The following is a 72089-nucleotide window of genomic DNA, read 5'->3' on the forward strand; positions in this document are numbered from 1 at the left end:
GAGCAGAACTGAGGAGCATGAGGAGACCAGACCCACTGCCTGCTCCACAGAAAGCACTTGCAAAGCCATATCTATATTTTAACCTTTTTCCTACCTTCTGATCAGCAGCTTTTTCTGCACAAATTGTTGGTATGTTCTCTTTCTTGAAGACATCTGCAGACTATATCCACGAGGTGCATTAGAGAGGCTTGGAAAACCACTACCCGTGAAGGAGCAGTTTAGGGACCAGCAGCAGAAGGTTTGGGAACATGCTCCCCTAGAAAGGGGCAATGCCCTTCTGGCCCTCTACCCTCTGCCTGCATGGGCCTGTCAGCTCCCTTTATGACAAGACCAGTACTTGTGGTGAACCAGACCTGACCTGGCAGAAGGAAAACTCAGGACACATAACTATGATCAGTATAGAAAAGATGAAAATGAGTCCAAACATAGTGCAAGGAGGGAACACAGGACCATGTCTCCCAGCAGACACAGCCTTGATTCAGCCTTAAACCTCACCCATGTGTGAAATAGGCCAAGAATGTGTCTGGGATGTAACCATGAGTAGGAAAGTGCACAGGCTTGGCTGGGATGCAGAAGTCATTTTGCCATGTGCCTCCACAAAGAGGTCACAGAAACTAAGTGGCCCCAGCTGATAGACTCCATCAGCCTGGCCAAGCCCAGGGTGGGGAAAGTGGCCAGGCGACAGCCAGTGAGCCGCCAGCACTGTCCACATTCGCCAGTGTAAGGGGGCAGTTGATCTGGTCAGAGTTTAAGTTATTTATACCAGCAAAGGGTTTGTCCTGTCACTGCTGTATTTTATAACCAGCTATGCCTCCTCCGTTGGCCAGCAATGTCTCGCGCAGCATTGGACTGGCACTGCTCCCAAATAACTCGACTCCAGTTCCACATTCCTCACCTCCACGTTCACGCTGCCCAGCGGTTTATCTTACAGATTCCCTGGCCTCAAGAGGCTGCTATCATGTTCCTCCACCCTGACCGCAGCCCTGCCTCCCTGTCCCTTCTCAATAGGTCCTTTGTTGGCTGCCACGTGGGGGTCAGTGGTGGCACCTGGGAGCACCTCTTGCCTCCCAAGGCTCTCCTCTGAGAGCTACCAGTGACACACTGTGTGGCTGCTCCAGTCACACATTGGATGGGACTGGTGTGTATTTCTGATCCACACAGGGCCCTCAGCAATAGGAGAAGCAAAATGCAAGACACTGCACACAGCCAGCAAAGCAAAGCACCTCCTTATTTCTTCACTTATGGTATGTTTTCACTGCAGTCTTGCATATTCCCAGAAGGAAATTAATCCTTCAGAAAAATGTATTTCATTCCTTCAGGATGATCTGGCTGGAGGAGAATTCCTTTAATCCCGCTTCTGTAAAAAAATATACCATTTTCATTGATCTCACAAAACTGCAAATCCAAGATTACATTGAATTATTCATGTAAAATTGTTTACCATGATCAAATTATTTGACAGGCTCAATGTGAAAGTGACAGTTATTAAGACCTTTCCCAGTCATATCCTGATTACAGGGCAGGTAAATGAGAAAGGCAGCTCTGTCAACGGGTGTTTCCAAAAGATGACACTTTCTATCCATCAGGTACTGTAATGAAGCCCTAATCCTTCATTAGTGTTACTGCAGGCTCCCAGGATGTGAATCAGTAACAGGAGCCCTGGGTTGATCTGGGCCCAAATTCTGAGCTGCCCCCAGTTCTGGAGACAATAGAGAGAACTTTGCTTTTATGGAGCACACAGCTTGCTCTTGTCCCTCATTCAAAACGCCCGGTGATGGTGCAGAGCCACCTGGTTCTCTAATTACTGCTTGTAATTGCGGGTCACACATCAGGGGACAGATCTATGGAGGACTGAAAGCAACAACTGAGTACAATAGGGTTGAGTCCATCATGAATAGAGGCCTAATAGGTAAATATTTGTGTACCTGTACCTTTCTTAAGGGCTGTATTCAGTTTGCTCTTCAAAGAGTGTGTTGAAAGATTGCCGCCTACCCTCTATTTATTCCCATTAGAGGCTACCATTACCCCTTTGGGCCAGAGTCCTTAGCTAGTGTTCAGATTGTTTTTCTTGAGGAAACTGAAGATTGAATTGTGTACAAACAAGGTAGCAATCCTGTTTATTTACTGAAAATTAGCATTAAATTGTATTTCTCTTAATACAATCATCAAACAGCAAGAAGGAATTTCTTTGCTCTTTATTCCAAGCCTTTTATTCACCAGCCAGCACTTCACCCAAAAAGCATGACCTTTTTCCTTGTTATTTTTTTTCCCCCTTCTAGGGCCTCATTACTGTAGCTCATTTGACCATTCTTGGCTTTCTCCAATGGTGTCTGCCTCCCTTTGTGGTATCCCAGCTGCACTGCCCACACAAAATTTTATCCAGCTCACACCCAGACATACCCTCTTCCTTGCTTTTATCCTCTTCTGAAACCCTTGCAGTGATCCATCATATCTCTCAGATGGCCTTGAATGGATTGTGCCATGGCCATCAGCCTCTATCTTTTCAGGATTTTTACATTTGTTCTAAGGCAAAGGTGGCTTTTACAATCATCAGCTTCCAGGAGAATTCAGACAGCTTCCTCCCCAATGATACATTCACTTCCACAAGAACTCTGGAGTATGTCACTGAGAGGAGCTCCTACCTGTGCCTGCACATGCTGTGTGACGGTCACACCAAATGAGGGGTGGCTTTGGCCAGTTGAAGCCAAGGACAGTAAGACTCCTAGTTTCTGGGCACTGCTTCATCTTCCCTCCTGCTACAAGTGAAAAAGAGAAGCCTGGACCACTTGCAGAACATTTTCCTGTCACTGCAACACCGTGGAGGAAGGGAACCCAGGTACTTCAGTCCCTTGGCTTCCCAAGGATCCCATAACTGGAATAGCTTCACTGTGGCATCACCAGTCAGCTATTGATATCTGACTTCTTACTTTAAAATACTGATACAGATTTTTTACTTTAAAACTGCTCCAAGACTGTAAATATTGTATTATCAAGAAAATAAGGGATAAGAAACCAAATTCATTTTAGAACAGCTTGACTATATTTCAAATTCAAATTGCATTCAGTTTAGTCACAGATTTTTACTGTCAGTAGGAAAGTCTGAGATGAGAGTTAATGCTGGTTTTCCTGTATCCTGAAGAGAGACCTCCCCTCAATTTCAGTCCTCAGCTTACCAATAAACTACCATTTTTGTGAAGCCTGCACAAACCCCTCCTCTGAGTAGAATCAAAATGACACATTTTTATTGATAGAAGGGAAAGAAAAATTAAAGAGAAACATCAGATTCTCAATACAAAACTAGATCTCTACATCAACTTGTTAATTATCCTCAAGTACTGCCACCAAAAAATATGTTACAGGGGAAAAAAATATATACAACAGTGATGTAAGAGTCCTGCTTTCCACTGAAGTTATCGTAAGCATGGAGAACTGTAGATTACTTCACAGCCTGAGGTTTTTTCCTGCACTCATTACTACTGTCTCTCAAGATACTGCTACATGTCTGTTGCCTACCTGAAACTTCACATGAATTGCTGAATCTTGCTATCCATTATTTTCTAAAATGCAGAGTGGCAATGAACTGCACTCTCTAATAAAAGAAAAAGTTGCTGCTTGATTATCCATCCTGAACTCAGCTACCTGGAAACCATTTAACTTATAATAACTTATGATTAAAGGAACTACAAATATTTCTGCTCACCCTCTCTCAACATATTGCTCCTTTTAGGGCAACATACAGGCAGAGTTCCATTAATTAAAGCTATTCCTCCACAGATATATTTCACTTCTGTATTTGTTTCATTTCACACTTTGTTTTGTGCTTTCTCAGGCTGTAGTACATCTGTTCAGACCCCAAACCATGCAGTGTGGGAAGTATACCTAATGAAGGCAGGATTCCAGGGATATTCTGAGAAATGTGAAACAAAGCACAGTACCTTGGTAGTTTCTGTTATTGTTTGGACTTGATTTGAAAATGAAGTTGACAATCTTTTGATCATATATACTGTAAAATATTATTACACAGCCATAAATACTACTTCCTGCCTTAAGAAAAATTATGGGCTATTTTCCAGACGCATTGTAGCATAATGGGCATGGCATCAAAAGACAAGATCAATGAGTACAGAAAAAACATGTTGGTTTTTTTTAATAAGTTAAATAACTTGACAAGTTTGAATGGGAATGTGAACACATCTAAGGTAAGATTTTAATACAGAAATGGCCAACACACTGTACAGGAATTTGTTCCTTTAACAGATGCACTATCAAATATGTGAAATATCCAAATTTTGACAGAAAAGAATGGACTAAATCCTCATCTCAGTTACTGACTGGCTTCAGTTCTCATGGGATGGAATTTGGTGTGGTGAATTTAACAGGAAACAATAGACCAAGCAGTCTCATTGCCTGTAAAAATTAAACACTATTTTCATAACTTGGGAGTTATGTAAGGAATATCTCAGAGGCACAGTTGTAAGAGCTCCACACTCTGCAAGCACACTTTGAAGGATAAGGCCAAATGATAATTGCCTCCAGAACTTGGGAAGTATACAGATCTCAAATAATTACAATCCCCAGAGCATGATAATCCCCAACTGCATGAGCAGTTTGGAAGTGGTTTAATGCACTTTTGGAGAGAAGATGTGGGGGCAGAGGGAGCAGGGAAGGGAGGAGGCCTGTGCACAGCCAAGTTTAATCATTCTTGCTCTATGTGCACATGCTTGTCCTTAAGTAGTTAAGCACCTTGTTCCCTTGAAAGTCCCTAAGAGTAGAAGTAGGCCACATATACCCATACCACTCACATGAACAAGATTAAATACACCCCAGCATTTTTAGGAGTAGAAATTGAGTTGCAACCTCACTGGATTAGCTGCTTTTCCGTCAGTAAAAATATGTACACTTTGGTCATGCAGGACAGTGAAAATTGCATACACACCCTTCTATGTGTACTTTGGCTGAAGGAGATCTCAGCCCAGAGTGCTGTATCCTATTTATAACTAGCTCCTTTTAAATTTAATAAAATACACATATTTGAAAAAAATTATGAAAACATTCATCCAGCTGAGAGAGGAGCTCACCACCCATGGCTGGTGAGGACTGAGAACAGGATACAGATAGAAAAATTCTTAACAGCCCAGTCTTCATCTTTGTCTTTCTTGTTAATTCTTCCCAGACCATTGACACACCAGGCCTGTGGCTTTTGGGCCACCTGTGTTCTACTTCATGTTTCCCCTAGGTTCAGAGCTAACTTGCTCATGACTGTAAAGTGATAGTGGAAGAAAACTATGAAGTCAGATTTTGACGAAGAATTTGAAGAATGGAAGCAGAAATCAGAACTGACTGGAAGCGAGCTGTAGGAAGTGGAGAGAAACACAACAGCAAAGAGAAGATTTCTGTCTGCAAGCCCTGTGTCCCAAGAGAGACAGATTTGTAGTGCAAGGGAGTCACTGCTCAAGGTTCCAACAGGCACACGATGTGCAACTCTAGATTTCCTTCAGAAGAGCTCTAGCCTGACCCTGTGCACCATTAGGTGTGCTCCTGGAGAACACTGACAGGATTAGCTTCATGCAAAAGAAATTCAGTCAAGCTGTGTACTCCAAGACTTGCAGCTCAATTCAAGGACAGCCACTAGTGATGATGGGAATGTTTTCTACAAAAAAGCATTTCTGATCCAAGCTTGCTCGACATGCCCTGGGAAACATGACATTACAGAGGCAGGGCAACCAGACAAAAAGAGCTTTCCTGGAATTTTGAGCAGGGAATAGGTCTTTGAAATCCATGTGGGTGTAAATTAGGAACTCACGCAGACCATGTCATCAGCTCATGGCCCTGTTACCCCATGTCCCACAACTAGGTATGCAGGCCATGATCTCAGTATTCCTATACCCCCATACTCTCTGGATGTGAAGGAACTTTTGAAGTTGGCCTAGTACATACGGTTTTGCTTCTGTCTCACAGACCTCATATCAGAGCTCCTAAGATGCACTTAAAACCCAAATAGAGGTGCTAGCCTTCAGTGCAGGGACTACATAAGCCTCTAGGATTGAGTCTTAGCACTGGACAGCATTTCCATATATTCTTATACAGAAATACCCTTTTAGCTTAAAATAAAATCACTGAGCTGATTCTGTGTGTCATCATTTAAGGTAATGCAAGAAGCCTCTTGAGATACTTCCTGGAGAAGTAGTCCATCTTCTTATATTGCTCTCTGCAGGGCTGGCACCACAGTAAAATCAAGTTTTGGTGAAATGTTTCACCCATCTTTTTAAACACATGCTTTCTCAGCTCTGATTTCAGAGAGAGAAGCCTGCTATTTCCAAGGCTTGCTCTACTGTGGCCATTCAACACGTGCTGAGGAGGTGGAGTCAGGGTCCATGGCAGCAACAGAGCACCATTGCTGGATTCCTGTAAGACCAAGGGTACCTGGAACTATCAGACTGTAAGGAGGGAGATGAAAAATGGAAGATAAGCCTTCTGCTTCCTCCTGTGTTCATGCTGTGATTAATTTTGAAAGTATGACCAGTGAATATAGGCTGTCTTTTCAGGCCATCATCAAGGCCACACTCATGGCCTGTGGAAGAGTAAAGCCCCAGCACAGGAGCAGCCAGAGTGCCTGCTGGGGCATGCAGGACCCTATGTGTCTGCCAGGCTCAAATGAAAATGGCAACAGCTTAAGTCCTTCGGGCCACTTTTAAAGAGCAAGGTAATATCTAATTAAAATAATTAAGCTTTGGGAGTAAATTACTACATAATAATTCATTTCCTGCAAGAAATGTAGCCTCTGATCCTCTTTCTCATTTAATTCATTTGCCTATCTGCTTTTCTGCCTGTGCTTGGCAACAGAGGTCAATCCTTGACTCCACTGTATCAATGGGCATTTGCCACTGGCTTTCAGTGAACTTGTGTTCTTCCTGTCTTTATCAATGGAAAGAAAGCATAAAGACTTAAGTAACAGATAAAGATATTAATTAGTCATAAAGCTAGACTATTTACTAATGCAAATAAGCTGTTGTTCTGAAAATACAAATCCATCCAGAATTATTCAGAGATGGTTTCTGAGAAAGCAGACTCCATCAATACCAATGGGCAGAGGTGCAGAAATTTGGTTCCTATTTATGATGACAAGTTTGAAACATAACACAAGCTGCAACATGCAAACAGGCAAGTGCAGCCCAGAGTATTATATCAGAGTGCTTGTCCCACATGCAAAGTGGCAGTCAGTTATCATCCTTCAGTGTCAAGCCATGAAGTGTCTAAGGTGTGGCTCTTCCTGAATTTCAGAACATGAACAGAATAGTGACCATATGTAGTGGCATGATCCTCCTTGGCTACCAAACACCACCCTGTTCCAAAGCACATGACTTTTTCCCCCCAACCTGCAGGCTCATTCATCACCATATCATTCAAGTTTCATGCTGCTATAACTCTGTTAGCACCAGGTCCATAGAAACTCCGATCGCCTGCTGATACCAGAAGAAAGCACACATTTTTCCAGTAACATAAAACCAAGTTTTGTTCTGTAGTTGTTTCCAAACAAGCTGTTCTACTAAATTCAAGTGCATGACAGCTCTGTAAATTAAGGGCCACCTGGCAGCAGAGTCCTAGAAAAGTTAAATGAAATATAGTATTGAAAGTCAAGACTTGTTTACATAAAGCAGCTTTATTTTCATCCCTTCCTTCTACATTATTTAACTCTTGATTTTTTGATGTACTTGTATTTCTTGTACATTTCTTTTGCAAACACCATAACAGGGAATGAAGGCAAAAAAAAAGAAAAAGAAAGTAAATTTCTTTATTAGATTCTTTGTTTAATATTCTAATCCAGGATATTCTTCTACCACACTCAAGAGGAATACCCATTAATTTTAAAATCAAGAAGAGTTGTCTTGTGGGGTTGCATTTAGCCATTTCAGCTGAAAGCAACAAATGAACAGCTAAAAACAGCTGAATCCAGTCGAATGTAAATAAGAGATCCTTGCCAAATCTTTCCTGGTTACAAAATGCTCTACCAATTTTAAAGATTCCATTGCGATACCTTTGTACTTTATTTATAAGGCTTTCAGTAAGCCACTCCCTTTCCATATTTGTTTGAGCTTATGCCCATATTCCCATGATTAGTGCAGAACAAATCTAGGTGAAAGGTTGATCCTGTTTCACACCAACATTCATCTGAATTTTTCTCCTTTTCCTGAAGATATATTTTTAAATCAGCAGTTGAAATCTTAGAAGAACTCAGGCAAAATATTTGAAGTTCTGTTGAAGTTTTTATTTCTTCAGAAAAAAGGCACCTTTCACAAAGCACTTTAACTGCACACTGTATCTCAAAGACCTTATTCTAAGGAGCTTTTGTGAAGTTTCCAAATGAAGAAAAACTTTTCTTGCTTTTCTCATCTCTCCAGTGGACTGAAAATTCTTTGAATCAGAGTAAAGAGACCAACTATTTGGCTATCTTTTCGCTCCATCAGTGATATCTATGCAGCACTGGATGCACTCCCAAAGTCCTGCCTGAACATATTCCAGGCTGAGCTGTGCAGGACTTAGGAGGGGTTCTCTGAATGCTGTCTCTCCTCTGCACCTTCGCTGGGAAAGCACAAATGCGTTCCCAGGGTGTTACACAACTTTGCCGCAGGTAAAGCATGAGATACGGAGTGGGAATGGTAATTAGAAAAAATTCGAAACTGAGTGACCTTCCCTCAGCACTAACATGCCACATAGTACTAGTTCTGTCCTGACATGTGAGGCACTTCTCTTCTGTATCTAAGCCAGGAATCACTTTACATTTCATGAATCTACATGCAATGTGAGTCAGATATAAACAGAATTGCCCAACCCTTTAAAAAATTCCATTACGTTTACTCTTCCTGCCAATTCAAGCGAAAGTTTTGGGCCGAGCAGGTGGCCTACAACTCACTAACCTTTTTCCTCTGGCATGAGAGGCTGGGATGAGACAGTGGGGATCACTATCCACATGCAGATATCTCCAGCCACATTTGCTCAGCCCAGTCCTGCTGAGAGCCCTTTTCAGGTCTCCGACACACTCCAGCCTCTAGTTGGCATGGGCCTTTTCAGGTGCCAGTCTCACTGAGACTCACCAAGGAAGCGTTTCAGGTGTCTCTTTGTTTCTTGCTACAGAGCTTCTTGCTACAGCTACAGAGCTCATGAGCTTCCCTTGCTGGATTACCCTGCTCCAACACATACCCATCTAGAGCTGCGTGGCTTAAAAAATGAGCAAATCCCTATAATGATGAAATAGACTTTCTTTTTTTCTTTCTCTTTTGTTTTCTTTTTTTTTTCCAAATCTCATAATATTTCCTGCCCACCCTAGACCTCCACTGAAATGGAATGATTAGCATCTCCTCTTTTACTACAAAAAAAGAAGCTGTGGGTGATTTACAGATACAGCCTTGCAGATATCTCACAGGTTCACACACAAATGGAAAGAAAACAAGAATGTTTTTTTTGCGAAAACACAGGATGAAAACATTGTTTTCAAGTCCTTGATGCTGAAAAGTGAAAGAGGCATATATTCACTTGCCCTGTCCTGCACAAGCCGCTAGCACAAAGGATAACCATGGGTTTCTAACCAGGAGGTGAGAGAAGGCTGGCTGATATATACCAGAGAGATGAATTTAAAGAAGGAAGGTCAGAAAAATTAAACTAAAAAAAAAAAATTAAATTAAAAATTAAATGTGCTTAGAAAAAATAGGCTTATAGGGTTAGAAAAATACAGCTCTGCCCTCCACCTAGTTCCCTCCTGAAGTACTTGCTTGCTTGCTTGCTGGCTGGTTACTGCCCTCCTCCCCCACTACAAAACATAACAAAAAAAATCTTTATCTCCAGCCTCACTTCAGTGACTCACACCAAAAACATACCCTTTTACTTCCCTGAACTTCTGAGGAATTTAGAAGTGCAATCCTCAAAGCCCCAAGGGAAGTTTGGCATTTCATAATAGCCCAGGAGCCCCACCTGAGGTATGAAGAATGCTTTGAAAACATGCCTGTGATTAATTAATTAACATATTGGCACATAACTAAACCCTCCACCTAATGTTTAGGCTCAGAGCTGCCTGTGCCTGTCACAGACACTGTGTGGACTGATGCCATTATCTTGTAAAGAATAATGCATTTTACGTCTAAGTAAACATAACAATGTAACATAGATACAGCAGCTTGAATTAAGGATTAATTACAGTGATTCGTAGTGCTTAAAGAGTAGGCAGTTTACAAAGCAAGGAAGCAATTACTTTTAAAGACAGGGTTTTTTTGCTTCAACATTTCTAAGTGGTTGCATCATTCTTACTCCTGACAACAAAGGCAAGATCAGCACAACCAAAAACAGCCTCACCTGTGAGAGTCTCAGCTCAGCCCTTAATATCTATCTGTTCTCCCAAGAGCAGTGAAGGCTTGATTTCCCCACGTAAGCCTGGAGCCCTCCATGCTCAGTTCCCTGAGTAGGTGGGTAATGGTTGGTGGCCTACTAGGGTGAAGTGCCCAGTGGGCACCAAAGGCAGGGAGCAGAGAGGTGATGGATAGTTATCCCAGCAGCCTTATGCACCATCCGGCTTTGTGGATGACATGATTCAGGTAGTCCTGAGGTTTAGGCCCTGTGCTTTCTTTCCTATCAGCTGAGGAGCTCAGCTGCATCGTTTAATTTGTAGAAAAAGATGTTTGCTTAAAAAGGGGGAGTTATATTAAGCCTTCCTTGAAGTGTCAACTAAATTACTCGGTTAACCAGTGTTGGGGTCCCTCCCCTGCCGTGTAGCCCTGGGAGAGGGGCCCTGAGGGCACAGACACGGGGCTTCCCTGTCCCTGCTCAGCCTCGTTCCCATTGGTTGGTTTGTGTTCCCTGCGCGGGCAGAAGGACCCTTGGTCCCGTGACTGGAACAGTTCCTCAGCAGAGCTCCGGCCATGCGGCTGGAGAAATAAACATCTCTGAAACAGCTAGCAAGAATCTGTCTGTCCGTATATATTTCCTTTCCACGGGACTCCTGGTTTGATATATGCGTGTTGCAGGATCCCCACTGCAACAAATGGTGGAGATTTGTGAGCAGAACGATCCCCGATCCCTAAGCGACTGATTTGTGTGAGTAAACCCTGGAAACTTTGGATTCCTCTTCTTGGTTTTGCTTTGCTATTCCATATCTAAACTATGGAGGAACCGTGGGAAGACTCTTGGCTCTCAGAGCCGCATATGGACATTTATCTTAAACTTAAAATGATTCTTGAACAACGATTTGTAAATTTTAGCTTGATTCAAGCTCAAAAAGAACTGAAACACTTCCTGGCATGGTTGTTTAAGAACTTTTTCTATGTTTCTTGGGATTTAATTATTACCAAGGGCTTTTGGAAAACCGTTTGGACACAGTTAATACTGGAGTCAAAATATATGCCGATGGAAGAATATTTTCGTGAATATTATTTAGTTACCGAGACTGTTGAGCAATGTCAGCTGTGTCCTGGCGAAGGGAAGCCTGGCGCAGGGACCGTGCGGCCCAGGCCACGTGCACCGAGCGCTCTGAGAGCAGCAGCGAGGCAGTTCCCGCGCGCGGGCGGAGCCACGCGAGCCGCAGTGTCGGTGGTGGAGCGAGGCGCGGCGGGACCCGGCGGTGCCCGAATGGCCCCGTGCAGCGCGTGGTGGAGCGAGCCCCGGGAACGCCTGACCGAGAGGGGCGGTGCGCGGGCGGCGGCTGGAGGCGATGGCGGTGGAACGGAGCCGCGCCCAGCCGAGACGCGCACTGGAGCAGGGCGCGGGGGGGTCATCGCTCGGGGGCCCGGCCGAGACGTGGGTGCAGCGCCCGGCAGCGGCAGCGAAGCTGCGACCAGAGGAGGCGACGCACGGAGAACTGAGCGGCGTGGCCCGGCCCGGCCCGCGCAGCCCCGAACGCGACCCCGGGAAGAGCGCGCAGGCACCAGCAGCCCCGACAATTCCAACACGGGAGCGACCGAAGGAGAGAGCAAAGACGCAGCGAGACAGAAAACAGCAGCCACTCGGAAAAAGGAAAAAATCATAGTAACTAAGATCTTAGGGATAGTAAAATGGTATAATGTTAAGCAAAATTATGGTTTTATAACAAGGTGTGACAACCAGCAAGACATATTCGTGCATAGAACTGCTATTAAAAAGAATAACCCTGAAAAATGCATCCCAAGCTTGGGAGATGGAGAGGTGGTGGAATTTAATATTGTACTAGGGAGAAAAGGGTTACAAGCATCGCAGGTCACTGGGCCTGATGGTGTTCCTGTAAAAGGCAGTATATATGCAAAAAATCGTAGTCATGTTAGACAGTATCTCCATTGTAAGTCCCCCCTACAGTTTCCCTTTCCTAATCCCACCTTTCCCTTTTACCCTATGTCCTATTACCCCCAGTGTATTCCCAATCCGTTTTTTCACCCATGGTTTCCCTCACAAAACCATGCTTTTGCCAATTGTTTCCCCAAAAATCCCTTTCCAATGCCGAGTGGGGGATGAAAAGGGGGAGGGAAGAAGTTAAACCCTCTCCTGCCTCAGTTTCCCCACAAAGCATGCTCAGAGAATTCTGTCTCCCTTCTGTCAGCCCTAAGATGTTCCAGAGAATCTGTTTGGACATTTAAAGACTCAGGAGGGTGGCTTGTTTTGTTTTGAAACTGTTCTTGTTATGTTTATCCAGTTGTTTTCATTCTCCTTTTATTAAAATAAAACGGGTGAGGTGTTGGGGTCCCTCCCCCGCCGTGTAGCCCTGGGAGAGGGGCCCTGAGGGCACAGACACGGGGTTTCCCTGCCCCTGCTCAGCCTCGTTCCCATTGGTTGGTTTGTGTTCCCTGCGCGGGCAGAAGGACCCTTGGTCCCGTGACTGGAGCAGTTCCTGGGCAGAGCCCCGGCCGTGCGGCTGGAGAAATAAACATCTCTGAAACAGCTATCAAGAATCTGTCTGTCCGTATATATATTTCCTTTCCACGGGACTCCTGGTTTGATATATGCGTGTTGCAGTATCCCCACTACAACAAACCAGGGTATTTTTGAATATTTCTGGTTGTTTTGGTAAGCATAAAACCCACATAACTATAGCAAAATGCAATCAAAATACTTAAACACAAATCCTCTTTCCTCCCTTTCAGCTACTTTCCTCCCTTTCAACTTCTTTGTTGCATATGGGAGGGTCTTAGGCAAGTACAAAATCAAAGGAAAGAGTTTTGCATTTAGCCCTGAGAGTAAGGAGGTTCATGCCATCCGTACATCTCTGGAAACACATTTCGCCATGCAGCTATAACTGTTTCCTTTGCTTGTGGCTTCCCCATGTTGGCTGATGACTTTATTATTGCCAACAGGACTGATAGCAGAGGAGCACTTCATCGAAGGCAGTGCTGACACAACTGCTACTAGGTATCCAAGTGGGATTTCAGGGTTATTTTCCACCAGCTTGGAAAGGCAGTGTCAGTCAGCAATAGGTGGTTGTGACTGCTATTAGGGTCTGTCACCTCCAAGTCCTTGAAAAGGAATTCATGCAGGGTTGAGACCAGTTGTCCCTTTTCTTTATTTTCTAATTTGTGTACTGGTCTTTTCTTTGGTTTGATTGTAGACAACAAACCTCCTGAAAGACAAGGAAGCCCTAAAAAGTCAGAGGTGGTTTGTGAATGTTCCATGAATCAGTGGAAAGCTCATTTGTATTTAGTCTTCTAGGTTAAATCATGGAAGAAAGTAGTAAGAAGCACAGGATTCCCTTTTGGAAATGGTGTGAAATCTAGATCTTGCAATCACATCCATCAGAGGCGGTTGCTCTTCTAGTGATGAGTGAGATGCAAGACGAACATCAAAACTGGATTAGTGCTCACAAATAAAACCATGAGATAAAAAATTCTGATGGAAAACAAGCAAGTGGGATTCTGTTTAGGAAAAAAAAATACATACAGGAAATAACTACTAAATCCTTTGAGAAAGCGCAGCCTTACTAGAAAAGACTGAGTTGATACTGAGCGTCACAATGTTTATAAGCCTAAAAACTTACAGTTCTGCGCTGTTGGTACAGAACTAGGATATGCTGATATTTCTTGGATATCTGGAGATATCCGAGATCTGTATACCTCAATACCAGAATGACAGCCGTAAATTGGAAGGAATTCAGCAAAGTGCAACAGTGGAGATAAAAAAGTCTAATGTAAGTTGAAAGAGGAAAGCTTGAGGGTAAAAGAAAAAAACCTGGTAAGTCTTACAAAAGATTCAAAAAGTGTGACCAGCAATGAATTAAACTGTTTAGATTGCTATGCTAAGAAGAAAGAAAAGTGGAAGTATGAATATTAATCCATCCTGCTCATTGTATTACTAAAGAAATACAGGCATTGTGTACTCAGCAGTCTCATCTGGAGGTGGAAATTAGGAGCCTGGTTTCTTTCAAATCCATTGTTGCTGTGTCTGTTCTCCGCTTTTTTTACACACTAGTGTAATTTTTTTCTCTAGAATAACATCACATAATATGCTGAATTGCTTCCCCAAAAGATTTTGCTCTCTCCCTAGATATACATGTAAAGTAGCCAAGAAACAAGAGGGGAATTTTTTTCTGCTGATTAAGCATCTGTCATTTCCACTTTTCTCACTTCTCCACAGTTTTCCAAACTGTGTATTCTAGGAATTACTATGTTTTCTCCCAGCAACAAAAGCATTACAACCACAGCCAATATCATGGGTGCTGAAGACACAGGCATGTCTTACATAAGTGAGTCTTGACCCAAGGATTCATTGTGGACTATGAGAATAGTCCCACACCACTGCAGGTGGTCAAGTTTTGCTCATGATTACCTGACTGTTGTTAGACTTGAAGGTGCATTTGTAACCAGAGCCCTATTACCTTGACAGGGTCATAATTCACAGGCTAATCAAAAATAGCTGATGACAGCATTTGTTGCTCAAGGGAAGGAAATAGCCTTTGAAGGCCATTTCCACCCATCAGATTTCATTACATAACACTGAAATACGTTTTTCTGGGCACCTGGATATTTCACATCCTGCACCTTTCTAAAGCACAAACTTCATTCTTTCACAAAGGGACGATGAGTGAGAAAAAGATATCTGGTAAAAATTCCAGAATCTGCTTTTCTCATCCTCCCTTAAAGTTTTCCCAGTCAATGTTATAGCTAGAGTCAACAAGACTCAGCTGACTCAAAATATCTAGAATGACTGTATATTTATTACACTCTGCACCGCTTTTTTTTTATTCTCACTGCATGGTACGAAACAGTGGGATTTCAGTAAGAATCACCTGCAAGAATGTTACATTTACCGTTTAAGATTCTTAGTTAGTTTTGAAAAAGTTAAAGGAAAAATTTGAAGATAATTAATAAGCATGGTTATGTGAGATCTATAACACTCACACCATCCTAACAAGTTCTATAAACTGTTTATATATTTGTATAGAAATCTAGTCATAAGGGATCATTGAAACACAAACTCAGTAGCACTGTATGTTACCAAACTCCTTCTTGGAAAAAATTACTTACTTATATAAAGATCAGTTTTCATTTTTGTCAAATATTTGGATAACAAAGGCAGTGAGAAATTCCAGTCTCAATTACTCTTCTTCCATTCAGCTTCCCTTGACAAAAGTTAACCTAATATACTACCTGTTATTTACAGTTTAAATCCTCCATAAACTTGCTTTATGAAATTTTGTGGTTCTTAGTTGAGAAAAATTACTTTTGAAACCAAGAAGAATGCTGACATATCAGATTTGCAAACTGCAGTTCTACACAGTTATATGCAGTATAGTTTTTTGTTGTTTATGAAAACAGCAGTACAAATAGTCCAAAATCTAAATTAGGAGCCTTGATTTAGAAAAAAAAATGTGTCCCAAAAGAGGCAGACTTGCTTATTATTTTTAACCTCTCAGATTGTTGTATAACTTCAGCTGTGGATGCCAACACATCTTCTCAGTTGTTTGGTGGCTGTAGTGGGTGTGGGTTTGGTGGTCTCTGCTGGACAGACAGCCACAGCCAGGAACTGCCCCTGCAGTTGGCCATGATTTGTGCATTTTTTCAGCAGCAGCAAGGCCATCTACAAAGTCACTCCATTCTGTCCTGAGTGCATGCTAGTGACCCTTTCACTGGCTCTGCCCAGGCTCGATTTCTCCCATGGCAAAATTCACTGGAGGCTATGGGAAAGCTTGCACTGATTTCACACCTTATGACTGTGTCACACCCCAGCTGCAGAGACTAAAATTATCAACCTTATGTTTTCCATTGCATCATCAGCAATTAAAAAGGAAAGAAAGATATTATATTAAGGGCCATATGAACAAAACTCCAGATGGGGTTTGACCCTGTGGAGGCATGCTCCTCAGCATCCCATCCTTCTAGCGTTACAGGGACACTCTGCACTTTGAGGCTGAGAATATTTTGGCTGTATAAAAAGCCAGATTTATATGCAGCCAGCATTAATAGGATTGCCCTGTTGAGCTGTCCATGTCTTACCAGTATTAATGGAGTAGTATTAATCTCTTACTGTGGGCTGTTAACCCCATAGCAAGGAAACCCAGCTATGGTGATACTCCACACACACCAAGGCAGGTAATACACTGCTCAGATGGGATTCTGTTCCATCCAATAATCTGACCTTTGTAAAAGAGAAAGAGCCCATTAGGAATTAATGTACTGCACATAGAAATGTCTGCTTGCATTCCTCTTTCACAGACGTGTTTGGCGCCTGGGGTATTAACTTTCAGACTTTGTTTCTTTTTACTGCATATTCGTCTGCGTACTGTTGCCTAGAAATGGGGTGCAGTAGAAAAACAAGCTGTGTTGCCTTTGCCCTTTCCCATTTCTCTTGGATGCAAAGGTCATTTGTTCATAAAATCATAAGTCACCTTCATAATTTCTTATATGAGGCACCATAATCTAATGAGAGTTTACCTTCAATTTTGGTCAGAACTATAACTCATATTAAGTTTCTATTTATAAGTAACAGGAGATTTTTTAATACTGCAGTAGCAATAAAACAAACAGCATTGTAATGAAGTGTGTCCGGAAAATGAGATGAAAATAATAAATGCTTAGACAAAAAATAAAACCAAATTATTGTTTAATAAATATACAATTGCTTCCAAAAATGTTACATCCTTATCTGGTTCAGAGGTATATTATAGCTATTTCGATTAGGCATCTTGCATAAATTAAAAACAACTTTCATTTTGCAGACACAAAAATGTAAAATATTTTCAGCAGGATCTTAGTCACAAACCATCCAAAAGATAGTTTTGACCATAATGCAAAGAAATCAGTCTGACCAATGAACCATACAGTTTATGTACTGAAAACTACTCATAAAAAAGAAATTACTAAATTTCTTCAGAACTAATGTATCTCTCACTTCATATATGAACACAGCTTTAAATTCAATCCAATTTTTTTTTTTTAATATAGCTGAGAGTATGTTTTGATTCTACATCTTTCTTTGTGTTCCAGTGCATTTTTGGTAGTTATACTCCTTTATCACTATTTTGCAAGAATAACCATGCAGGTTTCTATTTTGACACTAGCCAGTTACAGTGCTCAAGGTAGACATTAACAATTACATAACTTGGAAAAAAAAAGAAATATCTATATATACAATGTTTGAAAAACAGTAACTACCAACCACTAGTACCTATGCATAATGCATATCATATTCATGTGTATAAAGCATCGTCTTTCAATATTAAGCTAAAAATTATTTCAATAGCATGATGTAAGTGGGAAGTTGAAAAGAACATTCATGTGAATACACTGCAGAAAAGAGTAAATGGCTGAAGAATACTTGGAGCAAAAGTCATTTCATCATCTTCTAACACGACAGAACTGTGTGTCCACATATGCACAGCCACTCAGTGCAGAAAAGCTGAGATTAAAAGCTCCTGTGCATGAATACATGTGGACAATGATGTTAACACTAGTCACTCAAAAGGGGATAAAGAGGCCATGGGTCAAAAAAGGATGTGAATTTTGTTAGCACCATTATTCCCATGTATTCACTAGCACCAGACCTTGTAACGCTTTGAGAGCAAAATTCTTTATTCTGTGTGCACGGTCAAAAAAGGCTCACACAGACCCTAATAAACATGTACATTCACACAGTGAAAGGGTTAAATTACTCACCTTACTGAGATGGATATTGCAGGGGATGATGTATTTTGGGAAAAACAAACAAATAAACTGATTTTCCTCTACATGAAACACAAATAATTTATTATTATTATTATTATTGTTCATTGTTTAAAGCTACTTCTAGATACCTCTGGATTTCTAGCTTAAGCTCCCCTACTGAGAATTCCACTATGAGATTTCAAACAAAACAAAACAAAACTTTCCTTGGCATTTTCACAGGTCTGTCTAGTACTATAATATATCAGTAGCCATTGATAACTGATTGCCATGAACCCAGTAGCACCTGTTATTTTGCTCATAGAAAGGCATATCTATCTGTAGATAATTTAGTGACGTTTTTATTTCATTATTCAACAACAGTTCTACTAATTTCAAGCAGCTGTACAAAACAGGGTGTTGTTGTTGTATAGGTAATAGTGCATTTGTAAAAAAAACCTCATCTGAACACTCTTATTCACACCTCATTATACTTGCAAACTGAAATAGACAAATTTGGATACAAACTCTCGTGTTATTACCTTCTTAGTTTACTGCAATGAGAAATGAGTACTTTATTTTCTGTCTTGACATGAATTTTAGCCCCTGCTGCTTTGCATACACAGAAGAGGGAGCTCCCATGTGGGGGGTTATAGTCCTCAAACTGTCTCCCTACCATTACTATAGCCACTCTCACTCTGATCTCAGGTGGGCAGAGAAGCAACACACCAGTAAAGGAACACAGCATCCTTCCACATGTACCAGAGCCTCCCAGGAGAAATTAGCTCCATTACCGTGTTACATTAACTCATTTCGTTACACAGATCTGAAGATGAGTCCCATCTAAAAAATCACCACATAAAACCTCAGTGGGCAAAGATACCAGCACCCATAAAGCTTCTATCTTGACACTCCTAAGGTGAAGTCAGAGTGATTTGCTCTGTCTGGGACAGCCATGAATCATGAAACCATTAAATCATTAATCACATTAAACCACTACCTCTCCTCTTCTGGAAAAGATGAAGGTGAATTTCCTTCTCTCCATCCCTTCCTTGCTTTTACCTAAAACAACAGGTGAGCAAAGCCCCAAACCAAGAAAATCTGACACATCCTTTTACTAAAACCACTTCAATATGCTATTTTACGCTAATTATTTCATAGTTACATTACAGATACTTGACCAGAAAGTTGCCTTGTCTGTACTTGATAACAATGAGTAGAAATGTCACAATAAACACACAGATGAAACTTATGTTAGCTATGGGTATATATCCCAACCTTCATGTTCTATTAATACATTTCTAAACTGAGTACCTCTAGTCCAGTTAATTTCCAATTTTAACCACCTAGACTTTAAATCAGCTGTCCCTAAGAAAGGTTGTGAAAGCTCATTTACTTCCTCTTCAAATGAAAACCAGACAGCCCTTTCTCTTCACAGACAAATGTGACTCACCCCTTATTTTGTAAAACTGTTCTATGAAAGCAATAAGATTTGGACATGCTTAGAGGAAAAGAGAAATCACTGAAAGGAAGATTCTAACCAGCTCCATAAACCATCAACAATGTCCCTCTGTGTTCCCTACAAGTGATTTGATTTCTTCTCAGAAGAACAGCAGAAAGGGAGGCAGGAAGGCAGGCAGGAAGGAAGGAAGGAAGGAAGGGAGGAAGGGAGGAAGGAAGGAAGGAATTTTGGTGGCCAGTTATGATACTGGTGTCACTTCTGGGCTCTGTCAGAGACTTCCTGAGTGATCTTGGCTTAGACAATTCTAAATCCCTCTGCACCCCAAGTCCATGCATTTCACAGGGATAACAGTAATACCACTTCTGTGAACCCATAGAGATAGTTCCTAGTGAAATAGCTATCTCCTAGTAAGTCCCCATCAAGCACCTGAGATATTATTGACCTCTTATGCAGGTTGACACTGCTGCTTGATGTTGATAATGATGATGATGATGATGCAATTGCTGCTCAACAACTTTCTGTGCAATATCACCAACACCAACAACTTAACCAGTTAACCTTGTGCACTTATTCAGTCCCAAATAAATCCTATGATTCTGTCTTTCCTGCTGCCTAATCCTGTATGCACCTGTGCCTTTGTCAGCAGAGTAAACTATCGCCTGCACCTGATCCAAAGTCAACAGCAACTGCTCTGTGACCCATGGCCTCTGATATCTGCAGTGCCACTGTGCATGCTTCCTACTGCTGTGTGGCACATGGACACACTCCCTACCACAGGAGTAAGTCATGGAGGAAGTATTGCAGCTGATGTTTCACTTGGAGAAGTCCTGTTACGCAACAGCTTAGCATTTACAGAAGATAAGAAAAACCTGCTCCCAGAGCCCAAGCAAACACAAAACCACCTCTGCCATCCCTCGGAGATGGTCTGAAGCAGGAGGCAAGGCCATGCTGCAGTAAGGGTGTCCCTGAAGCAGTCACACTGCATATGGCTGAAGTGATGATCCTGTAATTTGAGTGCGAGAAAGAGCCTGGGTGAGTGTCCAGTCACGGGATCACACACACTGGCCAGGAAGATGCTAAAAGTTTCCAAACCTGCTCCAAGTACGATAATGTGTAAACAGCTTTGTGTTCTCCATGGTAGAAGAGCAGGTAAAGCAAATTTCAAGTACTCATGCATACTCACACTAATGCATGTACATAAATATGTCCTAAGAAATATTAGTCACTACATATCATTTTTGTCTAATCAGACTAATAACACTAAGGAAGACTTCTGACTGGAGAAAGGCTCCAGCTACAATCTAGAGATAGCTCCAAAGCTGAATAAAGAAATGGGACTCAAAACAAAATAAGAAATAAAATAATAATAATAACAATAAAAGTAGTAATAATAATAAAGGGAAAGAGCAAAGACAGGTGATCCAAGATCTGCAATGGCTACAAATAAGGAAATGATCAAATGACTCAGGACTCTAGTCTTGGAAACAGATGACTGAGGGATGTGCCAGAAACATGTAAAATCACAAGTGTCATGGAGAGGGTAGTCTGGTACCAATTTCGTACTGCATCTACCAATTCAAACATGAGCGCTATCAAATGAAGCTCCAAATAAGAACTCAAACTGAACTAGAAGGTGTAGTTCTCATTAAATGGGTGGAATTCCTTGCAAGGAACATCAAAGATGCTAAAAGTTGATATGGACTTAAGCAGCAACCAGATCACCTCTTCCGAAATTCTTCCCTAGATATTCTCTTGAGTTTACCGGTAGTTTGGTGTAGGAATATTTCTTAATTCTGGATAAAGAACAAAAACAATCTCCCACATCATAAATTTTAATGTCAAGTTCCCTGAATCTGGGGAAGTTGCAGGTGTCAGACTGCTTGAAGTGCTAGTAATGAGGTTCCCTCTCAAAAACAGCTTTCACGATCAGAACGCCTCCCTGTCAGGTAAGTACCACAAACACTGTGTTGGGCTGTGTGAATCCTTGTTCTGACCTAGCATAGCCACTCCTATGTTCACCCAGCCCCATGGTATCTCTGTTGATTATCAGAATCTACTGATACCGACTATTCACATCAGCTCCTTTCACTATCTAACTCCACACACCCCTCTGCTTTGGCACCCCCTTGCTAGGCATTAAAGAAGAAGATAGAAGATACATGGCCACTGCAGGCTTGAGTGCCACAAGCCTTTGCTTCCTTTCGAAGTTAACATTTAGAGACAGCTCCATGGTGCTCAGTAGCAGTCCAAGGTTTGAAAAATGGACGCTGTTAGTCTGTAAAGGTACTAAATTGGGAACCTAGACATTATATAGGGCAGAGACTGGCATTCCTGAAGAACAAGCTAAAAAGCCCCACTGGGTGGGGAATTACTTACAGGCAGCCAACAGAAGATAATTTTATTTTAAGGAATACACTTATTTAAGGAACACACAGGCCCACTAAGGGCCACTCTCTCTGGAGCTTAGACACAATAAATGCTTCCAATGGATGAAGACACAGATCCTAAAAGGCAAATGAGCCTATCTGGAACAAGCCATAGGTGCTGAAATAAACATTCATAATAATACTCAACTGCCTATGGTCTACCTTTGAAAGTTACCCAGGTTTTATAATCTCTCTCCTTAGCTAATGTCTATCTTGATTGCACAGGAACTGTCAATGGGGTATTTTGGATCTTGCCCTTAACACAAATGTCTTGAAAGGAGAATCAGTCAGCTACATAGAAAAACTCTGATGAAAACATAATTAAAGCAGATGGAAATAACTCCATTGGGCATCGTACTCTGGGAATACATGAACCTTATGGAGTTTGTGGTTTTGTGAACCTAAGGGATTTTTAAACTCTCTGAGGGCTTACAAAATGAATTTCATTTCTTTTTTACTGTGTCATTTAAACTCATAGTTTATTTTATTTCATATAAGGATTATTCAATTTTTTTAAAACCACAAAAAATGTTTTTCTAGCTACAGACAATCATGTGCAATGTATTAAGGACAGAACAGCCTCCAAGTCCAAGGTTTGGCACAGTCTCAGTCCTAAACACACACACTCACAAAAATTAGGATTTTTTTCTTTCACTCCTCTGCTGCTTTCCCAGGGTGTCTCTTTCTTTTTCACACTGTCAGCTCTCTGACTGTTTTCTCACCTTGTTTTTCACCATATATACTTGTCTTCTTCCTTTTTGATAGTCATCCTTAAAGATATAAGTAAAATGTGCTCCCAGTAATGCTGAAATCAACATCAAAATTTTAATGAATAGTATTTCAGCAGGTTTGAAATCTGTCAGAATGATTTAGCCCATGGCTAATAAGAACAAGATGTTGTTGGATTATTTCCAGCACTGTCTCTTGTAAGTTTATCGCTTCTGATTCAGAAGCACTGCATTTTGAACAACACCTTCAAACAGTATTCACACAAATAAAGTTTAAATTTGTTTGGGTGTTTTCATGCTCCCATTTGCATTTACTTACCATTAATATGCCAATATGTGCAGTGATGACAGAACTGGTCAGGCTAAGAAGCTGATTTTAACTAAATACATAAACAATTCAATAGTTGGGAAGAACCTAGAGATCAGTATATTTCTAACAAACTTGAGATAGCCGTAAACAGTTAATGGGGATTTCTTTAAGAAAAAGAAATCTAAAAATCAATACAGGTACGTACCAGTAAAATACTCAGCACAAATATTGAGCATTCTCTTTTTCAGAAACATGGTTGAAATACTGGCTTGTTCAGCTACTCTGAAGCAACAGCCCAACCTCCAGGGTCAGCAACCACCAGCAGCAGGAAGAACTTTAAACCCAGCTTCTATCATGTGGTACATCATTGGTAATGGCACACACCTCAAATCTTACCTATCCTCATGCAAAAGCACCTTAAAATCTAAGAGGTTTATTTGACATTATTCATCCCAGGATACTGGAGTAGCATCATAATACTTGTGTGAAAGATGGATCAAAAGCCACTGGTTTTTAACTGGCTTCCTTCCTTAGAGACAGGTAATTGAGAGTCCAACAGCATCTTCCAAGTAGTAAAGAAGACTTGAACATTTATAAAGCAAGGTAACCTCCAAAGAATAGTAAATAATGTGCCATTAGAGGCATAAATTTCACAAATTACATTTTTTACTGAAAAAGTAAACAGAAGGTGCATTTTCACACCCGCAAATGCTGTTGTACCCAAGCCTGGTATGCACAGAGGATGCAGTTTATTCATTCTTTCTTGTGCCACAAAATATACAGTAGTTCACAGGCTGCAGTGATTCAAATTTCCGTATTTTGAAAGATTGCAACTGCTTCTCCAGATTGTAAAATAAAATCCTTTTCGTGTGCCCTAATGCAGAGCATCCCAATGCCGACCAGCAGATGATCAGAAGCATCTCAGTGCTGGCCACTCTGCACTGGTTTAAACATTCAGGGAAAAAAAAAATTAAAAAGTGAGGTTTGCACTGATTTTTAGCACAATTTATTATAGACTTGTGTACATATAGAAGCATTTGCTGCATCAAAACTACATGCAGAAACCAAGTAAGTAGATTTTAGATTTGAATTTACTTTTTGTTGCATTTTTAAGGAAAAGTTCAACAATATAGAGCAATCTATTCTCAGCTTGCAGTCTTTTAAATTATAGTGATAATCTCTCTGTTATTGACAGCAGTGTTAGCATTCGCTTCTTACTGTGCTCCCTGGAAGTCCTTGGCAGAAATCAGGATTCTGCCTATCTAGATTCTGCAAACAGGATGTCGTGAAGAAAATCAGTATTAACTGTGATTATTAAAGTCAGCTGTAACCAGAACCACTGCTTAAAGGAAAATTTTGGAAAATCTTAGACACACAGTCAAACTAGCTGCTCTGGCCACTTCTGTGGTAGCTGCTTAGCATGTATTTTTGAAACCTTTAGTTGCTACCTCTGGCTTTAAACTGGAGTCTCTCTTCCTGTTAAAATCCCAAGATACAGAATCAACAGAAACAATGGAAGTGAAGAGGATGTTATTCTGCTTCATAAATTATTAACTGAACACAGAATATGGGTAGAGGCAGCACTAAAATATAAGCAAACCACAGTTTTATATATTGCAGGCAGTAAACTGTCTATTTCTAAAAAATACTTTCTTTTTCTCTAGAAGCAGGAGGTTGTAAGTGCAAACAAATGGTAAAACTACTATGAACAAAACAGGAAGAACTAGGGGAAAAAAATAGTGGAGTAGTCTGTCTCTTAAATAGCTAAACACCACCTTGCATTGGTGTACTTGCATAACCTCAAGCCCCTTTATTATTAAGAAATGAATGTAGATAATTTCCTTTACAAATATGACAGCCAGAGTATTTCTGTATTACTACATAAAAGGTTCCTTTCCTTTACAAAATGCCATGACTCCAGTTAGCAAACAATAGTTTTATAAACTTGTTACCCAATCTCACATGCAAAGCAATAAAACTTGTGATAAATTGCTCTTGCTCCATAAAGTCTCCTACAAATAAATGTCTTTTGACAATAAAGAAGCAATATCCCTCATCCCCTCCTCTGAATGTGTGTTAGTTTTGCAGTATTTCTGTGCTACAATGAATCTACAGCAAAGACTTGAGGTGAGGGCACATATTTCACAAAATACGAAACAAAATGCTTACATTGTAAATTCCTCCATACCCACAGTTACAAGAGACGTGTAGCAGCTTGCTGCTCTGCTGTAGGAGAACCTACAACACATATGCAAGACAATGAAAAAAAACCCAAACATGAAACATTTTACCACCTTGATCTTGCAAGTTGTTGAGGCACTACCAATGATTTCCACTGGAACATTTGTGCTTAAAAATAAGAACGTGCTTGAGAGCTTTCCTGAATCAAAGCCAGAGAATTCGACTTCTCGCAGCATTTGTATTTCTCCTCATTTGAAAGCACAAAGATGATCATGGCACTTTCCTCAGCTGCTTTAACTAGTTGATATGTTCTAGATCTAAGCAAGTTAGAAAAACATGCTTTTCTTTTTGCTTAAAACTCTGCAATACTTTTCCTGTGTGCCCAAATACTTCAAAGAAAACTCCTTCTCTGCCTAACCTGAAAAGAATTCATTGACACATTATTATATATGATAACTAATTAAAGTGGGTACTTTGAGTATGTGTCTTGCCATATGCTTCATCTGATTGCATTTGAGCTCCCTTGACTTTTTAATCAAAAAGGGAAACAGATTTATCTATGGTGAAAACATGACACAATTACCAAATCTGACATACTTTCTCGAATCCTTAATGAACTTTTTGTACCTAGGTTTTACTACTATTGTGACTCATCTTCCTGGCACAGAGATGTCATCATGTTTATGACCCCACGTTTTCTTTTTCTTGCCTCAGCTTCCGTTCTGGCTTTAGCTGAACAGTTTAATCTTAGACTTTCCCCATTGCTTCCTGTGTTAAATCGGTGTTGCCGAGAACTCTGCTGATCTCTTGACCTCTAGCATTCATGTTTCCTACATATTGCATAGTCATTATTAAAATATAAAAAAAGATATTTTCTTGGAAACATTTTTGAGATGGTTGAAGTATTTTGGACTCTTGCCTGTTAGGAATCTTCCAACACAGATTACGATAAATCAGTGTTTGGCCAGCTGAACTATGATTATTGCTCATGTTATAGGTGATCTCAAATGTTCCCATTCTCAAATTACTGGGATTTACTGAAGCAGGAGCTTCACAAATACAGGAAGAAACAGTACAAAAGACCTCACTGTTATCCAGATTATACAGGTTTTAAAACTTTACCTGAAATGACACATGACTTTCATCAATGAACAAAGCTGCAACGGTTCTCACGCTCTTGGCCGGGTCAAAACAGCTGGTGTATAAGAGCAATTTTTTACAGATATTAATTCAATGCTTTACCTTTTATGCTCCTAAGTAGCAAATTTCAAATGCAAGTGGCCACAACAATTAGATTTAATATATCATACTGCAATGTTCATGGGATCTGAAAGTCAAAGAAAAGATTTGGATGCTCTTGTTTTTTCATGTTGAAAAGCACAATAACTGTGTCTATTTTCAGACCATTTGTCTTTGAAAAGTTGAAAAAAAAAGTCCCACCTGTGCCCAGTCATCTTCAGTCTTCCAAGCAATTTCTGGAACATTTTAATGCATTTATTCTAGAATAATTTTAGACATTATTGCCTCAATGACTGCTTTGCTTGGCACTGGCTTCTGCAGCAAAACCAGTTTAAGAAACCTGGGTTTCTCCTCTTTCACCACACCAGTTTGCTGCCCCCACAGCAATCCTCATGGAGCTGTTAGTGAGACTCTTAGAGAAGGTGAATTGCAGAAAGGATCTAGGTCATGAGAAAGCCTGGAGAGGATGATATATTGTGGTGTAGGGGCAGAAATGAGAGACGAGCAGAAGAGGCACGTGTAAGGAGGCAGGATTCCTTAAACTGGCATTATCTTCTTAACACAGACTGACATCCTGAGAAATCCCCTCCAGTGGCTGAGGAGCAGCTGTGCGGACGTGTGAAAAACTGCTCCAAGTTCCTATAAAACCTTCAGTGAAGGTGAGAAGTCACCATGTTTTTAGCAGTAGTTGTGACTTCCAAAGGCAAGTTAATCACAGGCTTTTAAATTGGTTACAAACTTATCCCCCACCACCTCAAAGCCTGCAAATTACAGCTAAAAAATTCCTCCTTTTCTTGGGAATGTTTGTTCCTTTAGGTGTTTTGATGCTGCTATTTCATTGATGCTGCTGCCACCTCACACTTTTTTCTTAACTGAAAAATGCACTGAAGGTGAGGCTAGATTTAAAGAAAGCCCTGTCAGATAAACTTCTCTGGCTATGGCACATCCAGAGTCAGTGTTACCTATACAGACTTGCCCAAGCTGCTCTTTCTGGCCTCCATCCTGGGTGAGGTGCCACTGCATCCATAGTCTCGTCTAACCCAGTTCTGTCAAATTTGATTCAGGTTTTGTTTGTTTGTTTGTTTTTTAATCTCCCACTAGGAAGTATTTAAAGTCACTCAAATCATTTTGACAGAATAACGTTAGTGAGTAACCCGACATTCAGTTCTGATGGAGACTGGAGCTAGGTAGGGGGATAAACACTTACAGCTGGAAGAAAGTTGCAGCCAGGTGACAAAAGCCTGTGTAAGTCAGTCCTTTCACCACATTAGCAGATGCCATAAATAGGTGGGCTAGTGCCATATAGGCTAACAAAGCCAGGCCTAACCCTTCAGTTACTACTAACTCAGGCTTTTCAGTCAGTCAACAGCACCTGGTACTCAAGAACAGGTAAACAAGAATGTTCTAGTCCAAACAGTATTTGGATTTGGGGATAAAAGATGAAAGAATAACAACAAAAAAAGAAATCTGAACTTTTATTTACACATCACGAAGTGGGGAAAAAAAAAAATTCATTTAAGTTTCAGCTTTTCATTTCAAGTAACAGTAGTGCTTGAAATGCAAAATATTAGCTCTGAATGAGAGTTGCAAAAATATGGGGCAAGTTAGTCTCTTAGGTTACACATTTCCTAACTTTAATAAACCATGGAGAGACCACTGCCTTATCTTATTGTCTTGGATTTCTCAATTTCCTTTTTCCATCAAATATGCTTCTGTTGTGGTCATATGTCATTGATTTGGTAACTACATTTGCTCTCTTCAGACTAGCCTTGTATTGAGCAAACCTTGAGTTAAATCCAGGTCAACCCATTCAAACTGTGGCTCTGCCAGAACTCAGTATATTTTATGCCCAAAATCACTTATTAATTATTCTAATGTTTGAGGTACTACTGAATTATTCTGGTTTTACTATGCTGATGCAATGCAGTGTCACTCAGTCAAGAAGAATATCAGCATAAAGCAAAACAGTGCTTTTTATATCAAGCTGTATTGTTCACCGAGTAACACAGCAGCAAGAATCAGCCTCTATGAATCAATTATATCTTAAGGGAAAATTACCTGGTTGACACATCATTTTTTAGGGTAATTTTTCCATGCCTTACTCTTTTCAAAGGAAATACAGGGCTATACTTTAGAAACCATGTAATACATTGCATGTGTAGTATTTGGTAACTTTACTTGCATTAAATAAGCAAGTACTCATAAAGAGCCATTGCAAAAATCTGAGTTTGGTCTCAGGAATCTCGTCTTGCCTAAAACAAAGGAGTTATGTATAACTGTGCATTATTTTTGCAGCTAATTTCAAGGCCAAAGAGAGCAAAACATATTAAAATGTTTCCTTGTGGATCTCAACTGTTTCAAATGCTGAGCTGAATGACAGGGTCAATGCACATGCAGCTCAAAATATTTATTTTCTTGGTCATTTGGCCTTGGAAAAGAGTGCAATCATTGTTAGCAAGAACAGCAAATTCATTTTTATCATGAGTTTAGAGAAGGAAAAATTTTACAGGAAGCTCTAAGAAAGAACAGCAGTTTTCCCAACAAAATATATTGTCAAAAGACCATTCTTGTAAAGTATCTCTTTATTGGAAGTTATTGAAAAAAAACAATTGTAACAGAAATGTAGTTTAAAACATGTGAAATTTGAAAAAACTGCTCTGAAACTGAGCTATATTTGGTGGCTTATTTCATGGAGAAGCAGTGATGAAAGCAAAAAAATCCTTGTCAGTATTTTTTGAGAAAAATACGATTTCCTAATGAAACATGTCATTTATAGTGTTTAAGTGAGAGAAAGAATTATGCTTTCAAAAGTGAAAATTAACAAGATTTTCTGTGAATAAGAAAACTTAAACACCATGGTTTTCTCTGAGCACTACAACACCTCTAGTTCCTGCATGTTTGTCCCAAAAATACTTCTACTACCTGCTTACATTTCTAACTCTTTCTTTCTTCCCCTCCACTTAAGAATGCCCTTCCATTTTTTAGAGAAACTAGGCCAAACTCAATTTAATTCTTCACAGAACAGTTTGAATTATGAAAATATTTTTTAAAACTTCTAGTATGATTATATAGAGTTGATTTCTACATTCACAAGCATAAAGATGGAGGTACTGGAGCAAATACAACTCTCCTGGTTCTGTGGAAGAACCACTGATGCTTCAGGCTATTGTCATTTCAGCTTTGGGCTTTATGAGGACCCTCTACAGCGCTGTTGCTGAAGAGGCTCAGACCTCCCCAGATCTGGATGGTTTGACACAATTTCACTTGAACTCATTCAAGTCGTGGCGTATCAGTGGAGGAACCACCATCTGTTCACACCACACCTGTCCTGTGAGCTGCAGTAATGAAGAGTCACTGACAGGACATTCCATAGCCATTCCACTGTACCGTACTTGTCCCAGATATGGCACTTCCCAGTATTTTTGTTAATGGTTTGCACAATGGAATTAATAGCACTCATATCAGCTTTGCAAAGGATGCAGTGCTTGGAAAAGCTGTAAGACCTATGCAGACCACAGGATTTGAATTCATAAGGATGAACTGAACAAAGAGAGAGGATGCATTGCCAAAATAAGATGCATCTGGTCATTAAATGGAATGTGTTTCACTATGGACAAATCCAAAGCATAACACTTGGGAATAACTGACTGAACAAATATAAAATGGGGATGAATGGACAGAGGGACAAATGGGATAAGAGATGGCAATGGGTCACAGAAGAACGTGTGCCAGCAATGCCACAAGGTTGCAAGAAAAGCAAATATCATCCTCAGAAAAGGTCAATAGAAAGACTTTTTTCAGACGGAGTACTATCTTCAGTCTGAAGCATCATTTCCAGGTATGCCAGGAATCAAATGGTGAGAGAACAGAGGAGAACAGGGAGAGCTCCCTGAGCCTGGGAAACATTGAAAGGACCAGGCTCTTCATCACCTACAAATGAGAAGACTGTGGGGAGACATGATAATGGTCTTCAGATGTGTAAAAGGCGACTGCGCAGAGACCAGACAGTAGTGGACTTAAATTACAACAAAGGGAGAACTAGACTAACCTCTGCCAAGAATGATTTAGTCATCCATGTCCTGAGAACAGAGGATGAACTAGATGTCTTTTAAGAGCTACTTTGTCTTTTTTCTGTGACTCCTTTAATGTAACGTTCAATAAAACCTTTTAATCGCTCCAGAAGCAAAATACAAACTTTTCAGCACATTTGGAGCCTTCTTTTTGAGTGAATGTTTAAGTTAACCTAGTACTCCCCAACTAAAAATTACTACTGCTAAATTAAAAAAAAGGAAAATATGTCTACACCAACTGTGAGAAGAGGTAGAAAACAGAAATATGACTTCTTAGGAAATAATTTTTAAAAAATTAAAAATAAAAAATAAGAGAGGAAACAGTAACAAAATGATTGCTCACAATATTGATGACCGTGTTAATGCCTGACAGCTGTGTGTGAATACTATACTAAAGACCTGTAAAAACTTGCTTCAAGACAAAATGAATCAACAAGATTTAGCAAAATAACTATTTCTTCCATAGACACAATGTTTTAGCATAAAGTATTCACCTCATCCTTAAAGTAAAATTTTTTCCCACAGAAGAATTTTAGCTACAGAATTAGAACAGATTAATTATTGTAACTATTTTACCATCACCCACCAAAGGAAGGAGACCAGATCCTTAGGCTTCCAATTGTCCACAACCTGCTCTTTGGACTCCAGACTTGGTGTTGCTTTTTTTTTTTTTTTTTTTTTTTTTAATTCATCTGATAAAATTCTAACCAGGGTTTTAAATTAATTACGTCTTTACTTGGGAAAATATTTCCTGGTATTGTCAAAGTTGGCAGAAGAAAAGAAGTTACAGCTTTTTGTCAAATACTTCTCCTGTACAGAAAGAACATCTTTGTCACTGATTTCATCACAAGTGCACATCCACAGGAAGTCATAATTAGGCTTTTTATTTTAGAGGAAGGATTGCACAGATAGTTTGGAAAAAAAAGTCTGTGATCAGCTACAGGCAATAGCAGACTATTAGCAGAAAACCTGCCTCAGTATGGACTCTGCCTTGCCCCACTTGTACGGTAGCATTCAATGTTAATCAACATCTGCACCTCATTTACACAACTGTTATCTTAGTGAGTACAACCCCATAAGAGTTTGTCATGCTTTGCAACGGCGAAGGACAAATTTTACAACATGATTTTGATAAGCACTCAAGCTGAGCATTGAAACAAAGGTCTGTAAGACATACACAGTGAAGAATATGTTTGAGAGTCAGGTGGAAAGATAGAAAGAGGGAAGGAAGGAAGGAAGGAAGGAAGGAAGGAAGGAAGGAAGGAAGGAAGGAAGGAAGGAAGGAAGGGAGGAAGGGAGGAAGGGAGGAAGGGAGGAAGGGAGGAAGGGAGGGAGGACCACCAGAATAGAGTTAATGGAGTTAGAATTTCAGACTTTGCATATGCAGAAAAAAAAAAAAAAGGATTGACCAAGATCCTGTGTAACTTGTGTAACTTGAAGCATGTAAATAAATCTTAAACTTCACAGTAACTATTTACTACATCCAAAATATGGAATATCTTCTTCAATAATATATTATCATAAAGATCAGAAGCAGCACAGGAAGACCAAAGGTTAGTTATTTAATGTTTCATTTCCATTGGAAATAGGAGATTTATAAAATGAGAAAGACAAGAATATCACTTACTGCCCACATATTTTTTTTATTTATAGGACTGGAGAATAGTGAAATACTACACTTAGGAATGCATATGTCATTATGAAACCCTATGTCAGCTCATCTCGGGAAACTTTTACACTATTTGCCTGTATATTTAGGCACAGTATTAACACTATCTGATTGTAGAAATTAATGAAAATTATTAGAAACAATTAATTTTAAATTTGAGAGTTCTTACCCTTTGTCTTTTAAACATGCCTAGCATAAGCAACACTTGTTCATTTGTCAGAAAAAATGAAGAGTTTTGTTAGCCTTCACTCTCTTGCAGCTTCAGTAGTTTTAAAGGAGGTAATATTTGTATTTGAGTACTTAAACAGAAAGATAAGTTTAAAATGTTCTACCCCACACTGGGCATGATAAAATATGAACTTGGTCCTGATTCTAATATCTGTATGCCTGTGAGGAACCTGCTGGCTCCACGGATTGCCGGGACATACATGCCCCACTGAGTGAAGTCAAACCATAAACAAAAGTAAAGCAGATCCCATCATCCTTTGTGTCTTCTCCTCTTCCCATCATTTGCTCCCCTGAACACACCGTGTATCTCAACTGCAAGCACAGTTACCAGTAACCAGATGTTTGTGATCACAAATTTAGTGAAAGATACTCTGCCCAGAGCTGACGTGATGAAAGACATGTGAGCTTTCCTCATGCATTTCATGCAAAACAGCTTGTGTTGTTTAAAATTATCCTGGAAAGCTATTGACTTTGTACTGAAACAAATGAGGAAACTTCCCAGCCAGTTTGGCTGTGGGAGCAGTAACACCCCAGTGCAGCACAACCTTTCCACAGCAAGTTTCTTATCATGACATTAATGTGTGTTTGGAACCTGAGACCTTGCTTGGCTCAGAAGGATTACAGCTTCAAAGACAGTGGCTAGGAAGAACTGACTGAAGGAAATCCAACTGCCTGCCCACTCAGATTTGCACTACCAATTATACTATCTGTTCGGCATTCCTGTGCGCCTAGCTTCTACATGATTATCCACAGATAGATAAAAGGCTAAATTAGTCATACAAGTTCTGATAAAGTTTAAAAGAATCACAGATTGGTTACTGCAGCTGCATACATTATACAGGCACATAAAAACAAGAATATTTGTAACTTCTACCACTGAAATATTTTTTCAATAATTATGTGGTCTAATACAGCAATGATCATCTACATATGGTAGTGTTTATTTATCTATTTGTGTGTACAGAAGCATGAAACCTGATAAGACAGTATTTTAAAGTTCTACAACCCTATGTGCTTTAAAAATAAAAGTGTTTGCATAGTACTGTTAATTCACTGGAGTAGAACTCTCCCTGTTTAATTCATTCAATAATAAGGAAAAAAAAACTTCAGATAAGATATTACAATAAATGTACTGGCATGTCTTTCACTCTATAAACTAATGTAACACCTTACTATTCTTCAATACTTTTAGCTTGTGGATTTATGATGGTTAGGAAAGAATAACAGCTATACTTTTATATGCAAAGGCTGTTTCCTGAATGCTGGGTTTAGATGCTGGCATAGAAACCTGTTAACTAAGGTATGCATTCAAAAATAGATCATCATAATCTACTACCATATCATCTTCATCATAAGCAGCTGAAGGTTCAGACTTACTTAATCTTTTTTCAAGTGTAGCACTGAGTAAGAAAGTATTTTGTTTACCTGAAAAAACTTGTAGTGACTCCACACAAAGAGAGTCACAAACCTTTCTGTGAATTACTGCAGGGTTTGGGGCCAAATCCTTGGTGAAGATCTTTGACTATGAGCAAAATATTACTATGTAAATACAAAATCCCTACAGTAATAAAAGGTATCTTGAAGTGCTATAAAATTTTGGAATAAAAGTTTATTTCTGCTGCATGTACTGAAAGTTGTCATGAAAGATACAGCCAAGTAGCATGAAGCTGTATTGGTCTAGGAGTGAAAAATTTTCATATATCATGAAGATGCACATAGAAGCTGGGTCTGAGGCTATGCTTTTGCCAAGCTGGTCAATGAAGTCAGTCACTGTCAAGAAACGAGACAGATACATTTTGCCCCAAGGGAGGATGAGCTAGAAGCCTATGGGAACCCCAAGACAGGCAGGCAGAGACCACCAGCACCCCCAGCAACAGGGTAGCCCCTCACTCTGGTAGGGGCCAGGGTGATGGGAGGGTCACAGTTCCCCAACAGACCCAGACACAGGTACTGAGCTAGGTCCATGGTCCATCCAGGGGGTGCAGCCAGGTGTTCCTGCAGGAGAGCACCAGGGCCAAGGCTGACTATCACATGAGTTCAAAGTCCAGTCAGGAAACAAGGCTGTCTATAGTGTAGGTTCAAGGGCCCCCCAGGAAGGCAGCCAGCAAATCCGCACTGCAAGAGACAGAGATGGATGCAGATCCACACAAGCAAGAGTGGGATGCCCAGACCTGAGCTTAAATAGGCAGGGTGTGAATGGGAGTCCCAAGGAAGCTGGGCAGGGCAGCTACAGCTTGTACAAAACACAGATTTCACCACTCATTTACCTGCAGAGGGAGGTCTCTTACAGGAGCCCACTCTCAAGCAAAGGGCCAATATCCTGACTCTGGCACTAGCTCATGGCCAGTCAGCATCCAGGTCCTACCCTGTGTTCTTCCCCCCATGACTCAGAGGGATTTTGTTACAACAGCAAAGGGCTGACAGGATAAGGAGTATGCAGAGGTATGGCCCATTCTGGGTTGCCAAAGACCTTAAGGGACATTGGAAACACATGAAAAATGAGCCCAAAAGGGATTTGTGTCAGTCACAGATATTCTTACACTAAATGGTCCTTCAATTTTTGGGAAGATAGTGTACAACCATTTTGCACGAGTGACTGGCGACAAGATTATACACATGCAGGAAAGAACTCAGCCTAGGGCACACTGCAGTATGGGGTCCATGACAAGATCTCAATGGAAATTTAGTAAACAAAGTGATGATCTGGTCTCTAGGTGAGTCTGTGGCATCTCTGTAACTCCTAATAAGCCTTCCTCCACCTCTCTCCTCACTTTTTTTTATCAAGCCTTCCTATAGGTTCATTTCAAAACTTTTCATAGAATCAAAAACTACAGAGTAGTTTTTCTGTATCATTGAGGTTTGGCAATGTGCCAATCTGATCTGAGAACTAATGGTCCTGGACCTGAAGCAGAATGAGAGAAGTGAAGCAGACAAAGAACAACAGAACAAAACGTTACTTGCCTGAATGTAGGGGAACTAGACAGAGAGGGGTGGAAAAGCAACACTGTTAGTTCTGTTAAATTTTCTACACGTATGTATGATTTTCCTTAGGTCAGTTATTCTCTCTACTGTGATATTGTCCTACAAATCTGTAAGAGGAAAAAATTCTAAATTTTTCTGCTCTCTGAGATCATTGTGGCCACAGTCAGGGTCACCAAGTTTCTATTTGACCACGAATGGTATTTGTTACATACAATTCCAACAATATTAAAATAAAGAATATAACGTTTGGGGAAAAAGTATAAATTATAGGTAAGTCTAGTACACCGATATAATAATTAACCTACACTTCTCTCATCCTGTAGCAAAACTTTTATTTATATTATCTCAACAATTTTGTTTCTCTGTGAGACTTTTCAATTTCAGACTGTTAACTAGAAAATCATATCAAATTAGATCATGGCCTTGAGGAGTTCTGTAGACTAACATGACATTAAAAATAAATTGGCAATCAGAACAGAAAGAAACAAATTGTGTATCATAATAGTGTTCCCTAGCCACAATTGACTCCAAAGTTCCATTAAAACCATGTTTCTCTTTTTAAATATATTACCTATTTTGACATTAATTAGTGGATCTACTTAAAAATATTTAACCATATTGTATTTTAAATGATGTTAAATTTCTGATGAAGGGATTCTATTCCTTCCTGTAGCTTCCTTATTCATTAACAGAAGCGAGTATCACCTCCTTAAGCTTGTCTGCATGTGCTTACCTGTGCCAGTCAGTGTACTGTATGTGGAATAAAAAAGGAGAGTTTGTGATCTAGACTTTCCGTGTTTCTTAATTTGAGGTAGTTGTCAGTTATATGTTGTTCCACATATGTGCCAAACACGAGTTAAACTTAAAAAAAAATTGTTATGTATTCTATACAAGCTAGTTATTTATAGAACCATTGGTATTTTTAAATTCTTCAGATTAATACAATTTATAGTTACTTTTTGATGTCATACCACAAAGAAAGTGTAATGTCTCTTAGTACAGCATATCAAAATCCCATGTCAAATTTCAGGGACATTATTTCAACATACTTCATCACAAATACAGTGACATGAAATCTACCAAATCTACTTCTGCAAAAACTGTAGTACATGCACAAAATCATGCACATGAAGACCATTTGACTATTCAGATGAGTAACTTCCCCACACTGTGAAGTCTCAGTATCATGGCAACTGAGGTATCCATGGGCTACAAGAAAATCCAAATGACCTGAATCATATCACAATTTTTTTTTCAATCCAAAGAAGGCCATCAGAAGAACATCGTAATAAGCACTTCCACAGCAGCAACCAAATAATTGCAGTCACTCTTTCCCTGCTGAATGCCATGACGAAAATTTTTATGGAATACCACAGGAGTAAAATAAACCTCAAAAAATTGTGCATTTACATGCCAAATGACAGTAAAATTGTTATTGGTCAAAGGTAAATTTCTATTTCTGTTAAAAGATTATACCTATGCATTTAACAAAAAAAAGGCAAATGAATGGCTAAACAAAACATGAAGAGCTGTGCTGTTTATGGAATAATTCTGGTTCTAATAGCAACATAAACTAACTACTTAAAGGATTTTAAAGCAAGTAATAGCTGCAGATATTTCTGTAAATGTAAACTGGATTCTGCTTGTCATACTCCAAACACATACTTAAAAATTCAAGGAAAAGCCAATTTAAAACATCATATATGAAGGGGAAATAAACATATTGAATATATTTATGGTTCCACAATAAAATCTCCCTATATTTTTAAAGAGGAAAACAATATTTACAGCTTCTTGTAATTTATTTTGGACTCACAAACTATTGAATACATGTTATATATTGATATTATAAACTGTAGATTATTTAGGCTTAGACTTAATCACTCTAGTTACGTGCATATCTTTCTGAGCTCAGGAAACATTGCCAACAGAGAGTTCCATGTCTCTCTCAGATCTATTACTACTCATATATTCAGACAAAATTTCCTCTGAATAACTGCATTGCAAAACTGCTAGTTCAGCACATTGAAATGAATACTACTATATTATTTTCTTTAATAGCGAATCATTACTGCCAGTAAATAATTTAACGTGGATAGATTTTGATTTGCCCTACATGGCTGCCTAAACACATTTCGATTCAGCTGCTTATAGCATTTTCAGTGAGGTTAGCTATAATGCTGTGTCATACTTTCATTTCCTAAGTAAGGGGCGTTACACAGCTCGCCTGATACACAGGCAAGAAAGTCTACCAGTTCTTAGTAGAAACAAGGTTGTCAATCATTGGTGAAAGTGTGACTCAGCAGCCACTTATTCTGCAAAAGCACGCTGCACACAGGAGATAAACAGCAGGGGGATGTCTTTACAGCACATCACTTGTCTGACATGCGTATAAACAAAAATGTCCTTACCACCATACAGAATTTATGTAATAATTTTTTCACTAATTTATTTCAAAGCTTCTCTTTGCATACAAAGAAGACTGTATAAACTAGGTTATTTAAACCATTCCCAATTTTTGCCAGGAATTGATCCATGAAGATTTCTTTGACAAAATTAAAGATGTCCATTTTGTTCACCTAAAAACTGTACACACTAAGATAGGACAGTGATTTTTCTTCCCACAGGCAATGAGTTTACAAATTTGACTCATAATTATTTACAACTAAAAACCATCTTTCAAAAATAAAATAATAAATGGCTACAAATTTTCTACACATGGACACCAGCCAACTTAGAATACTCAGACCTACAGCAAACAATCTAAAAAGGTGAGGGAAAAGTCCTTCCTCAGAACACAGAGAACACACAAGCATGAAAACAGAACAACTGCAAAAAAGGTTGTGGTAAAATCTGCTTGCTGACATTTTATGAGAGACTCCAGGTCTAAATTTCATTCTCTAACAAAGGAGAGAGCACCTATAACACTTTGAACAATCTTCATTTTCTCTACAACAGGAATCCAGGGGAACCGAAGATATTAAAGTTTCTGTCAGATCGGCTAGGACTCTTTGGCTTCAAGAAAGACAACCATACAACATAGAATAAAGGTGTATAAAACCCTATTCTTACTGCACAAAACATGGGGATCTCAAATGAACTGATCGGGAAGAAGTCTGGGGAAAAACATTAACAAATGGAAGAAGCTTTTATAAATGCTTAAGTAAACGTTGTCACTGCTTATGATAAATATCAAACGGGTTCTAAAGCGATTCAACAATTTCATGTAGATGATTACCAGGAACTATGAATTACAAAGACATGGATACAACCATTGGTTCAGCAAATCCCAAATCCTAAACATCAGATTGCTCACACATTCAACTGCATGGTCCAATCCTCTTTCCTACTCTTTCTCACAGAAAAATCCTCTATTGGCCACTGTTAGACACAAAGTATCAGATTTTAGGGACCTATTGTGATACTGTAAATAGCTATTCTTGTGCTTTATGCACTGGAGATAAAAAGTGGAATTTTAAGCTCAGTAGGTGATGGTTGCCTACCACAAAGTAGGATCCAGTCCTCAAGTTGTTTAGGAATAGCAGCAATTTTACCAAAACAAGGTTAATGCATACTAACTTACACACATGAATTTACAGAACAGAGATCCAGTTGTAATATGTTTTTATTGCTACCTGTTTTCACGGTATTTTTGATAAGAAATACAAAGTGAGGAGCTGATTTTCTTGGTTCACTGGGGCTTTGTTATCCATCAAAATACAGTGCTTGAACTCCTACTCTAACTGTCCTTTTTCTTTGCCGTATCAGTGCATACACAATTATTCTATCTGGTAAAGCACAGAAATCTCTTTGTAACTACACAATTGTTCCAGTTTTGTTCCCTTCTGCATACACCTCTTGCATAGCAACCTGCCCAGATAACTTCATCTAATTTCTTAAATTTATACTTTTTTTAAGGGAGCCACAAAAATGCAAGTGACTCTCCAAAGATGTGAAGCATTATTTGGTTGACAAACAATGTCCTCAAAGATCTGCTGACATAGTAAGTGATACTGATGCAGAGACTGCTGTAATTATGGCAATAAGACCTCTGGGAATCCAAATGCATATCTTAAATTATACTCTCTGCCACCAGCAAATGGTAAAAGAACAAAAATAGTAGCTCTTTTTCCCATAAGAATCTAAACAAAAATATGTGGAATGGTTTATAGAAAATGACAAGAGTTTCAGTTAATTAACAAATACCATTTCCAAAGCTTTTCTAGATTTGTACTATACAAAGCAAAAAAAAAAACAACAACAAAAAACCAAAAACAAAAACAAAAAAAACACAAAAAACAAAACAAAACAAAAAAAAAAACAAAAAACAAATAAAGAAACCACCACGACCTTAAAAACTTATGTAAATTTCACACAGGAAAAAAACATCGGATTTTGCTGAGTGGAAAAGATGAATCAAGATTAATGGAGAAATGCTATTTTTAAAACTCCTAAAAATGTTACAGAGTTAAAAATATAAAGTAAAAATTATTTTTATAGCAGCTGGCAATGTCCATTTAAGGCTGACAATTTCTTGCAGATGACAAGTACTACATATCTCATGCAGCTCTCACTGTTTTGAGTTTATTGCAGTATAACAGCATAATCAGATGGTTTTAAAACTCAAAATCCTCCCCTATTTTTGGCTTAAATCCAAGTTATAATTATAGTAAATGTACTATTTTTTTGAAAGAATACTGCTGCTTATATTCTTAACATAGTGATTTTGTTGTTTTCATATTGCAAAACTGAAACTAGACTAGGATAAACACAGAGGGAAAAAATTAAGGCTTAAACCAAGTTTAATATGCAACTCCAACGCACCATCACAAAGCCCAAGAGGCAGGATATGCAATCCTGCATTCCTTATGCACTCGTAATACCTCTTGGCTTCAGTGGAAGTTTTGTTTAAGAAAGCATATAATCAGAACCTATAATTTCATTAATTGCATGCCACAGGCAGTCCATGTGAGGTAAGAATCATGAACCAAACTGGTTGGAAGGATGGTGGAAGCCATTGGCCCCGCCTGCATCTTTGTGGACCACTGAGTCTATGCAGCAAAACCATGAATACTCATTTTCCCCACTCACCCATACTTTCAGCTCTTCCTCATGACAGACCACATCTGTCATGTAGACAGTAGTGCAGATGTTTCATTCAGGACACAACACAACTCTCAGGTCTCTGTTACTGTTCTCCATTATCACCCTTCCCCAGACTCTTGGCAGTACTGAGGATTTCACCCGATGCAGATCCCTACTCCGTTGGGATTTTTATATTATTCATACTAGGCACAGACAAAATGAATGTAATGTAGCTATTAGTATAGAGTGCTTTGACATATTACATATTTCATTAGGTATCCTTTGGGCAATTTAGGAAGTATCATCTAAAAACCCTGCAGATGGACTTGACTTTTACAGTATTACTGTACATACAACTTTTCCATGCATACCTTAAACAAAAATGACTCTACTGGGTGTCTGTTACAGATAGTTTTATGGTATAGCTCAAGATTTATTTATGTATCTAGGAAGAAATAGCATGGGAAAAAACCCTCACATATTATAAAGGCCTTTTATTTGTTAAAACATGAGCAAAGAAAAAACATAGGCACTTACAAGCTATTTCTTTTTCTAAATATAAAAACAACTAATCAAATTTTAAAAGAAACCATTCACAGGATGGAGAACAACAGGTGATGTTACAGTGAGGTGTGAATCTACAGATAGCTCTCTGCTGTAAACTGACATTTAGAAGTACACAGCAGATAGTTCTTCAGCTACACAACCCCCATTACCTCCCTGTATAATAAATTGAAAACTTTATTTAATTTCTACCTGTGTCACTGAACACAATTCAATTTTTACAACGTCTAACTAACAAACTTACAGTTTATTTTACAACAACCTTAAAACATAAAGTAGGAACAGAATCTCCAGATTAAAAGTAAAAAAGTTTAACTATCCTAAATGTTCAAACTTTGTAAGGAAGCTTCCAATGTGTAAAGGCACACAAAAGAACAAAATAAAAAAGCAAACAAACGGAAGGTATAAAAATGAGGGTGACTTAGGGATAAGGAGGATGAAAACAAAGGAAAGGAAAAAAAAGAACAAAAAAACACTTTAAAAAGGGGAGAAAGAAAAGCATGACAATGAAAACAAATGAATCGTTGAAACTATGGTGGGAGGAACTGATGAATATTAACTTTTATTATTCGGATTACAAAATACATTTCAAAATTGGATGAAACACATTCTATGTATGTTTTGCCAAGGACATTCTTGGCAATTACAAAGTCAGGAAAATTATAATTCAATCAGTGAGGCGTTACTTAAAACCACTTGAAAAAGCAGATTATTTGAACCAGCAAACAGACTGCATGGGTAAAATTTTAAAGACTCAGTATTCTGGAGCAGTGCAGATTGCACTCACATGTTGCAGAGTTCCTGTAATGCGGCCATTAGAAACATAGCAATTTTTCTTCCTGGGTGCATTTTACCATTCTTCTTATAAATGAGCAACAAGGTCTCATCATCGTTTTCCATACAAAATGAGGACAGTTCTAGGGGAAAAAAAAAAAAAAATTCAAGCACTTGTAGAGTAACACTTTTATTTTGATAAAAAAATCTGGTTTAAACTTTTTTAAAAGCTGTACTGTCCACGACAGCCAGATCACATCTATAAAGATGGTTGCTGTATTTACCAGGCGCATGTGGGACATTTCACCATGCACCAAATCTGTGCGCTTGCCTTGAAATGGATGATACAGTCCTAAAAACGTTACGAATACGTCATTACGTCTGTTGCTATACTGGCAAAACCCACAACAAACAGGTCACCTTGACCTCGGTCATGTACACTGTAATTTCACAGAACTGCTGACACCCGAAGAATGGGATTGACTGAAAAAGGCACCAGGCATTCACCATTCCCATTGGAAAAGGACTGTGCCCTGCCTTCCCCGCAGTAGTTCTTATTTACACATCGCTGTGATTGCTCTGTGAAAGGGAGCGGCGCAGCTTTTCGCTTTAGCCCGTCAGGTTGCCGACGCCTTTGCAAATTTCCCGTTGTGCAGTCCGATTTTCAGAGGACCTAAAACGCCGTGAACTGGCACTCCGGGGGTGACTTTACCACCCCTCACTGCCACAGGCACCCCAAAGTCGCGCTCCGCCTCGTCCGCAGACGGGTACAGGCGGGCGCCTTGCGCCGGCAGGTGTGCAGAGCAGGAGCCGGCTCCAGCGCAGAACGCCCCGAGCTGAGCTCCGGGGTCATTTCAATCGCCGCTCCCGCGGAAGCAGGTGCGCCGCCGCCGCCCCTCTGCGCCCCGGGGCTGCGCGGGAAGGCGCCGCAGCGCATCCCGCCCGGTCCCGCCCCGCCGGGCTGCGGGGGGAGCGTGACGTACCGCGCCGGATGGGGGCGGGGGGACGACTGCAGTGATGGAAAATTTTCGGCTCCTGCATCTCCTGCGCGTGCCCTCGCCGGTCCCTGCCCCTTCCCCGCTTCCACTCCCGCCCCCCATTCCGGCGGGGACGGTCCGGAACCTTAGGCGGCGGTGATGGTCGGGTGCCGCCGCCTCGCGCCGTCCGGCGGATTCCCGCCCGCTTGCCCCGGCGACAGTCGCGGGGCAGAGCCACCGTTCTCCCGCCTGTCTCAGCCCTGGGGAGCTTCGTGTCCCCGTCAGAGTCGCGGGCACTGCAGTGGGCCGAGGAGCGGGGATGGTGGTGAGGGATTCGCTGTCCCTCGACGGTGTGATCTGCTTTCGTGTCTGTGCGGCCGCCACTGCCCCGGGACAGCAGACAGGCAGCCGCCCCTCGCACCCTTCACGGGCTCTCGAGGCTGCAGAAGAAGGGAGGGAGGGCGATAGCACGGAGGGGTTCAAACGACGCGGTGGCAGGGCATCCTCCGCACTCGAGGCTGGCAGCACCAGGCTGGCGTGGGAGTGCGCTGCTGCCGCGAGGGCAGGAGCTGGGGATGCTGCTTTGCAACCCCCCATCCCTCTAGAGACAGCAGCTAAATGGGCCCCTGCTACCTCCGCCAGGCCTCCTCACCGTACGTGTGAGGAGCTGCGGCGGACAGTAAAGACCCGCCGCACACTTCAACGGAGGACCGAGCAGAGAGCTCTCCAAATCTGGTGGAGTGGTTACCTGAGGAAAAGGAAGCAGGATGTTCTGTTTCCCCCTCTCTTTCATCCAGGGAGGTTTATCATGAATCACATCACTAGGGGGAGTCTGTCATTCCGGTTCACTTCCCGAAGGAAACGTTCGGGGAGTCTGTCAGTTGCCCTCAGGGTCCGGGCTTGCACGTGCGCTGCTGCAGGTGTTAAAAATAGCGAGTGACTGCAGCGAGGAGCTATGATGGGTCGGTGGCACCTCGTCCCCTGCCACGCACCCTGCTACTGGGAGACGCCAGCGCCAGGGCCCGGAGGCAGGCGCGGAGCGGGAAGAGGGAGGCAGATCCTGGGTGAACCGGTAGCCACCGGGTGCTGCAGTCACGCTGCGGATGCTGCACCGGGCCGGTAGAAGCACCTCACAGGCAGGGCGCTCTTGACAAGCACCGCAGCGTCCTGTCTCCGCCGTGTAAACCAGTGCCCGAATGTAAACACTGGCGAGCTGCTCGGCTCATGTGCTAGTGGCCCCGCTCCCGATCCCCGCCGGGCACACGCCGGTGACCGGCTCCCACCTCTCAGTCGGGGACGCCCCCCGCCCCCGCCCGGGCGGCGCAGGGGGTCAGCCGGGCAGGGCGGGGGGCGGCGCGGCAGCGGGCGGGCGCCGCGCCCCTTGCGATGACGCGCCCACATTCCTGCCTGAAGAGCGGCGGCGCCTGGAGGGGGCCGTCAGACTGGGAGGGACGTCGGAGGGACACAGACGCGATATTTTCTTTCCTTTTGATACCGCTGGCTTTTTTTACGTGATTTTTTTCTACCTTTATTTATCTAGGGACTTGTTTTCGCTGGCATTTCATAGTTGAGGGCTTTTTCCCTTGTAAGAAGTAGCAGCGGAGACAGGAGCATCTCGTTATTCCGAGGCTTCGGGAGAAACCCTCGCTTTCAAGCTCTAGGCGCAGAAGGTACGGCAGGGGCTGGCTGTTACCGGGCCGCCAGGAGGAACGGGGCGCCTTTTCGGACGGAGCGCGGCTCGTGCTTCGCGCCTTTGTCCAGCGGCAGCGCCCGGGCTTGTCGCCAAGACTCTGCCGGGCTCCGCCGAGACGCGCGTAGGGACGCGCCGCCGCTGCGTGGAAAGGTGGCAAACCCGCAAAGTGACTGCGGCGCGACGCAGTTCCGCCAGCGGTTTGCGTTTTTCCATTGAAAACGCTGGAGCGCGCGGTGTCGCCGGCGGGGAGGAGGGAGGTAAACACAGGGAGGGACAGCCGCGGGGCAGGAGGCTCCGGCGGCCGATGTGACAATCGCCCACCGGTGTTGCATCAGTCTGCTCTCCGCTATCGGGGCGGGGAGGCGGAGGGGGGAGGGGGCGGGAGTGCGGCGTGGCGGTGCCGCTGCCCGGGCGCGGCGCGGGCCGGGCGGTGCCGGTGGCGGTGCCGGTGACGGTGCCGGTGGCGGCTGTGGCCGGGCCGTGGCAGCCGCGCGCCCCCGCCCGCCCCGGCGCGGGTCTCACCTTTGTCCGCGCGCCCCCCGCCCCGCGCGCCTGGTACTTTTCCACTCGGCGGCGGGCGGGGGCCGCGGGACCACGTGACGGCCGCGCGCCCGCTGCGGCACTGACGTCGCCTCCCGCCCCCTCGGCAGGCGCGGCGAGTCCCGCCGGCAAGGACAAAAGAGCGGCCGAGCCCCGACCCCGGCCCCGCCAGCATGAGCAGCGCCGAGATGGGCAAGTTCAACATCTCGCCCGACGAGGACAGCAGCAGCTACAGCTCCAACAGCAACGACTTCAGCTACCCCTACCCCACCAAGCCGGCCGCCATGAAGAGGTGAGGGGGCTCCGCCGCCCCGGGGCGGGCGGCACCAGCCGGGAGCCGGCGGGGCTTCGTGTCTGCCGGCAGTCCGTACGGAAACACGGGAGTCACTGCGGCCGGAGACGGGCGCAGCGCTCCGTGCGCTGACACTGCCAGGTGGGGTGGTTCTTTCGGGGCTATTCCGTCGGTTTTTCCTTTTCCCTTTGAAATGGATTGGAAGCGCTGCTCGGGAAGTGAATATGCAAGTTGCCCCTAAGAGTCACTAATGGTGCAATGTTGTTTTGCAGCCACTATGCGGATATTGATCCAGAAAACCAAAATTTCTTGCTCGATTCCAACCTTGGAAAGAAGAAATATGAAACTCAGTATGTAAGTACCCAGCAATGACGTTCCAAATAAACAAACAAAAATGTACTGCCAGATCTATGTTCCTTTTAATTCTGAGATGAGTAATAACTTTCTATTAATTATTACCTATCTTCCTTTTCTCAGCATCCGGGTACTACTTCCTTCGGAATGTCAGTATTTAATCTGAGCAATGCTATTGTGGGTAGTGGCATCCTTGGTCTTTCTTTTGCCATGGCTAACACTGGAATTGCTCTTTTTGTGTAAGTATCTTTTGGTTCATCAAAAAAACCCCATCATTCTGGTGTGTAATTCATAATGGAAAAATACTTGGTGTAAGAATAAGACCCCTAGAAAATATCCAGTCATTTTCATAGGTGCAGAATAGCATTTTAGGATTTATGGCTTGTTTTAAATTTAAAGATTGTGATACCTTCAGAAGAACCTGCAAAAATTAAACAAGTTCACTGCAAGTTCTGCAACCCTCAAAAACATTTTACAGTGAATTTTACTTGACTTAGAGTTTCTCCATAACTGATAGACTTCCCCTGAAAGTTCCATTATCCAAGTCCCAATCAGGGACGTGGTCTCGCTTTTCTCAGCTGACATCATTGTGCCTACAGAGTTACAATGTACTTAACCAATAAAGTCCTTTTTATTGCTGTGCTTTCACTCAATTCTGCAGACTGGTTTCAGTTACACTTATAAAAATTTCTGTGTGCCTACAAGGGAGGGATGTGGAATAACCAGCATATCTTTATTGATGTGTCTACGTTGGCAAAAGCTTTGAGGTGTAGGACAGAACTACAGTAATGTAATTGGAAGTGACATAAGGAAACAGTTATGGACAGTGCTTTTAAATGTCTTGGGAAAGTACATTTTTCAGGTATTGGAGGCAGTTCAGCTCACACGACATGTAGGTAGTGTCAGTGACTTGACTGCAAATGAGTATCCACGGATATGTTTAAAGGAACTTTGTGTTTTTATCCTGGAAATAGATGAATGTGCTGAATGTTCAAGAACATGTGAAGAGCAATGTTTAGTTCAAAATTTCCCTGACTCTGCTGCCAGATTTCCAGAAAGTAGGTCACATTTACTTCCAGATGTTTCACAGTGTATCGGGTGGTGCTCAAGTTTCCTGAGGAAACTACCAGTGTGTAAAGTTCTGGCCTAAAGGATTTTAAGTATACGGTGATTTGTTAATCTTTTACTAAGATTTTCACTTGCTTAGATGATGCAAAACTGAAATAACGACTTAGCATGAATCTAGAAGGGATACTTCATCTCTCTATACATCAGTTTCATGCTCTAAAGATGTTCTGAAGGACATGTAAGATAATCAATGTAATGCATATTAGAATGCCTCTGAGGCGAGGAAAAAGGAGAATTTAAGGTTAGCTATTTGAACAGACTTGGGGGCCATTTTTTCTGAGGGAAAAAATGTTCAAAACTGTCAATATAATAATTGGGGACTGAGGCAATTTATTTGTCTTTTATTTCCAGATACTGCATTCAGATCTGTTTGCATTAGTGCTGTTTCAAAGACAAACTAGCTCATTACCTTACAAAACTTAGTGTAGATTGTATAGTTCTGAGGCAGGAAAGCAGTTAATCACAGGTGGTACTGAGGATTTATGATGACACTGAGGGCATTACAGGCATCTTCTAATAACTAGGTTACAGAATCAGATCCAGGTGCAGTCGATTAAGGCAGTAAGTTCTTCGAAGATACGGAGTCATTTGTGTAAGTGCTGTGACTTGTCACTTGTGTCAGCACTAAATAGATGAATAGAATGGTCTGAAAGGCAGAAACAGAGTGAGCTTCAAAGATGAGTTTGCTAACTGATCTTGTCAACACTGTAGGCAGCCTTTTCAGATGTAGGACTGAGAGGTCCAAGGTCTGTGCTGTTTTAAAGTAGTGTAACCCTGGCACATCTCAGCTGTGCTGTTTCTAGTTGATGGCTAAGTCAAATGCTAGTCAAATGCTGTCAGAAATAGAGAGGTTTATTTGCGTGCATGTGTTAGTGTTGAATTGCCACAGTAACATAAGTTTCCTATACAGATCTGTGATGCTTCTCAGATCTCGTTTCCAGTTCTTTGTGCAGCATTTACTAACCTCACCAACATTAAAAATGACACAAAAGGAAATGTACTCTGGGAAATGAAGTTTCCCCTTTTTAAGCCATTTTTGATATGCCGTTTCTCAGGTTTCCTATAAAGCAAAATGCTTGTATTGGTATAAGAAAGACCAGGGGTTTTTTTTTAATGCATTGTAATTTTCCACTGTGTTCTCCAGCAGCTGAGAAGTCCCCCCTAGCGTGCCACTCCAGGAAGTGCATTTGTTGTGGGAGAGATTTGTTGTTGAGAGGTCGGAATTTTAGGTGATGCAAATGTGCTTCTGGAAATAATATACACTGCCTGTAAAAGCTGTGGGGAAGATAAACAAGCCACTAGTGATTCCCATGTAAGCACATCTTTGAGGAAAGAAATTATTTTTAATGATAATAGATGTGTATTTCCATTTGAAAACACAGATCTCAATGAGTCTAAATTTTCAGTCAATTCTTTAAGGCTTTTGCAGTTTCATCCGTACATAAAAAAAGAATGTAACACAGGTTTAAGCTGAAAAGCTGATTTCTTTTAAGACCAAGAGCTAATCTTCACTTCAGCTGGTAGTTAGCTTCATGTTAGTTACTGTATGTTCAGTTGGTGCATGACACACTGTTGAACAGGAATAGGAAGATGGGAGAAATACAGTTTCTTACAAGGATGCAAAGCTCCCCCCACCACCCGCACACATTCCCACTGATACTTTGTTATTTATATCAAGTGTAGCCAGTTATAATAGCCTGACACTTGGTGACGCTTATGCCACTTCAGACTGAATGGAATCATTGTTCAAGCCTACATTAGAATGTCTTTGTATGCCTCGGAAATGCAATTTAGTATAAAATCCTTTCTGCACACTGCATTAATTGGGTTTTCAGAATGCTTTTAATTGACCTTAGAATCTACATTTTTTTTGCATATAGTATTTTAATATGGATTATGTTTATGTTTGATACACCTTTATTTAATAGGGTTATCATAAGTCATTTATGGCTATTACAAATTTGCATGTTTTTCTCTCCCCAGGATACTCCTACTGTTTGTCTCGATATTTTCTTTGTATTCAGTGCATCTTCTTTTGAAGACTGCCAATGAAGGAGGTATGGCAAATTACTGTTTTACAAATATGTAGTATTTGTTTCTTATGGTATCTTTGTGAAACATGCCCTTCCAATGGGATATTTTGCTTTCTTTCAGGATCTTTATTGTATGAACAGTTGGGAATGAAGGCTTTTGGTATGGCTGGAAAACTTGCTGCTTCCGGATCAATTACAATGCAGAACATTGGAGGTGAGGACAAGATCTTAAAATGTCTGTACTGTCAATAGTAATTGTTCCCTGCTTATTCTTGGAGACTTATTTGTCACACAACATGTATTCATTAACTGCTTGTGTTCAAGTGAGGTTATGAAACATGTTATGTGATTCTTGCATCGTGTGGCATATTCTATATTTGTAATGATCTATGATGTTATTCACCTACAGCTATGTCAAGCTACCTCTTCATAGTGAAATATGAGTTACCATTGGTCATCAAGACATTTATGAACATCGAAGAGACCACAGGGTAGGTGTTAGAACTCCTCATCAGAGAAACTATTAGGAGAAACAAACACGGAGACTGTATATATTTTTATATGAAGACCACGTTCGGTACACCATAGGGTAGCTTCTTATTCAGACAGATACAGTAAGTTTTCCCTTCCCTTGAGTGCTTCACTTCATTTAGATCCAGCCTGACCTGGGAAAAGGGTAGAAAAATACAGGTATTGCATCATATTGCAGAAAGCTGTTCTGTAAAGAACATCAGGTAAGTGTTAATGTATGTACCAGTCGGTACATACGCTCAATAAGGAAAGATAAATGTCATTATGGTTGGTTTTTTTGGTTTTGTTTTGGTTTTTTGTTTATTTTCTTACTGCATTCAAACTGGTTTGGTCTGATTAATTTGGTTTCCTAGTATTAATATTGTGGGAAGTGATTAAATATAAGACTAAGGTGCAGCTATGCAATGACTGTCTTAAGGAACAGTTCTCAAAATGATACAGAGACTAAACATTGACCTAAACCACAGTTTATGTGCCTAAGACTGGAGTGGTAGATGCCTTGCCATCTAGTCCTGGAGATACCTTGACTCCAGAGTGGCTTTTCTGCTTGGCTTTAAAAAGAGGTGCCTTGAGTAGGATTCATTTTATGTAACCATACCCTCTGAAAGTTAGATTTTGAGTTCATCATTACACTGGTCTTAGTATGATCAGTGGAGAAGGGTGACCCTCTGTAGTGATCAGCTCAGTGCACCTGACAGACACATTTTGTGCATCTCCAAAGAACAGTTGATCATATCACTCTGTATTGAGAGGGTGTGTAAAAACAAGATGCCTGAGTTCAGATGGATAGAGTTAAGTGCTATAAATCTCACTCTTCAGAGTTGTACTTCTGTGCCTTGTCCTGAAGTGTCCCAGTCTTGAGAGGGCTGAGCAGCTCAAGACTCCAACTTACAGCTAAGCCTGAGTTCAGAAGGTAGGCATTTTTCTGCTGTGTTCCCCAAGGGGTTCAAGCCATTTGGTGATGTTCATACAGCTTGCTGATATTGTCATGACAACAGTGCTAGCCATTATCTTTTTTTTTTTTTCTTTTTTTTCTTTTTTTTTAATATACTCAAATACTGCACCCACCCTATTTACTTAGTAGTGTTACGTTTACAAATTCTTTGCTGGGAAGGTTCATTTCTCTCCTTTGGCTGAATTCAAGTCTATATTTTTCAATTTCTAAGAGAGCCCCTGGAGTAGCCAGTATTTAGAAGGGGGCTCGGAGGCAAATATTTTTAACTGTCCCATCTTCAGTAAAGAATTCAAAATTGGTTGCAATTCAAGAGGGAATGTTAAAGTCTGTGAATCTCACTGGATACAGCTGCTGCTCTGCAAATCTGGCAGAGAAAATGAAGAACTTGAGATCTGTATCTTAAATGTTTTCTTGCTGGCTGGCACTAAGTAGCTGTACACTGATTTAAAGTAAATATTTTCTCAGTGCTCTGGCAATTGTGAACCCCATTTAACTGACTCTCTCCATGCATTGCTTAGGGGAGTCTGGGTGGCTACCATTGGCATGGATTCCACTCTGGCAGCCTGGGGCCTAAAATGTAAGCACTTACCTGTTTAAGTGTCCCAAAATAATGCTTACTGTAAAAGAGCTTCTGGAATTCTGAGACAATATTACAAATCTCCATCATTAAAATTTGTTTAGCAACTTCTAAAGTACTTGGCTATATTTTAAAACTGCACAATCCCATTCTTTACTCTTCAGCATGGAAAAACTTTGAAGTCCTTGATCTGAAAGTCCTGATGGCCTCTCTATGGGTATGCACAATAGCAGTGCATGTTCTTGTGATTGTATCAACTGAAAGGAGTTTGTGTTGTGATTTCTTTTAAATTTGCCACAAGTCTACTATATTTTAAAAAAAGACAGCAAAAGGTGTATGGTGTTAATGTCCTATACATCTGAAGTTTCTAAAATACTCCTTTTTTACATCTAGTTATCCCAGGTAAAACTGAGGAAAGAGAAGGTTGCATCATTTTTGCATTTACTATGTAAATCCAGAGCAAGTCTGTTAATTATTCTGTATTTCCACTACCATATAAAGGGCTATAACTTAGCAGCTGAGTTTGCATATACGAATTTCCAATTAAATTATTAATATTTTTGTTTACCTAAATAGTGTACAGTCCATTTTAAAATAAATACTGCTAAATTATATCATAATAGGATGTAAAGTATTAATACTTGGGAATAAATGCTTAGTGTTACTTTAATTGCTTAAAGCATATAGGGTGGTCCTGTAGGACTTTGTTTTTATGTATTTCAAAAAAGATGTTAATCTTCTAATGCTCAAAAATGTTTTGTGAAAAAACAGCTGCTGCTTTTTACAGAATAAATGGCAAAAATGTTTTGAAAGAAAAAGCTCCTGAGGTTCTTACCATGTTTTCCCTACTGAAAGGGACTAAATGTGCCTCCAAGAGACTCCCAGTGCTTGTTGGAGTTTCCTCAGCTAGTGGGCTTGAGCTACTGCCTTACCTTCAGCCCTCACCTGTTTTTCTTTAACTCCCACAGGGCTCCCAACACAATTTTATTTCCATTCAGAGTGGAAACCCTGCTGGGGCCCTGCAATATTGTAACACACCTGGAGAGTTGGGAACCAGCACTTAAGAAAATTACTATTTTTTCCATGATTGATCCCACTTGACTTTTTTCTAACCAATCATTTACTTTTCCGTCTTCTGACTTACAGATGCATATTTTTTTTAAAAAAGGACACTAAAGGAAAGGCACAATGCAGGTTTGGGGTGAGATAAGAAGCTATTGTAGGGTGTTAGGTCCATATAGGAAATTATCCTTTGTGACATCAGGTAGTGCATTTTTTTAAGGAGCCATATGTTGTAGAAGATAAGAGTGAAGACTAAACTGCAAGTGTAATTTTTAAATACTTGATTACTTAAAAATATTACCTTCTTTTCTACAGAGAGTGGTATCTCAATGGTGACTATTTAGTGCTGCTGGTGTCTCTCATCCTCATTCTTCCCCTGTCCCTACTGAAAAATCTAGGTAAGTAGTAGAGAGCAATCAAAATAAAAACCCATTGAAAATACTGTGGGGAAATGGGTTGATGCAATGTTTGAGTCTTGAAATGCTGTGTGAATTAACAGCTGCATCCAAACTTGTCTCTTGGGACTAATTAGTGTTTAGGTATTTGCTGTCAGTCTTCCTGAAGAAAGGAAAAAAAATGAAGACAAGTATACTAAATAACAGATGTGTTTGTGGAAAATGAAAGGACGGCAGATAGGATGGGTCAACAGTAACTTTCTCTTTCTGTTCTTATCCCAAAGTTTGACCTATTTTGGTCAATAGTGGAATAATATAATGTTACCAGCTATCCTGTAACAGCCTTCAAAGTATAGGGCTGCAGTATTGGCAGTATCTTTTCATTTTTCCCAAGGAGTAACAGAATATTCATGCCAGATGCTTTATCTGAAATGGCTGTAATTCAGTGGTATATGTGAATAATTCAGTTAACGCGCTATTTATTCAGAGAATCCTGTAGTGGAGCCTTAATAACTGAGAGTCTCAATGTGAATTACTCTCTCAAATTACTATTTTCTAGAAGTTAAGTAAATCAGTAAAAACAGAAGGAAAAAGGCCAGGTTATCTTACAGTGCATGCCATTAAAATTAATCCTATAATTATTCTTAATGTACAATAAACAATTCATATAGTTGTTGCTGTGGGGTTTTTTAGTTTGCATCTTTTTCTTGCAAGTTAAAAAGTTTAACATTACAGACTCACCGTTTGTACAGACCCTAATATGTCTTTCAGAACTTTCAGATCTGGGTTGAGATTAGCAGAAAGTCAATGAATAATTAACTTGTTCTGTGTAATGCTAAGGAAATGACAAAAGAGATCACTGACAGAATATATTTTGTCATAATGTTTTGACTTGAATGGTCTTTCTGTTTATTGTGTCTTAGATTTTTTTAATCTTTCTTGATCACAGGGTATTTGGGCTATACCAGTGGTTTTTCCTTACTTTGCATGGTCTTCTTTCTGATTGTTGTAAGTATAATCTTCTAAACTTCCAGCACTTGTAAAACTGCATTTAAAAGTGAAATTAAACACTGTTTCTAAAAATTAATGTATGTTGCATTAGTCAAAGTAATAAATGCATGGCTTTATTTCTAGGTAATTTGGAAGATGTTTCAGATTCCTTGTCCTATGGACAGTGTCATCATGAACATGACATTAATTAATGCAACAGTGGCACCTTTGGTACATGAAAATATAACAACTGATGATATGTGCAAGCCAAAATATTTCATCTTCAATTCACAGGTAACTGACTGAAAATGAGATGCTCTGTTGAAAATAACTGAGACTAAGTACTTAGCAGATAAATTAGGTCATTTTCCTTTCAAGCAGTTGCCCAGATTTAAAATTGGGATGTGTTAAGGCTTTCTGTTCCAATAGACTTTGGCACTGTTTACCTCCTGCAAGACTGGGTGTTTCTACACGCCAAATACACAGAAATTTGTGGAGCTTGAGGTGCCTGTTTGAGTGGCATAAACCACCTCTCAGTCTTCAGCACAGCATTTCTCAAGCTTTCTCAAGGAAGTTAGTGAAGCATTTTAAAAAGTATATTGCAGAAGAAAATGAAGAAAACTGTAAAAGTTTGAAAATAGGATGTTTGACTTGTTCCCAGTCACAAATCCTTGACTCATGAGGGCTCCCAGTCACAGTGGTGAATCTCCACACGTGTAATACCCAATACCAAGTTCAAGATACAATGGCTTAAGCCTGTGGATTGCAGAACATGGTTTTGAATGCAAATACATTCAGCTTAGCATGGGCTTCAGTGACATTTGAGACTATTTGGTTCCTCAGGGTCTGGGTTTAAGAAAATACGAACTTGTTTTAACTTCTTCCAAAGTTTCCATTATAAAGAACAGCTGGTATTTATCACAAAATGAGGTCAAAACTGAAGAATCTACTGATGATTTTTTAAAGTAAATTTCTAATGTCTGTTGAGATACTTAAGAAACATACTTTTTTTTTTTCAGACTGTTTATGCTGTCCCAATCCTAACATTTTCTTTTGTCTGCCATCCTGCAATTCTTCCTATTTATGAAGAACTGAAAAGGTAAGTGTGAGATATATATCTGTAATTTCACTAAACAAACAAATCTATTATGAAACAGTATGTTCTCACTACTAACAATGTTGCTTTTTCTTACAGCCGAAGCCGTAAAAGAATGATGAATGTGTCCTATGTATCTTTTTTTGCCATGTTCCTCATGTATTTATTGGCTGCTCTCTTTGGATACTTGACGTTTTATGGTGAATATTGCCTTCTGTGTTTACTTTTAAATTATTTATGTTCTGCAAACTCACAGTAATTTTTTTTTTTAATAGAACAAGCAAGCATTTACTATGCATTCTAAATATACAGTATTAATTGTGCTTTTTTTAGTACTTCTAAAAGTGCACACCCCAAAGGAGATCAGTAGTAGAATTAGGCCCAAGATATAGGATTAAAATTGGATTAAACCAGATTCCGTGCCTTCAAGTCATCCCTGTGTAAAATGGATACATTCTTACAGGAGCTCTTGAGGCTTTCAGTTCATATTGGTGTCTTGTAAAATTTGCTTAGAATCTGAAGCAAAAGCGCATGTTTAAGAAGTATGTCAACTAATTCTAATTAAAATACTGTTTTCTTTATAGGAAAAGTCGAACCAGAACTGCTTCACACCTACTCTGCTTATCTGGGTGCTGATGTTCTCCTCCTTATTGTGCGTCTCGCTGTACTTATGGCTGTAACCCTCACTGTACCTGTAGTTATCTTCCCAGTAAGTCATTTGTGTCTTGCTACCATTTTTTAACACCTGTACTGCTGTAGTCATTTATTGATTTGGCAACTCCTGTTTATTAATTGAAGAGTTTTTCTCTTAACTGAAAAAGGAAATTAATTCTAATAAGCTTGATGAATTATAGCTATACTGTTAATTCAGTGAAGATGTAACATTTACTAAGCAGTAGATACAAGTACATTCAGTTAAATTGTTTTCCTGGTATGGTTGTATTGGGGAAGTGAAACAGATTTCCCCTTTTATAAAAGTACTTACAGTGTTGTATTATCAGCTTACAAAAGCCAGCATGTTTTTGTACATACATTGTGGACATGATCTGGCCATTTATGTGTATATTGTTGAGCAGCGTCCTTAGATGTTAGAAAATTTTCCGGAATTTATTTTTGTTCAAGCCAGATGTTTTTCCTTGGTTTTTTTCTCCATATTACTTTCATCTTTCACCTTCTGCTAAAATCTGAAGTATTTGGGAAAATGATGTTAAAATACTTTCAGAAGGAAGGTCTAATTCAGGTGACAAATCACTGTCTTCCAAAATCAAGACTAAACTGTATTTTTTTTTTTTTTTTCCCCCCCTCTCACCCCACCCCCACCTTCCAAAGATCCGCAGTTCCATTACCCAGCTGCTGTGGGCAGGGAAGGAGTTCAGCTGGTGGCGTCACTGTTCCATTACCATTTCTCTTCTGGCATTTACCAACGTGCTCGTTATCTTTGTCCCTACTATTCGAGACATCTTTGGATTCATTGGTAAGCACTTTCTTCTCAGATCAAGCAATCTTCCACATTTCAGAAAAAGCAGTTCCAGTCTAATTAGAGTATGTTTACCTGTTTATGAATATTTATTTCTGTGCTTTTTCTCTACAGGTGCTTCTGCAGCTGCCATGCTGATCTTTATACTTCCTTCTGCCTTCTATATCAAATTAGTGAAGAAGGAACCAATGAAGTCAGTGCAAAAGATTGGGGTATGTATAGACAAATATGTAACTACACTTGTTTACAAATTCAAAGCAAAAAATGTAATTGTATTCTTCATGATTTATGAATTTTGAAGTCCTGGTGAAAGTAGTCAGTGAATTGACATTTACTATTATCTTGCATAGTTGCCAGGAGTTGCATAGGAACTCAAAACCAAGGAATTGGCCATCACAAGACTCAGTTTACTTCAGTGACTTCTCTCAGCCCGTGGCCCCCAATCTCAACAGTAGCTGGGTCATTCTGTTGCTGTTAAGAACCAGATTTCAACAAAATACCCTAAGAGCTGTATTTAAAGAGTCTCAACATCCTTCAAATATTCCTTTAAGAGTTATTTATGTAATCCTCCCCATAAAAGCTCACCTCTGCCAGTTGTTCGGGTTATCTTGATTGTTCTTGGTGTTCTTACTGACTATAGACATAGTGACTCATAATGAAATCAGACCTACTGAGGCAGAGTCAAGATAGCACAGTGGCATAGCCTGACTGGTATGAGCAGCTACATTCACTTCCCTTAGTTGAGGGTGGGGTCTGCTATACTGAAAATAAATGTACTTTTTGATTTGAGACAGGACCCCAAATATGAGGAAGACACTTTGCTCCTTGTCATTGACTTGATCTCTGATCTCTTTTACTCTGTCCTCCGTGAGCAATGGCATTTGTGTTATACATGGGCATGAATTTATAGGTGTATGTTGTGGTGTTTACCAACAGTGTCCTAGCAGAATCTGAAATACTTCTTTTATGTTTTCTTTTTCAGGCTTCCTTCTTCTTTCTAAGTGGTATACTTGTGATGACTGGGTGTATGACACTGATTATTCTAGACTGGACCCAGAATGTTACATCTGATGGCCATTAACTGCCCTGGTTTAATCTCTGTAATACTCTACTTCAAATGCCAGTGTTCACTCAGATACCTACTGAGAACGAAAATGTGCTATTCAGCTTCCTTTAAAAGGCAGATTCTTTGTTGATGGTTCTTCTGATTGTAGAATATCTGAACTCTGTCTTTAAGAAACTATTCTGCATGATGGAAGTGGATATTAACATCAGACCACGTGAGTGTCTGGCTGAAGGAAGTGACAACTTTATTCCATTCCAGAGAATGGACAGAACTCTCTGTAGACTTTTATCAAGCCATGTTTGGCTTTCATCATTGTTACTTGGATATTTTGTTATTTTACTTGAATGTGCCTAATGGAACCATTTGATGTGAGAAAGAACTCTTTAATTTACAGCACAGTGTTTAAATAACCAATGAGAGAGCGAGAGAAAGAGAGAAACGCTATTATTTTTTTGTACCAAAAATTCTTATAGACCTCAAAAGCACTATTTTGACTTTGAGAAACATTTTTCTAAAAAGAAGGAAAAATAACATAGAAGAGCTCAAAAAAATATTTAATTAGTGTTCTAAATTAAATTTAGTTTGACTTTCTTGATCTCTTCACTCGTGTCACCAGTGACAGGACCCAAGGAAAGGGCATGAAGCTGAGTCAGGGTAGGTTTAGGCTGGATATTGGGAAAAGGTTCTTTACCCAGAGGGTGGTTGGGCACTGGCACAGGCTCCCCAGGGAAGTGGTCACAGCACCAGCCTGGCAGAGTTCAAGAAGTGTTTGGACAACACTCAGGCACTTGGTGTGGTTCTTGGGGTGCCCTGTGCATGGCCAGGAGTTGGACATGGTCATTCTGATGGGTCCCTTCCCACTCATTTTATGATTCTGTAGAGGCATAATTAGAAGAAATTTTATTTTAAAAATGCTTCTAATGACCAAAACAGAAAATGAGCCAATTCAGGTCCAAATTCTCTGATATTAAATACTTCCCATGAAATTCCCTTAGTTCAAATGAGAGTGAAAATAATTCTGAAAATCCTTTGTCAGCTTATGTAAGTAACTAGAGTTACCAAAAATGGTGTGGAAATGCAAATTTTCAAACTTTAAAACAACCCACCCTTTAGAAAAGGGTGCATTTGAGAAAAGCATAGTTAATCTAAAATTGTAAAGATGGCATCGACATTTTCCCTTCTTGAGGTACTCAGTAGTGCAATTGAGTAAAACAGGGTTTGGGGTTTTTGCTTTTTTGGGGTTTTTTTTCTTTCCTGTTGTAGATAGAAACTGAATGGCACTGGAGCATATGATGCCATTACTACAAAACTCCCTCCTCACGTTCCCTTGATTAATAATGTCCATTGTCAGTTGTAACAATGTTTGTTGGGATTTTTTTCTGTCCAATCTATCTTGAAATACTCTGTAGGAAAACAAAAAAGTCCTGATGTAGTCTTCTAGTTGTATAATATTCAAAAACTGTACAGTATTTCTCAAATTCCTCATCCATTATTGGATTTTGAATTACTTGACTATTCTGTTTCTGAGTCAAATCCACAAAATAACTGCACCAATATTTCATGCTTGGTACAAACTCTCTTCACATACGCAACTGGGATTCCTCTTCCAATTTATATTGTATAGTAGTATTAAAGATAACCTCATAGGCTGGATAGTCATCTCATACTTGTTTGCTTCAGAAATAGATAAGTTTCTAACGAGCCCTAGCAGATGAAACAGGTGCTGTATGGTTGTGATGAGCTATTTTGTTTCTAGTGCATGTTTACTCTTTCATTCTTGTCCCAGGTTGAAGAGAGGTAACACTTGTATAACAGCGTACTTGGCTTATAAGAGGTTCTCAAACACAGCAATATTGGGTACAAAAGCCTAGATAGAGATTATTAATGAAATAGTCATGGCAATGTGGTCAACTGTCTTCATCTGACACGATGTTTTAGAAATCTGATTTACAAAGTCTGATTTTACTCAGTCGTCGTGTCAGAGAGAACAAGTAAAGGCCTGTAATCCATTGATAAAACAGTGCCTGAGACTTTTTTGCTCTTGTAGAATTAATCAGAAATAAATCTAAACAATAGTCACTGTTTGGCAGATAATGTCAAGCTCTGCCCAGCCATTTAAAATCTTTGGAAAAACAACTGCAGGTATTTTGTATTGATACTTCTGCATGACTGTAAGTACTGGTCACTAAGACTATAGCGTAAAACTGTAATGACAAGTTAGATTCCTGTTGTGTTATTTGTATTATTAATTCAGTGGTACTCAACTGGCAATTAATGATCCTGGAGTCAGCACTAATGCTCCTTAGGTACTTCTCTGCCTCAGGTACTGTACATCCATGGCTAACTATCCCATGTTACCTGATCTCCACAGAAGTGCTGAGCATGTGCCTCCTCAGTACTTTGGCAGCTTTTCTTCTTCCTCCACAAATGTGCAAAGGTGGAAGAGGATTAAAATGTTGTCTACCTTTGAGCAATTTGTAGCACATAAGGGATGAAGCACTTCCCTTGCCAGCATTTAAAAAGAGGAAAGAAAGTGAGAAGTATCCTCCTTTCTCGCAGCAACTGTAGAAGAGGAAGGAGTTGTAAGTGAGGAGTTACTACAAAGTCCTTCTTGGCAACCAGAAGGGAAGAAGATTTTTGTGATGACACCTCATAGCGTATTGTACTTATCACTAATTCTCTGAATGTAGCAATTTCCAGATTATACATTGTGTGTTACATAATTTGATGACTTGACTCTCCACCTGCAACAGTTGAGTTCCACTTGGCTGGGTCGATTTCCAACAAGTGATTTTTTTTTTTTTAATTATTATTTTTTTCGAAACCTGTCTGTTTAAAGTTACCTACATTACAAACCACCTAAAAGAGCAGCTTCAGTATTAAACCACTTTTCTGTCACCTCAGTTAGACATTACTGTCTTCCATGATATTTCAGTCATAAATGTAACATGTTATTTATAAAGCATTAATCCATTAAAACTAAAACTATTTTTCAATATTTATGATAGTCTATGTACATAAATTGTATGTGTGTATATACTGTAAGTATAATGTATATAATGTAGGTTTTGAGTCCAGGATTTATGTATATATTCCTCTCTCATTACTGATTGTTACATCATTTCAAGGAGTTGTCCATGTTGTACATCTGTGTAACAGCTGTCAAAGGAAAGAGCCTTTTACAACAAAGTGTAATGCTTACAGAGATGAAAGAAGTGTGTTACGCCTAAGGTGTGTAAGAAGACACTAAGATTATATTTATTACAAATGTATATGTTGCAATAAACACAGGAATCACTTGGGTCCATAGAAAGCATTGTTCAGGTTCGTGTATACTTTCTCTCCAAAATTTACCATGGATGTTACGATTTCCTGAATGCGGCAAGTTAACCACCTCTGCGCTCTAACGCTCGTTAGGCCGCCAAATTCGGGCATCCTGCGGTACATCCGTGTACATATGTAAATACCACCTTATTGGTAGAGGCCAGCAGTCTAGCTACGGTTGCTGGCTGGACTGGTGGCCAGCAACACAGTTTCAATGAAACATTGTATGTTTGTTTTAACTGAAATAAATAAAGAGATAATCCTAAGCCACCGTGTGATGTTTTTCTTGGGGGAGGCATTTGGAGGATTTTCTTTAGAGGTGATGTTAAAAGTGTACCTTTAATTTCATGCATGTTTACCTTACTGAGCACTTTTCAGGAAAGGGGGGGAAAAAATGGCATACAACTACATCCACAACTTAGGACACCACAGGGGTAAAGAGAACAAGTCTGGGCTTTAAAATGAGAGATTAAATTCTACAAGGAACCTGCATTATGTAATTTCTTTTGTGGAAAAGGCATAGCTGGAAAATAGACCCAGTGTGTTAGGTCTTATAGAAGTGTAGTAAGTGAGTGAGTCTTGCTAAAATCCTATGTCCCTTTCCTTCATTTGAATCTCCAGGAGAAGAACTGCTCATGTAAAGAATTTCAAAACTGGTATGTCTGGTTTGCTTCCATTTTGGAAACTGGTAAAAACCAAGTGCAGCATATGTGTTCTTGGTTCTCAATACATCTATCAAGTCATATGAGTATCTGTCCCAAAAATTCAGAATTGGGTGAGAGACACTGGAGTTGCAACTCAGTGTTTCATGTGTACAGGAAAACACCATACAAAAGGAGTATTAAAGGATAGGTAAATGCTCTGAAATTAGGAAATGCCTCAATTAAGGTTGCATTAATTACAAGATCGCATAGTGGTTTCTTCCTGGAATCCTCACTTAGTAGCTGTTCATTATTTTTTTAAGATGCTTTCTGTGTGTTTAGTGTAGGTAGTTCATCATCCTGATGAGGGATGAATGCCTTCATTCTTTCTAGTTCTCATTTTAATGTCATCTTTGTGAAACACAGATTACTCATTTTCACGGTGTTGCAGGCCTTTAAGAAGGTGTTAATCAGTATACAGCTCTGGGGACCTGGAGTGTGGAGAGGCAGCACTGTGGCACAGCCACGTATTTGAGTCCACAATTTAATGTCTTCCACTTGTTCAGTTTTGTATTTCAGCATTTACTTACATGCATCTGAAGCATAACTTCAAACAGGTTTTGCGTGATGAAGCTAGAACCCTAAGCACCAAGCTAGCGGTTTGGAAAGGGTGATCATTTCTGGAAAGGCTCATTCTCATAAGGTGCCTGCCATCACACACTAACTTCGTAGCAGTGCAGAAGCCCTTTCCCTAGAATGGTGCTTGACAAGCTGAACAATTAAGCTCACCCTTACAATTAGGCAATTCCATCAACTTAAATAACATGAGAAGTAGTCTTTTCTACATCTTACTTCTCCCCAGAATGGGAAGATTGCTCATCTTGTGAGATGAATGAGATGGTGCAATGATTTTAAAACAGGAACTGAAATTACTTTGGGACAATGTCTAAAATTCTGTGCTTTGAGTCTCTCTACCTGTCACAAGGTCTTTGCTCTAACTTGTAATTTCAAGTTTATTCACAACGCTGAGCTTTGTGAATGCCTTGAGGTCTGTCCAGGAGAGAGATGGCACCTTTACTTTCTTCTAGTTCCCCTGAAATTTGCTTCTTTCTTCCACCCTGACCTTGCCAAGTCTGTCCTGTCACAAGGTCATGCCTAGCCATCTCGCCCCCAAGTGTTCAGACAGCAGCTGGATTGTATCAGGTCATGTCCTCTGGTCCCCTGTGGGTTAGCTCATATCCCTGTTTGCAGGCTATCAGCCCCCATTCAGTCTGTGTGCCTGGGTCTCCTTTCCAGAGACACAGAGCAGAGTGTGGCCAGTGTATGCCCAAATTTCAACTCCAGAAGAAACCAATATGCCAGGAGGCAGCCTCTATTCCTTCAAGAACTGTGGACATGCCATCCCATCTCCAGTGTAGATGTGCCCAGCACCAGTTTCCTTGGCCTTTCTACTTCCAGTCTCTTTAAGAGTGACAGTCCAGACCTCACCTGCTTTCACATGCATTTCCTTCTGTCTTCTTGCACAACTGCTTTTGGCTGTCATAAGGTGACTCTTTGTCAACTCTGTCACTCTTGCTTGCACCTTTGACCCAGTTTGCCAGCTCCCCTGGAACACCACCTCTTGAAGTTCCTCTTGCAAGCCACCTTCCTTCATCCCACCACCTTCCTGACTATGTGCCTGCCCCAGCCCAGCACAAATCCTTCCACATTTACTTTACCCAGGCACAGCTGGAAATATATTCCTTTGATTTTTCTAGTCTCTGCCCACCTGGTCTCCTTATGGCCACCACTGTAACTACAAGTCCTATTTTCTTGCTCTCTGGCCACCCCTCCAGCTCTTCAGGAGCCCAAAGAAGGCCACTTCCACACTCTGTTCAGGCAACCCTTGCCCCTCAAGCCTTTGGCTGAGCATGAAGCCCTGAGGCAGAGGACAGAGCAGGGGAAACTTTTCCAGGAAATATGATTTATTATTTTACTACAGGAAAACATACTCTTTTCCCTGATTTTATTCTCAAATGGGCTAAATGATTTTGTCTGATTGTTCTTCCACAGAGATGCACAAAAAACACCCCCTGCTGCAGTTGCTCATGATGGAAAATGTCAGGAGAATCATCTGAAGCTAGGTACCATTTGAAAGAACAGAAACATACTCCAATACAAGAGCGGTCAAGTAATCCCAGTAACAGGTGGCATAACCAGCCATGTTTGAAAATATTATAAAAATTAGAAATAAGGGGTGATTTTTATTTTCATTAATATTGACGTATAGAAAATGGAGAAAAAAAAAGGTAATTGCAGAACATAAATTGATAAGTGATACATGCTGGATAGGTACTAGCAATAATGTAGAAACTCAGTATGTGTCTTGGAAAAGAAAGGTAGTTTATATAACTAGATTTTTTGTGATCTTTAATAGTCTTCTTCACATCATCTCCAAACAGCTCACATTGCAGCAAAATTAAATGGAGCCAAGTGAGGTGCTCTGAGTATTCCCAAACGCTGAGGAGTTATTCGGCTGGGGCTAATGTGGTCAATCACACATCTACTTTTTGTTAAAACAAATAATCAGTTCCTGAACCTCCAATATTGCTCCTTCCTTCTCACTGCAGTGAGATTATTCGATGCACTGGTGGAATGTACCTTGGGGCTGGAGCCCAGGTGACTACACAGAACAGACAGACAGGTCCAATGAGAGGTGGTATGAACCATCCTCCGGGCACCTCACCCTGCCTGCAGCGCTGTCACTTGGAGGTCCCACTCAAACCCCACTGAGGACTCAGGCAATGAATAAAACTGGCAGGAGTTTCTGCTGTGGGCAAGACATAGGGAGCATCCCCCAGTGCCATGGTGTTGGGGTTTTAAGAGATCTAGTTTTTTTTCTGTTAAAGGAATTTTCCCCCATTCTGTTACTAAGACGATAAATCGCTGGGTGCTTAAGAGAAGACAAAAGGGCCTGGCCACTCTTTTGTTTCACCTGGGTGTGGGTGCAGTTCGCTCTCAGCGTCCAGAGAGAGAAGCTGGAGAGAAAGGAGCTGCTGGTTCCTTTTTTCGGCCGTTCTTTCTTCCTGCTGGACACAACGCCGGGACCCCAAAAGCCGCTTTCCCTGCCCTGCTGGAGACCGAGCTGTGGCTGCCCTGCCCCGCTGCTGCTTCGAGCTTTCGCTACGCTGTAGCCCTGCTCGCCCTGCCTGCCTGGGCCTCCGTGGTTTTTTCCCATCTGGATACATCTCGTCTGCCACCCGGGGTTTGCGTTCGTCCCTGCCATTCCAGCCTGCTGTTCCTGAGAGTCCGGGATCGGCTGCCCAGCGGTTTGTGAAGCCTTTGTTCCATCCTTCCCGGGATCCCAGGGCACCAGAGCCGCGGGTTTCCCGAGCTCGCTCCGGAGCGCCCCCTGCAGCCGCGGGGGAACCATCGCACCTGCCCTGCTCACCGGGAGCCGCCAGCGCCCCTGCCGGCTGCGAGCGGAACTGCACCCGAGGGGAAAGGGCCCGACAGCCGAGAAGGCTGGGACTGGGTTTGTGATTGCTGTTACTGCCATAGTTGTTGTTGTTTTGTTTGACTGGTTATATACATATAGATATATATATAGTAAAGAACTGTTATTCCTATTTCCCACATCTTTGCCTAAAGGCCCTTGATTTCAAAATTATAATAACTCAGAGGGAAAGGGGTTACATCTGCCACTTCAAGGGAGGCTTCTGCCTTCCTTAGCAGACACCTGCCTTTCAAAACCAAGACACATGGCTGAAGAAAACAATGAGGAAAATGCTAAGATGGGGATCAAAAAGACCACAGCAGAGCCTCAGCTCTGTGGAAATGTGAAAAGCAGCCACAGAGAGCATGAGCAGTTTCCCCTCTTGGTCCATCAGAAAACAGTGGCAACCAGGAGACCTCCAAAAGATTGGTTTGAAAATAGCTGCCCCTAAAATACTTGCATTTGTGCTTACTTTTCTGACATGAGTAGGGAGGCATCTGCTGTGAAACTGTTGCTCTGTGAGGATTACTGGACTTAAATGAAAATTACATATGAGGGATGTTTTTTTCTGGGAAACAAGTGAGGAAGTTCCTAAGAACACCAGCTGCAGGAAACTGAGCTGTCACAAGAAACTGCTGAAGTTACCAGGGGCCAGGGCTGGGTGCAGGTATTTCCTGCCAAAGAGCAGTGCCAGGAGCAGCAAGGTTGCTGCATCCTCCAGCCTGCCTGCAGAAATGGAGCTGAAATGTCTTGAGAGCAAAATAATTACAAAATCTGCACTAACACAGATTAGTGATTAACCCACGGCGATGGTCCATAGCCTGCTGCCATCACCCAGCTCAGAGGCGCTGCATGTTTTCTGCTTGTGCCAGATTTTGGCACTTGCTTTCTTTCCAAAGGTCTCTCTCTCACCTTACTGCAAAGATGAAGTTTCCAGGCACAAACAAGGCTTACATTCTTCTAAACAGATTATTAAAACCATGGGTTTCTCAGGAAACATTTTGTAGTAAATGAGTCCTGCTTAATGTAATGATCATAATTTGTCTGCATGGACACACTGGGAACAGACATACAAGGGCCATTCCAATCTATTTGCACTTAAATGGAAAGACAGTAAAAAGTGAAATGGGGAAGTGAATACAAGTTCCTGTTTCAGTAAACCAGACAAGAGCCAATACTGATTTCCACACCTGCATTGTTTTTCTCCAGTCCCAGAAATATCCATGATTCTCAAATTCCTCTCACACATTGTACTATAGAAGACTGTACTCATGCTAACAGTCACTGCAAGCTGGCTTTTAATCTTCATTTCCTCCATGAGGGCATTCATTTCAGGTATGCTGTATTTCACATCCTGGCTCCTTCAGATCTTATACAGTTAATGTGAACACTGAATTGATTTTGAGACCTAAGTGCAGCAGCCTTTTTTTCCCCCAAGACCCAGCCCTAAGTACTGCAGTGAGTTCCTATAAACTACCAAAGAAAATACAGGCCATGTCACCATCTGGGTCACACTGTATTTCAAAACCAAGTTTGTAATTTAATATAAAACAAATGTTTTTGTTTTCTTGCTGCCACAGATTTCTACCCATTGTGGTAGGTCAAATGCAGCATTTCACTACTCCTGCACTTAAGAGAGCCAGTTTCTGTCTTGTGGTTAAATTTCTCAACACATTTAAACAATCCATATCTTGGATCAACACACTGCTTATCTCCAAGTCCCAGTGGAGAAGTCCTATGACGGTTATTATGTCTGAGCATGGCTAACTACTAGAATATCCAGCTGTCCTCCCCTGCAAATTTTAGTTTGGCAGGGAACATCAGTCTTCTTCTGCATTTTCTAGCAGCAGCTTCACCAAAACTAAACCTCTGAAGTATTTCCCTTCTTACTCGAATATGTGTTGGGTAAGTGTTGGAAAGAAACAGACACAATCCAGAATCATTAAAGAACCATGAAACCCTTCTGAAAAAAGCATCAACAACTGCTTAGAGTAACTACTTTTATTGCCTTCTTATTTTTATAAATACTGAGTAAATTAAATACATGGAATCCAAAGTACTTTTACAGTTTATTTTGTTTCTGTCTGTTCTGCTGTTATCTGAATCAAGCTGCCCATGTGATTCAGACTCTTCCCTGCTGAAGTTACTGGAATGGTGCTTTCCCTGTCTGTGCACAATTAGTTATTATACACAGTTCAATAACACAGAGATAAACTACAGAAGTTCCTCAGCAGAATCTTTCCTGCTCTCATTTCTCTCACTCTTCTTCAGACTAGTGTATTGTAGCTTTCCCTTCCCCCTCCACTACAGACGCCTAAGACCACTCACTTTTCTAATTCTCCCAAGGTTTTTCAAACTCTTGGCACTTCTTTTCTTCTCACAAATAAATGTCTTTGCTTTTCATTTGCTTTGTAGCTTCCCATATGATCTTTTCATAGACTGAAAAGATGAACAGATTTCCAAGTGGAAGTACATTGGTCCTTTCCACCTAGTCTAACAAATTGACTGCCATGTTTTATAGAAGTACAAAAGAGGAGGAATATTTTAAAGGCTCGGTGGTAAAGAAGCAGTGAGAAATATTGCAATATCATGGTAGTGACTATGAAAGCCAACTGATGCATTAATGTTACTAAACTATGGATTGCATTTGGCGCTAAAGAGCATAACTGAAAATATAACTGCACAAAGTTTTTTCTGCATCCTCCTGCTGCAGCTTGGCCATGCTTACCTGCTGCTCTGCACACTGATCTGGCTTGCAAATCCTCAGAGTTTGTGCTTTTTTCATTAGCCGGTGTTTTTAGCCATGAGTCCACTTTTCCCACAGCCTTCCAGGGAGCTGGAAGATGTGGAAAGCTGGCAGATGCAGGGGCAAAGAGGTGGTCAGGCCACTGAGCTGACTGCTGCCCAAAAGAGAAAGGTGTCCAAGACAAAAAGTCAAGTGTGTGCTAACAAACGGGCTGCTTGATCATGATGGCTGAAGGGTGGGAATGAGAGCTGCCAGCAGCCAGTTATCCTGCACAGGGAAAGGAGCTGCCACTGCTGGCCAAGCATCCATCACAGTGGGCTCTGCTGGTTCCTCAGGTCTTCTCATCCTCCCCAGCATGTTCACAAGCAGGTCAGTGTCACTGAGAGCTCCCACAAGCAGGAGCGAAAATGTAAACAACTGCATTTTTGGAGTTGGCAATGGGAGTCGCTGAAGCACAAATCACAGGGGAGGAAAGCAAGCCAGAAGAAACACATGAGAGAACATGAGGCCTGGAGAGGAAGAGAAAAGGAGAATGATTTCATAAGGGTGAAGAAGAGAGAAAGTAGACTCACTGACAAATGAAAAGGGAGATGAGAAGAATGCCTGTGCAAAACATCAGAAACCCCAAAGTGATTTCGTGGTTATTTGTTTGTGTCCTTGCCTTCCCTGAACAGAAAGGGAGAAAGGACTTTGTGGAAAAAATCCTGGATAAGGTACATATAACAAAAAGTGTGAAGAACTGAACATCAGCCAGCAGAGCCTGTAAAGCAGCTCAATTAATAAGTATTCATAATCATTTGGAATTATTTTGAAATCATGTGAAAAAAATAGTGGAGAAAACTGTATGTGTTGACAGTCTCCAAGGGCAACCTGAGTCACTACTTAGCTCTTGTTACTTAGTGCCCACAAGGCTATCTTCTATCCCACTGGCACATTAACATAAGCAATAAAATAAATCATTGTAAGCCAGAACCTTTCCTGCTGACTCTGAGCAATTACCAGCATTTATGTGCTCAGTGAAATCAAGGGGGTAGCTTGTTGGAGTAGCATGGAGGTCCACATCACCATTTAAACACGGATTCTTAAGAGTGGGTAACTATTGCAAACAAGCCAAAATAGGGATGACTAAGATTTTTCAGACATTACTTGTTTCTGACTCGTAGACAAAGATACATAAACCTTTTCCTGTCCTGGTTTTCAAGGTGACAATGAGGAAACTAATGGAAAACAAAGAAGTACTGGTTCCTGGCACAGCAAAGTGTCTCAGGGCAGCCAAGAAGTGCTGGGCAGCATCGGCTGGTGTAGCCCCGCAACAGCCCTTACAGGCAAACTGCAGGCAGAGCATTCGTCCCTCTCCTAAGCAGCTACAGAGCAAATACATGGGCACGTGTGTGCCTCTCTCCAGAAAAGGGTTCTCTCGCTTTGTAAAAAGCTTTTATACTGATGAGTTTTGGTGCTACAAATAGAAAACATAAAACTTACTCATTCCCTAGGGAAATAGTGAGCCTGATCCATAGCTTGGAGGGATCCTAGGATTGTTGCTCTATGCCAAAATATACCAGTGATGATGTAGGCTTTTTTACTCACAATCAACTACAATATTTTGAATCACAAGGATCTTGTAAAAATTGCAAATCATAAACATGGTTCTGACCTTGAGTTAGAAATTTCACTTCCTGAAAATATTTTTTAAAAAATGGTAGGAATGATGTAATTTTCCAGGAACCAGATAGGAAGGAAAAGAGAGTAAGTATGTTTTCTGGCCAGAAGATTGATGGTGATACTCACATTTGAAGGGAGGAATTTGCCTTGACTCATAGGAAATATCTTTGTTCTTGGGGATTTAAAAACAGCCTTTGTGGAACAAAATAGATGGCCTGAACTATGCCTGTGTTTTGAGGAAGGATAACTTTGCCTATTGAAAAGAATAACAAGGTGAAGAAGTATGTTAATGGAATGTGAGGCCGTTTTCATTTTTCTTTATAGTTGGCTGCACCAAAGGCAGATGACAGTGGTGAATTACTTTAAAGATCATAGCAACACAGAAATTGCAAGAAGTTTAGATTTTGAATAGTTAATTTGGATCATGTTGCTGTTGCCAAGTTGTTCACTTATCTGGAAGACACAAAAATGGATAAATTCTTTGCTTTGAAGAGATTTATAGTCCTAACAATGGCGATCTCATGTGATATTGGTACTAGCTGTCACACATTTACCTTCACTTTTTTTAAACGAACCACAAAGTTAACACGGATTAATTGAGGCACAAACAGAAAGAGAGCTGCAAATCCCCTCCGAAATCCAGTGAAGGTCTTCACTTATCGTCTAACCACATTTTCTACACAGAAGAATGTCTGGGAATTATTAAAATAATCTTCAAACCTGACAGCATCATTATTACAGTCCTAAGGATGCTTTTATTGCAGGAACATAAGCAGCTGTACTCCAAGTGCAATGACACTGCTGGAGAAGAAGACCAGCACTTGGTCCAGCCTTGCCTGAACTTAAAGGCAAAGTTGGCCTTCCCTGCACAGTGCTTGGGGCTCTGGGGATCCAAAATAAGTGTTTGCTTTAAGTAGCTTGAATGGTGTCACTAATGCTTATTTTAAAGTAGTTTTGGACTCAAGTCTAAAACAAGTTTGTTTGTTTTTTTCCCAAGACCTCCTATACAAAATTAATTTGGAAACAGAAGAAAGAAATTGGAGCTCAAACTTTGCATTGAAACGAGCAAGTAACCAGGACATGTGCTGAGAAAGGTGACAGAGAGAATCCCTGTGGCATGAGAAGACCCCAGCTCCCAGGCCTGCTGTGGATACCTATTACAAACTGTGCTGCATCTTTACCAAAACTGTTCTCGTGATATTTTCCATATACCTGCGTGTGTTTCACAGCATCAGAGAGGGCACGGCGTCAGCATGGCCAGGAAGGCCAAGCATGGCAAAAACAAACTGTGCCTCTGGGGGTGCATTTTCCAGGCATTTGGCTTTTGAACACACCGTTTTTTCAGCTTTATGAGCTCTTACAAATATTCCCAGACATTCCTTTAGCTGCAGCAGTCAAGGAATTTCTCATAGATGTCCTTTCACAGTAAACGTTTTGAGGAACTTCTCAGCTAATGGACCTGAAGGTGTTCCGGGGAGGACATGGCCACTTTTGGAAGGAGTCTTTCAGTCGGAGAATTAGGAAGACAAAGACAGGCGACTCGAGGTGGCCGCGGTGTGCATGCGCTGTGGCTGCCGGGTTTAAAGGCGGGTGCCGCCCCGCCGTGCGCTCGCAGAGCGGCTGCCGAGCAGGGGCAGCGCCGGTGCCGCGGCCGCCGGAGCTCCCCGGGCCCTGGCGCGGGCCGGCAAAGCCGCTGCTATCCGCTGGGTGAAGTCATACGACAGCACACAGAGCAACACCGCTGTGTTTCCTGCCCACTGACTACTTAGTGACCAACACTTCGCAGAAAATTAGGAAAATTCCTGCCTGCTGCTGCTAAGTAGAAAAGTTATGAAAAAGCAACTATTTCCTTTAAATTCACTTCTCATTCTCCTCTTGTTACCAATATATTTTTTTTTTTCATTCTGCATGTAAGACCTTTTAACATCATTTTCTGTCTGTTAATTTTCCTGTATAGGAAACACCATCCTGACGTATTTTATTAATCCTTAAAGAGGATCAAATTTTAAAAAAAGTGAAAATATTCAAATTTGGAGGCTATTAAGATCCTCTTGAGGATGATTTTCTTGTTTTCCATTTCCTGGCAGAATTTGATTTTGCAAATGAAGCTGACATATGCAAACTCTGATCACATCTTGCTATTAGTTTTATATTTAGACTTAGGAGCATGATTCAGATTTAGCTTGGGATTATCAGAATTTCAGCTGCTTACTTCTTTAACACGGAAAACAATTCTGCAAGGAAAGCACATATGAGGATAACATCATGATAGATCAATAAGAGCATTATATGTCATAACATATTTCTATCAAAGATAAATCAATTCCCACTTGTCTGAAAGGTGCATACCTATCTCCTGGAACAGGAAACACAAAAGAGATAAAGCTATATATTCAAAACCAAATACAGGGAAACAGAAATAAACTAAAGACTTTTCAATTTAGATGTCAAAGAAGTAACATTGAAATCTTTCTGTACACTGTAAACAGGATGGTGGGAAAACTGCAGTGTAGCAGAGGAACACATATTCTCATAAAAGTCCATTTTAAAATCATAGGAATCACAATTTAATTTTGTTACTCCCCTCCATGAACTTTTTCCCAAGAACATATAGTCTCCTTCATATGATGTAAAATGAAAGATGAGAATATGCTGTCACATATCAAAATAAATTGTATTCAACATATATTTGTATCAAAAGATGCAGCATCATTGTAGCCAAAAGGCATAAGAAATAAACAAGACAAGTTTTGTAAGTAGGGATTATATCTTTTATTAGATGAACTGGGGTAAAAAAAAATTAGAAATAAAAAAAGCTTGCAGGAACACAAGCTTTTGTACAGATCTGAAATGGAAGCAGCAAACCAAAGTTTGCTATGAAACTAAGCTTCACTGCACATCACTGAGTGCTCCTTTCCCATTCTCACATCGGGCAGGTGATACATTACCCCTCCCCACACTTCAAGGGATACATTTATCATATCTCTCCATTTTGCTGAGCAAGTACCAGCTACCTTTTCTGCTGGGTGGCCGAACTTACACATGCCCAATTTGGCTTAGAGCAGCTTCCCTCCACTTCTGCCAAGCTTTGCAGTTTGCTTCTACATCTTACCCAGAGACAGACCTGTGCTCAAAAGTTTGCCTTACTCAGTGTGCAGACCTCTTCTTGCCGGGGTGTGTTAGCGCACCCCATCTCCAAGAATTGTGTCCTGGTTTGTTGCCATCTCTCATGATGTGCTAACACAGAATAATCCAAATGAGTAAAAAACCAAGGGCA

At 40.6% G+C, this 72089-nt stretch overlaps 1 protein-coding gene and 1 long non-coding RNA gene across 4 annotated transcripts; one reads left to right on the plus strand and one right to left on the minus strand.

Annotated features, from left to right (window-relative positions):
* Nucleotides 1-40939: 40939 nt before the first annotated feature.
* LOC125324633 lies at nt 40940-42844 on the minus strand. Of its 2 annotated transcripts, none has more exons than XR_007203052.1 (2): nt 42782-42844; nt 40940-41941 (listed from the first exon to the last, which is right to left on the minus strand). It is a non-coding gene; the product is annotated as an uncharacterized LOC125324633 (long non-coding RNA). The 2 variants fall into 2 exon arrangements; XR_007203053.1 differs by lacking the exon at nt 42782-42844 and adding an exon at nt 42083-42774.
* Nucleotides 42845-44200: 1356 nt separating this feature from the next.
* On the plus strand, nt 44201-57492 carry SLC38A2 (solute carrier family 38 member 2). 2 transcript variants are annotated; one of them, XM_048300738.1, is made up of 16 exons: nt 44203-44445; nt 45119-45300; nt 45573-45654; nt 45778-45893; nt 48766-48839; nt 48937-49029; nt 49225-49306; nt 52256-52338; nt 53285-53343; nt 53470-53619; nt 54345-54424; nt 54521-54621; nt 55006-55130; nt 55751-55895; nt 56013-56110; nt 56881-57492. In XM_048300738.1, the coding sequence occupies exons 2-16, from the start codon at nt 45182-45184 to the stop codon at nt 56977-56979; spliced, it is 1506 nt and encodes a 501-aa protein (XP_048156695.1). In that variant the 5' UTR covers nt 44203-44445; nt 45119-45181; the 3' UTR covers nt 56980-57492. The 2 variants fall into 2 exon arrangements, with proteins under 2 accessions (XP_048156694.1, XP_048156695.1); XM_048300737.1 differs by having other exon boundaries at nt 44201-44445; nt 55751-56110.
* Nucleotides 57493-72089: the final 14597 nt, after the last annotated feature.

This window comes from Corvus hawaiiensis, chromosome 4 (assembly GCF_020740725.1).
Source record: "Corvus hawaiiensis isolate bCorHaw1 chromosome 4, bCorHaw1.pri.cur, whole genome shotgun sequence".
Classification (NCBI taxonomy): Eukaryota; Metazoa; Chordata; class Aves; order Passeriformes; family Corvidae; genus Corvus; species Corvus hawaiiensis.

What these genes read in the sequence shown, in the direction of transcription:
- SLC38A2 (XM_048300737.1), top strand. Translation starts at nt 45,182, where the DNA reads ATGAGCAGCGCCGAGATGGGCAAGTTCAACATCTCGCCCGACGAGGAC. An exon ending in AACATCGAAGAGACCACAGG is followed by an intron (nt 49,307 to 52,255) that starts GTAGGTGTTAGA and finishes TCTTTTCTACAG; the next exon opens with AGAGTGGTATCTCAATGGTG. An exon ending in ATTTATGAAGAACTGAAAAG is followed by an intron (nt 54,425 to 54,520) that starts GTAAGTGTGAGA and finishes TTTTTCTTACAG; the next exon opens with CCGAAGCCGTAAAAGAATGA.